The sequence below is a fragment of the Monodon monoceros genome, unplaced genomic scaffold, assembly GCF_005190385.1.
Source record: "Monodon monoceros isolate NGI ecotype Baffin Bay Population unplaced genomic scaffold, NGI_Narwhal_1 Super_Scaffold_18, whole genome shotgun sequence".
NCBI lineage: Eukaryota > Metazoa > Chordata > Mammalia > Artiodactyla > Monodontidae > Monodon > Monodon monoceros.
Window position 1 is genome coordinate 65,658,008 of NW_021703774.1, and position 71,849 is coordinate 65,729,856.

Genomic DNA, 71,849 nt, shown 5'->3' on the forward strand with positions numbered 1-71,849 from the left:
GTCCTGTTTCCTGTATTAGTCTTGGAAGTAGACTGTAAGCCATTTGAAGTCAGGGATTGCGGTTTATATTTATTTGTATTCCCCCACAGTACCCAATAGGTGCTTGATAAACATTGCTTTAAGTTGGGTGAAACCAGAAGTAGACTTTTGGCCCAAAGGAATGAGAACAAAGGTGAAAGAAGCAAAAGGTCAAAGAATACCACTGTTTTGGATACAAGTGTGGACCTCTTACTTGCAGTGAGATAAGGCTCAGGAAGTTTTCCCACAGGCAACGTGGATATACTAAGATTACAAAATAAAATCATTATAACATAGAAACTAGAAATAGTAAAGGTGTTGAGCACAAGTTTCAATTAAAAATGATGTAACAGTATAAATATTAACAGAAAGCTTGAGTATCAACATAGCCTATAGAAAGAGGGTTTAGTCAGCACCCAACTGTTAGTGAGAAGATAAGTAATTCTGAAATGCAGAGCTCTGCTGACTGATTAAACAAATGTAAAGGACATATCCACAGTCACTCAGTGATGTTTATAGAGCGTATGTAGGTCAGTTTGTATTATCTGGGTTTGTTTGGTAATGTGATTCTGCTTTTCCCACTATTGAATTGAGCGCTCCTTTTCCCTTTTCTCCTCTCAGCGCAGCCTTGAATGCTGCGAATGGAGTGGACAGAGGAAACACAGTTTGGGGGGGGTAGTGTCAACATATCATTCCCCACTTGTCTCCTGGTCTTCTCCCCCAACCCTTGCATATTAATACATGTGGTTTTCACTTGCCAAAGGACGGGACCAAGGTTTCTGCAGCACCCAGCAATTTACATTCGAACAAACAAACAAAAGAACTCAGGCCTGTCTCTCTCGAGTCCCACAGTACGACTACCTTCCCTACCACCTCCTTTAAGGTATTCCTCTAATCTTCCAGCTCCAACTCAAAACCTAGCCAGTCAGAAAGTCCCTACTTCAGGAACGCCGCCCAATCACAGTGTCCTCACCTGCAGAAGGTGAGGTCTGGGTCTCCTTACGCGACAGTCTCCTGGCCCAATCAGAGGCGGCTTGGTCTTGGAAAGGCGCCAGTCAGCCCTAGAGGGGAGTAGTGGGCGGAGTTGCACCTGGCGACGGTGAATCACTCAGTGGAGCGGCGGCTTCTTCCACCAATCGGAATGTGCAGAGGCGGGGCGTCGACCAATCGGGCGTGAAGGGAAGGGCTCGGCTGGGTTCAACCTGGCGGCTGGAGTTTAGTCCCCGCGCTCCGGTTGGGCGAAGCTGTGTCTGTTCCCGGGCTCCGGCGACTACTGTCGTATCGGGATCTTGATCATGTTGGGGACAAAGGCGAAAGTCGGGAGGAAACAGTTGCTTCTCTTCACATCGATGATCCTGTGTAAGTTCCTGGAGCTTTTGGAGGAATCTGTGGGTCTGGTCAGAGGTTGGAGGGAGACGCTCCCCACACCTCTTGTCCGCGGGAGGGGAGGGGTTCAGAAACCAGTCCGCCTCACCCTCCTAGTCCTCTTTCCGCCCCTGGCTCGTCCCTCTTCTTTCCCGTCCCCCTTACCCTGGTGAGTGGCTGGCTCCCCTCCCCCACACTGGTGAATAATGACCCCTCCTCTTACATCCCCCGGGAGGGAGCTGCCTTTCCGCACGTTCACCAGAAATAACGGGGAGAGGTTGGTTCCCCTTTCCTTCATCCTCACTTACTGGTGAGGGCCGGTGGGCGCGAGGGCCCTGCCCAGCCGGGATTACACACCTGGGAAGGGGGCCATCCTGCCCCTCCAACACGCATCCAACATCCGAGAACAACCCGAGAGAAGTCGGAAGCCTCTCGTACCCTGACTCCCTTGGCCCCTGGATGCTCTGCTACTTAAGGGTCCTCAGAGAAAATCTAATGGAGGTGGGGTGGGGCGGAAGTTTCTTTCCCTGGCTGTTGCTGAAGGGTTTCTTTAGCTTTCCCCGGATTTTTGGGTTGCCATTGTTGCTCTGGGAAAAGTGTCTAGGTGCAAAATCTGGAAAAAAAAAAACAAAGAGGAAATAAAATTGAAACCTAAAATTTCTCAGAACACAGCATTCAAAGTTCCTTTCTAGAATAACTACTTCCAGAGTCCTTAATAAATGTTGTTGACTGAGTGACTATTCGCAGGGGGAGGTCCTGGCTTTTGGTTGGCTGGTTCCTTCTCAGAGCCAGAACTCTGCCCTCCCCCCTGGCCTTGTTTGAGAGTTTTTGTTTCCTTTGTAAACTCCCTTTCCTGTGGAACAATGAGACTCACTTGTTGGTGCAGGCCTCCGTCTATAGATATGCTTGTGCCCGGCCGAGTGTGTGGTTTGTGCCTTAGTCTACCTGTGTCAGCACCTGCACACTTGTCTGTCTGATTCTTGAGTGTCTGTGTGTGTGCTTCTGTGGATAGTTGTGTCAGTAGGGGATCTGTAAGGTTCTCCATTTCCCCCTCAACATCCATGTTTTAGGAAATAAAAGAAATGAACAATTATGATCAGTATTAGCAGTTATAAGGTAATTCACTTTGCTTAGTTTGAAGGGTGTCTTAAGGCAGATGAATTGACTACTCCTTTGTCCCTTATCACAAAAACATTAACATTTGGGGTGGACGGGACCAGTGACAAGTCGAATCCTCTCCCTATTGTACAGATAAGGAAACAGGTACAAAGAGGGGAAATGACTTTTCCAGATTGACAAAAGGACCTGGGACTGGAACCAAAGTCTCCTGACTGACTTCTCCTTTTCCCACTCCTGGCTCCAGCATCTCAGGCACCCTGTGGCACGGGAACCAGGATATCAAAACATCAGTTTGGGATACTGCTCCAGAGTCCACTATCTTACCTACCTTTTTCAATTTTTCTTTCCCACTAGATTCTTTCTTTTCTCACTTCTCCCTTTCATTCTATTTCTCCATTTCCCCCTTTTCTTCAGTTTCCATTCTTTTCCTCCCCTTCTTCCCCATTTACTTCTGTCTGTATCTTAGAACTGCTAGTGACACCCATGGTCATTTTTTGGTTCTGTGTGGTAGTCAGTACTAAACACTTTGCCAACACTTGTGCTGTACCAGTACTCCCCACCCCCAACCTAGAAGTTTCTGAGTCAGTAACTATTTGTGACAGTATTTGTCAGGCTTATAAGCTTCCTAGAGCTGCATCCTTCTCCCCTTTCCTTTTTCTTTTCTCTCCCCCTCATTTTCTATAATAATCACATACTGACACTGAAAGAGTTGTGATATCACCCTTCTGAGCTTGGGAGTGTCCTCTAGTCTGTTCAGGGAATCAAGAAACAGTGGTTTAGAGGGAGCTTGAGATGATGTTGTATTAGCTTGATAGGACAGTGGATCCTAGAAAGTAACATGTCCAGGAGATGGAGGAACTGACCTTGTCACATGTAAATAGGGCTAGACCTGGGGGGAGCAATTTGGTTAGTACAATGAGGATGGAGATAGCAGCCAGGCCATCCCACCTGGGTTCTGGCTTGGCTTTCTGCCTTATTTGTGATCTTAGGCTAGTAACTCAGTCTTTTCATCTGTAAAACGGGAGTAATAATACTTGTCCTAATCTTGTCCTGAGGATCAACTGGGATAATAGCTACATTACATATACATGAAATGATTATTATCGGGCAGCTTTAATCCCCTTTGGATTTTGTGGGGATGAAAGGATGCTGCCTATAGTAGAGCAGGTCAAAGGAAGCAGGGAGAGACCCTGCTAGATTCCAAAAGGCGAGAGTGAAAAAGTAGGGGCTTTCTTGGGTGTCTAGTCTGTCCTCTGCCCTTGGGATACTGGAAGCATACATAGGATTCCTGCATGTTCTCCCTCCTCCCTCCAGGGCTGCTCCTCATGTGGGCTCTGCCATCTGGGAGGAAGAAGAAAGGATCAAGCAAAGGTCCAACCCCAGCCTGGGGAACCTAGTGGAGAGGAAGGCCTGAGCCTACTGAGACAGGGCTGGAGACTAAACGCTGGGAGAACTGGGCCTGGGAAAAGTAAAACTGGTGACAGAGAGTACTAGTCTCCCTCCCCGTAGAGAGCCTGTGCTTAGAAAAGTTTCCAGCTATCTCCCAGGCAGGAAGAGGCATTTCTGCTTAGCAGGGTGGTGTGTGCATAGGATGACTTTTTGGTGTAACTGCAGAGGAGAAAGAGGAAACCTAGGTTGGAATCCTGGTGTTTGCACACACACACCTCTTACTTCATGTAGTGTCCCCACTGAAACATTCCAGGAGGGAGGAACTGCTGCCCTGTGTCTGGGTCAGTCTGTGAGTCCCGGTGTTTCTTTTGTATTGATGTTTCTGCCTTTCTAGTTTTGCTGTTCAGGGTTAGATTTACCTCAAACTGTAGATTGGTGAGTCACTCCTCCTTTCCCCTCTCTCTACTGGGGGGTTGAAATTACTCCCAGGAAAGAATCGTTCCCTCGAAACCAGAACCTAGAAACTAGTGACACAGCAAGTTGGAACTAGGAAGTGAGTGGTAGTGGAATTCCAGTGTCTTAGTCTTTCCCTCCTGGCTCCAGAACACTTTTCACTCTGTGATATTTCTCTTCAGTTTCTTTGTGATCTGGGCTTGCCTGGAGTCTCCAACCCAGTTTTGGCTTAGGGTGGAGCTGCTGTAATTAAAAAAACAAAGTTTATTTATTTATTTATTTTTGCGGTATGCGGGCCTCTCACTGTCGTGGCCTCTCCCGTTGCGGAGCACAGGCTCAGCGGCCATGGCTCACGGGCCTAGCCGCTCCGCGGCATGTGGGATTCCCGGACCGGGGCACGAACCCGTGTCCCCTGCATCGGCAGGCGGACTCGCAACCACTGCGCCACCAGGGAAGCCCCAAAGTTTATTTATTTAGAAGAGGTTAATACATTAGTGTGGTACGAGAATCAAAATGATATAAAAGAGTGGGGTTATCACTCCCACCCTGTTCCTGTTCACTCCATATCTCCCCTAGTTTCCTATACATCTTTCCATTGTTTTGTTATACAAATATCAGTATATATAAATATATATTTCTTTCTTTTCCTTTTTCTTACACAAAAAGAGGCACACTATATTCATTGTATTCCATCCTGTATCTTGTTTATTTCATTTAATATACCCTGGAGATCTTTTCATATTGGTGGTGTGGCCTTGGCCATTAGAATATTCCACCCCTCCCCCGCCCTCCTCCCCAAGTCCTCTGGGTCAAGGGGCATCTGTTCTGCCGACTCAGAAGTGGCTGACACTCCTGATCAAAGACAGATTTAAAAGCTATATACATTTTATGTGAGAGATTAGGAAATGATGGGGCTTGTTTTTCACATCTGTTAGCATTGAGGAAAGACCCTGGGGAATCTCTAAACTCAGACCTGCTTCCTCTAGAGGTTCAGGGAAGATCTGGATGCCACTTGTCAAACGTAATTGTGGAAGAGGTTTCAGTGTTGTCAGGGGGTTGTGAGATGTAATGTGAGTGGATACATACTGGAGTTTTCCAGGCATTGAAAACTCAGAGTTCATCTGCCTGGGACTCCCTGATAAGCAGAGTTTCTGTCTAAAGTCTGCGTGGTGTCATTTGTTTTACAATGTGTAGGACAGGAGGAAGCAGCTGGTTGGCAGGAAGTTTGATGCCAGGCCCCCTGGAGTGAGCCCTGGGCAGGCAGGCAGAGCCTTCCCTTGTAATGGGGAGATGGGTGGGGGAGGAGAGCTGAGCAGGTAGAACTGGAAATTCTGCTGAGAGAGGGCAGGAGGGAGCAATGGCGTGAAAGCTCTCCTGTCCTACACTGCCATCACCACTTTCCACCATCCTCAGAGGGCCTTGCCAGTTGAACGACGTTACTGAAAGTACAGCCAAGCCTGGCTGTTTAGACTTAGCCCAGCCTGTTTTTGGGCTCACAGAGCCTTCCTCTTGCCCACGCATTCCTTATCTGTCCCACCCCAAACCCCAGGAGTGACTTCAGTCTCTACAGGGTGAGCGGTGGGAAGGAAAGTGCAAACTGGGGGTGGTAGCCCTGGGTCCGGGTTCTAATTGTATTGCAATGTCAAATTCATTTGTTATTCCAATAAACATTGGTGTTTACTATGTTATGAGCACTGTGCTAGAGATTAGGGATAAAAAATGAATAACATCTGCTATCAAGAAGCTCTGAGGGGAGTCAGGTATTGTAACAATTAGCCCACGTTAGGTAAACTGTGAACACACTGTAGCTGGGGGCTTTCTAAGGCTTTGGCTCATCTTCCCTGTTCCGAGGCTCTAGCTCCCTTACAGTGGGAGTGTCCTATGAGGCTCATCTGCGTAGAGGGGAAATTTGGATGAATTCTTAGAGAAAACCAGAGACTGGCTTGGCTGGCTGGCTGGCTACCCTCCTTTTCCTTCCTTTGTTTGTTTGTTTTTAAATGGATCAAAACAAACTCATTGCACGAAAACAACTTAAGGAAAATTCTAATAATTAACAGGACGCCTAGAGAAAACAAAGATTTCTTAGTAAAGCAGCAGAAGAAGTAGCTTTTCTGTTGTGGGTTTGACCTGCATGTACAAGGGAGGGTTGCTGGTGGGTTCTGTCAGATGTCTGGATGCCTCCACCCTCTGTGACCACCTTCTCATCACAGCATTGCTTCAAAGCAGCAAAACACAGTGCTAGAACGGGGGAGGATACAAACATAATTTGGTTTCTCTGTTCTCAAGGAACTACAGACATATATTGACTAAGTAGAATACAGAGCACCGTGCGTCAGGGGCTGTCATCGAAGCACGAAATGTTTGGGGAGCATAGAAGGAAAGAGTTACTTTTTAAAATGATAAATTTTTTATTAAGAAATAATAGATGTTCAATGTGGAATAATGGGAAAACAGGGATATAGAGAAAGTAAAATCACATGTCATCCTATTATCTAGAGATAAACACTGATTGCTGGTTTTATTCTAGTCTTTCCACTATGAATATATGTGTGGTAGAGATGACCTGTGCAAAATATATCAGAAAAAATAAAATGGCCGTTTGGTGTCACTGACTTTTCCTTAAGTCTTGGCTCTGTGGGCAGAAATTGATTAGGGTCACACCAGCTCAACAGAAATCCATAGACACCAATGTTTAAACCAAACTGTGTACTAATGCTACTTTGAGCTGTGGCCAGTTTGTCAGATTATGTAGGAATTACAGTGGGAAAAAACAAAACTGTGTTATAGATCCCTTCTCATTTAGATTATTAGTTAATGACTGAATACTAGTTTTAAATGAGGTAGGTGACTACGTTCTATGACAGAGAGGATAGGAACATCTATGTGCCCTGGTATGGTGGTAGCATGTCCTGACTGTATTTTTTTTTTTTTTTTTTTTAAGCAAAGTACACTTTAAACAAAATCCCTTCTATAGTATTCTACTGTATGGCTATCCTGTAATTAACTGTTCACCTTTTGTTGAGCGTTTAGGGTTTTTTTTTCTTTGCTGTACGAAATACATTAAATTGTCCTTGAACATACATCTTTAAGCTTACCTTTAATTATTTTATTTTCTTAGGCTATATTCCTAGAAGTTGGAGAGAGATTAATTTTGATTGGGGGAAGGCATGATGCATCAAGGAACACTGGAACAGGGTCTTGAAGTATGAATGGTGTTTCCTTGCTGCTCTGCTGAAGACGCTGTGTAGTGCAGTAGTTTTGGAGACTCAGAGTTAGGCAGACTTGGGTTAAGATTCCCACCTTGTTGTTTGCAGCTGTGTGATTTGGGGCAACTGTGCTAAGCCTCAATGTTCTCATCTATAAAATGGAATGATAACAATAGTACTTGTCTTCCCAGGGTTTTTGTTTTTTTCTTTTTTTTCCCTCCTCACAGGGTTTTTAAAGAGACAATGCATGTACTCTAATTTCTTCCTGCCCTTTTTCTCTCCTTGGAATTTATCAGACCCACATACAGAATCTTGATAGTGTAATAGTCTATATCTTACTCATCTGTTACTTCATTTCACCTTTAAAGTCTTATTTAATCACTCTGTGCTTCCTGGTGTGTCAGTATTGGGGTATTTCCTGTTATTCTTTATCATCCTTCCTTTCTTTTTGCCTTTGTTTTTGCCTCTCCTTTCTTGCTTTGTTTTATTTTTCTTTGCTTCTTGTGATCTTTATTTTTTTCCCCTTTTTATTCCCCTTCCCACTCTTTTTTCTTTAAATTAAAACACTTAATACATACTTGTTTATTACACAAATGTAGAACATAGAAGAGAAAAGCTGCCTCTATTCTCATCTCTCAGATAATCTGCACTGTCAAGTGTTTGGAGTCTATTCTTAGAGATTCCTTTATGTGTATATTCGGGTTATTTTTATTATTTGTAAAACTAGGGTCATGTTCTACATATTGTTTTTACATTTTGGACATATTTCTATGCCTGAACAAATTGATTTACCTTGACCTTTGCGATGGCAATATGGTTATTTTTATTTGTTTTTGTTTTACATAGTTGTGTAATGTATCATACCATGGAGCCAGATTACCTGGGTTAGAATCCTAGCTCTGCCTCCTACTAGCTTTGTGAACTTGAGCAAATTACTTCAGTTCTGTGCCCCGATTAACTCACATGTAAGATGGGAGCAATAATAATATTTATTTCATAGCATTATTACAAGGATTAAATGAATTAAACCTATAAAGGCTCAGAAGAGTATCTGGTACATAGTATTCAAGAAATGTTAGTTGATGGGGCTTCCCTGGTGGCGCAGTGGTTGTGAGTCCTCCTGCCGATGCAGGGGACATGGGTTCGCGGGAGGATCCCACATGCCGCCGAGCGGCTGGGCCCGTGAGCCATGGCCGCTGAGCCTGCGCGTCCGGAGCCTGTGGTCCGCAACGGGAGAGGCCACAACAGTGAGAGGCCTGCGTACCGCAAAAAAAAAAAAAAAGAAAAAAAAAAAAGAAATATTAGCTGCTATTTTATTCATGCTATTATTTTATTCATTTGGTCATGCTCAGTAACATGTGTCTAGAATTTGGATATAATTAATTAAAAGTATAGGACAAACCTTGCAGAAGTCTTCAAGAATTCTGTTGATTTTTTAAAAATTATTTTATTGAGGTATATTTTGCATACAACATTATTTTAGTTTCAGGTGTACAACATAATAATATAATAGTTATTGAAGAATGATCACCACAGTAAATGTACATCTATCACCATACATGATTACAGAATTTTTTTCCTTGTGATGAGAACTTTTAAGGTCTACTCTCTTAGCAACTTTTAAATATGCAATACAGTATTATTCACTATACTCACCATGCTGCCCATTACATCTCCATGACTTATCTATTTTTTTTGTTTTTTTTTTTTTTGTTTTTTTTTTTGAGGTACGCGGGCCTCTCACTGCTGTGGCCTCTCCCGTTGCAGAGCACAGGCTCAGCGGCCATGGCTCACAGGCCCAGCCGCTCCGCGGCATGTGGTAACTTCCCGGACCGGGGCACGAACCCGTGTCCCCTGCATCGGCAGGCAGACTCTCAACCACTGCGCCACCAGGGAAGCCCGGGAAGCCCCGACTTATCTATTTTATAACTGGAAGTTAGTACCTTTTGATCGTCTTCACCCATTTTGCCTCCCAACCCCCCATTCCTCACCTCTGGCAATCACCCAATCTGTTTTCTGTATCTGTAAGCTTGGGGTTTTTTTGTTTGTTTGTTTTTGATCCCACATATAAGTGAGATCCTGTGGTATTGGACTTCCTCTGTTTGACTTAATTCACTTAGCATAATGCCCTTAAGGTCCATCCCTGTTGTCACAAATGGCAAGATTTCATTCTTCTTTATGGCTGAATGATATTCCATCGTATATGTGTGTGTGTATATATATATATATATATATACACACACACACCACATCTTTATCCATTCATCCATTGATGGACACTCAAGATATTTCCCTATTTTGGCTGTTGTAAGTAATACTGCAGTGAACAGGGGGCTGCATATAGCATTTTGAGTTAGTGTTTTCATTTTCTTTGGATAAATACTACCCATAAGTGGAATTGCTGGATCATATGATAGTTCTATATTTAACTTTGTAAGGACCCTCCATACTGTTTTCTACAGTGATTGTATCCATTTACATTCCCACCAACATGAGCTTTGCATGAGGGTTCCCTTTTCTCCACATCCTCACCAACGATTATTATTTCTTGTCTTTCTTTTTTTATTTTTTGGCCGTGCTGTACATCATGGGATCTTAGTTCTCTGACCAGGGATCGAAGCCGTGCCCCCTGCGGTGGAAGCACGGAGCTCTAACCACTGGACCACCAGGGAATTCCCTATTTCTTGTCTTTTTGATAATAGCCATTCTAACAGGTGTGAGGTGATATCTCATTGTGGTTTTGATTTGCATTTCCCTGATAATTAATGATGTTGAGCATCTTTTCATGTACCTATTGGCCATCTGTATGTCTTCTTTGGGAAAATGTCTATGCAGATCCTCTGACAATTTTTAAAACAGATTGTTTAGGTTTTTTTGCTATTGAATTGTATGAGTTCTTTACACATTTTGGATATTAAACCTTTGTCAGATAAGTGAGTTGCAAATATTTTCTCCTATTCTCTAGGTTACCTTTTCATTTTGCTGGTGATTTCCTTTGCTGTGCAGAATATTGATTCTTTCACTGTGCATACTTGAGTCAAGGTTGTAGTGGCTGGAGATTCAACCAGAATGTCCACAGCTGATGCCCAATTTAAACCTTTGTGTTGGTCTGCTTGGGATGCCATGACAAAATACCAAAGACTGGGTGGCTTGAACAACACTAATTTATTTTCTCACAGTTCTGGAGCCCAGAAGTCCAAGATCATGGTGCTGGAGGGATGGTTTCCTCTGAAGCCTCTCCTTGGCTTACAATGGCAGCCCTCTTGCTGCCTCTTCACATGGTCATCCCCTCTATGCATGAGCACCCTTGGTGTCTCTTTGTAGAAGGACACCAATCAGATTGGATTAGGACATGTCCTAAGGTCCTCACTGTAACTTAATTACATCATTAAAGGGCTTGTCTCCAAATGCAGTCACTTTCAGAAGTACTGGGGGTTAGGGCTTTCATATATGAATTTTGAGGGAATACAATTCAATCTGTAAAAACCATGAACCATTTTGAAGATGCTGCAGAAAGAGCAGTGATCTAGCCAGGTGTCTCCTTGGGTTGCTCTTGTGATCATAAAAGAAATGGGGGTGTTGTAAATGGATTCACATCTTTTCCCCATTTCCCCCCTCCGCCCATTTTAGACCTTGCATTAGAAGGTCTAAAATGTGTGCAGACCTTGCATTGGCTCTGCACACTTCTACTGGTTGTGAGAAACCAGCGTCTACTGTTGTGCATGCAGACACCTACAGACACACTGCAGCCCAGGTGCAGAAATGAGGCCCTTTTGCAAAATGGCAGGTGGAAAGCACTCATGTGCAGAGAACTTTAATTCTGTTTCATAACTATGAAGCAAATTAAAAACACTTAATTCTTAAATTGTGAAGCTAAATTAAAAAAAAGATTAATAGAACGCTCTTTGTTTTTCTTCTGAGAACTAAACATTTTTTTTAAAAAAAAACACACTGTTGCTAGTAATAAAATTTTTTAAAGATTGGGTTTGAATCAAGTCTGTTTTTTCTTCTTCTTTTTAAAAATATTTATTTATTTTGGTTGTGCCGAGTCTTAGTTGTGACATGCGGACTTCTTGCTTGTGGCCTGCAGACTTCTTAGTTGCAGCATGCAGACTCTCAGCTGATGCATGCATGCGAGATCTAGTTCCCCGACCAGGGATCGAACCCAGGCCCCCTGCACTGGGAGCGTGGAATCTTACCCACTGGACCACCAGGGAAGTCCCAAGTTTATTTTTTCTTTATTTGGGTGTAGCGCATCTGCCAATTTGAAAAATGGGCTTATCTTTGTAGATAAACCTTAACAAGTAGATGTTACAATGAATGGTCTGCTCTGACCTAATTTGTTAAGGCTCTATGTTGTTCAATGTCAGTTTGTACCAGGCATTATGCTAAGTGCTGAGAACTCAGAATGAGAGATTGACACATTATCCCTGCTCCTTTGGTAGTTTACTGCCTGATAAGGGAGAGATATAGGCGCATAGATGATGTCATTATAATGTGGGAAGTGCTTTGACAGTGTTTTGCATGGGGTAGTGGAAGCCTAGGAAAGAGACCTTAACTTGTCTGTGGTGAGGATTGGGGGTGGGGTAAGTCATTTCCCGCAAAGTAATGTGTTTGAATACCTGCTGACCAGGTGGAGAAAGAGGGGACAGGGTGTTCCGTATAACAGGAATAGCATAAGCAAAGGCAGAGGCTGTGAAACTGCACGTCTTTGCTGGGAATTGTAAGTAGTTTTGTATTGCTGGAGGGTAAATTGCAAGAATAGGGAGTGTGGTGAAGATGATAAACTTATCACCAGGTCGGTTGGTGCTAGAACTCTTGCCTGGCTGAAGAATTTGGATTTTATCTCACAGGTAATGTGCAATCATTGGAAGCTTGAAGCAAGTGTTAGATTTGCACTTTTTAGAAGGCTGTATAGTGTAGCCCAGTCTCTGGAATTGGACTGCCTTGATTTGAAGCTGTACCACCACTTAACTGCTCTGGGCCTCAGTTTCCCCATGTAGAAAACAGAGGTGATAATAACAGTATCACCCACCTCCTAAGGTTGTTGTAGGAATTAAATCCATGAGATGTGCTTATAGCAGTGCCTGGCATATAATATAGTAAGTGCTCAATAAATGTCAACTCTTTCTCTAGCAGTGAGGTGGAGGAGGGATGTGAGTGGGTCAAAATTAAACAAGGCAGAGAAACCTATTGAGAGACCAAATGCAATTCTTCAGATGGCGGTGGTACTAAAAAGTGGCAGTGGGTCTGTGGAGAGGAGGGGCCAAATTTGAGGGAGATTTGGGAGATGACATTGTAATGCTTGGCGTTGGACTAGAGTGAAGGAAAGATGGTGATGGCTTAAAAGGTTCTAGAGTGAGTGACCAAGTAAATGGTGATACCACCAACCTGGAGAGAGGAGGGGAAGCGAGAGGTAGTGGGAAATGATGAGCAGTGTGAGATTGCAGGAGGGGGTGTGTGAAGTCCAAGTAGAACCGTCAGGAGGCACAGCCATAGGAGTCTGCAGCTCAGGCAAGAGGTAGTATCTGGAGCTGGCCATACACTGGTGTAGAGGAATGTTGTGTATTTGAGATTTCCTAGAGAGAATATGGAGAGGAGAAAGGGCACGGCATGCAATGCTGGGGATTACTAATATTAAGGGATGGACAGAGGAAGCAAAGTTCAAGAAGGCGAATAAGATAACCCTGAGGTGGGGGGAGGACCAGAAGGGCTGAACGCAGAAACCAAGGGGGTGGAGTGGCTTGAGGAGGCAAGTGGTTAGTAGGGTCAAACATCTCACAAAGGCCACAGGAGGTAACTGAAAAAGCAAATACTGGATATCTTTAATTATAAGACTACTTTAATGTTTTGGAAATTGGGATGTGACTTACAGCCCATGTACATATTTAATATGATGTTCCCCCAAGAAGCTATTATTAAATTGATGTTATATCTTATAGTCAGGGTATCTTAGAATTGAGGAATACGATTGGTGACCTTAGTAAAATCCATTTTAATTTCAAAGTGAGAGCCAAAGACATATTGCAGTAGGTTGAGCAGTGAATGTGTATGTTGGGCTGGAAACAGTGTGTGTAGACTACTTCTTTAAGAAGTTTAGAGAGAAAGGGAGGAAAGGATTGTCACTAGAGAAGGGTGTAAGATTGAGTGAAGGTTTTCTGTACATGAAAGGGCCAAAAAGTCTATTTTTGTTTTGTCTTTGTGTACAGTCTTTATTTGTTGAAATACCATTAGATTTTTCCTCAGGACAAGAGCAAAGATCATCCCCTGCAGAAACTTTGGAACTAGGTACAGAACTTTACAGAACAGAGGACAACACTTTAGCTGAAGCCTGCCTGCTGATCAGAGAAGGGTGTTCTGAGTGAACTCAGCAAAGAAAAGGAAATCAAGCAGGGAAAGAAAGGTGCCCATCTGAATCAAACTTCAGCTGCCATCAGGGCAAGTCTTGTGATGGTCACAGATTGGAGGCTCTGTTTATGGAAGGTTCGAGTACAGCACAGGGGTTCCATGTATCTTTACGGCTACAACCCAGGCTGAGGTGCCATTCAGTCAATGTCACTCAAATTCCTGGCCAGCCAAACTCCGGCAGCAAAGAGTCCCAAATTAAGGATCAAGTTCCTCTGGAAGAGGCTTCCCTGGTGGCACAGTGGTTAAGAATCCGCCTGCCAATGCATGGGACACAGGTTCAAACCCTGGTCCGGGAAGATCCCACCTGCTGTGGAGCAACTAAGCCCATGCGCCACAGCTACTGAGCCTGTGCTCTAGAGCCCATGAGCCACAACTACTGAGCCCACGTGCCACAACTACTGAAGCCTGTGCACCTACAGCCTGTGCTCCACAACAAGAGAAGCCACCGCAGTAAGAAACCAGCACTCACCACAACTAGAGAAAGCCCATGTGCAGCAGCGAAAACCCAACACAGCCAAAAATAAAATAAATATATTAATTAAAAAAAAAAAAAGAAAAAGTTCCTCCAGAAGTCAATTCTATCGGTGGCAAAGCGGTAGACTCCCCGAAGCCAGTCTCCCACGTTGTCTGGAATTTCAGGAGCTTCATTTGCCGAGCCCATAGTGGTCATGCCAGCCCCACTGGAAGCGATAGCAGCACCTTCGCGCTCCACAAGGCCTCTCACCACGCACCTTCCAAAAAATCTATTGATGCCTTTGACTTTGTAGTTTTTCTTGTTGTGAATGTGGAGTAAATTAAACATCACAATGGAAAAGGTGAAATTTCCTTCTGTTTTGGTTTACCATGTTAACTAGTAGGACATTTGTATGTACAGTATGCCAAGTATAGGTCCAAGGTTAAGTGCAAAAGGGAGGTTGTGATGAGGTAAGGGAACATATAAAATAGATGAGGAGAATGGATGGGGAAATTGTGGGTGTTGTGAGAGAAAACCCTCAGCTCTGCTGCTCTATACATGATGGTTCTAGAAAAGAGTTAGTCTTTTTTTTATATATATAAATTATTTATTTATGTATTTTGGCTGCATTGGGTCTTCGTTGCTGCACTTGGGCTTTCTTTAGTTGTGGCGAGAGGGGTCTACTGTTCCTTGCGGTGCACAGGTGGCTTCTCTTGTTGCAGAGCACGGGCTGTAGAGTGCAGGCTCAGTAGTTGTGGCGCATGGGCTTAGTTTCTCTGCGGCATGTGGGATCTTCCCAGCCCAGAGCTCGAACCCATGTCCTCTGCATTGGCAGGTGGATTCTTTTTTTTTTTTTTTTTTTTTTTTGCGGTACGCGGGCCTCTCACTGTTGTGGCCTCTCCCGTTGCGGAGAACAGGCTCCGGACGCGCAGGCCCAGCGGCCATGGCTCACGGGCCCAGCCGCTCTGCGGCACGTGGGATCCTCCCGGACCAGGGCACGAACCCGCGTCCCCTGCATCAGCAGGCGGACTCTTCTTAACCACTGCACCACCAGGGAAGCTCTAGAAAAGAGTCAGTCTTTCCAAGGCAATTACAGTGATAGAGGAGAGATGGTTTAGTGGGCTGGAATGTAAGCATTTTTCCGGCAGTATTTATATATATTTATATGTCTTACTGAAGAAAACTTTGAAGTCAGACAAAGAAGTATGTACAGAAGGACCTATGGGCAGATGATGGTAATAATAAGACATAATACTTATTTGGTGCTTCCTGTTGGTCAGACACTCTTGGAAGCACTTTATTTGTATTAGCTTGTTTAACTCTCAACAGCAGCCCTTTGACATAGAAACTCTTATTATCCCCATTTTACAAGTGGGCAAACTGAGGTTCAAAGTGACTAAGTGGCTTGCCTGGGTCACACAGATTATAAGTAACAGAGCTGGGATTTGAATACAGCAGTCTGGATCCAGAGGCTTGTTCAGGAACAAGAAGGGGAACGTGGATCAGGATGTCTGAGGTGTCCTGGGGTCACTAGGAAGGAAGGACATGGTGGGGAGGCTGCACTTGACTCATGGTGTGAGACGCAGTCACAGGAGAGTTTTGAGTATTTCAGTCAGGCCACAGGCAGACATCGACAGTCCTGCATCAGAGGAAGGTGGGAAGGCCCTGAGGTGAAGGGCCCTGTATTTTAAGCAAGAGGAGAGAAGCCTGGACTAGGTAATAGCAGTCAGAATTAATGAGAAGGGGAAGATGCCAGTTGCCCAATATGTTTGCGTATATATGTGGTGATGTCATTCCTGCACATGTTTTAGATCTGATAATCTGAGAGGACTCAAAAAAGAACTTCAGGGCTTCCGTGGTGGCGCAGTGGTTGACAGTCTGCCTGCCAATGCAGGGGACACGGGTTCGAGCCCTGGTCTGGGAGGATCCCACATGCCGCGGAGCAACTAGGCCCGTGAGCCACAACTACTGAGGCTGCGCGTCTGGAGCCTGTGCTCCACAACAAGAGAGCCCGCGATAGTGAGAGGCCTGTGCACCGCGATGAAGAGTGGCCCCCGCTTGACACAACCAGAGAAAACCCTCGCACAGAAATGAAGACCCAACACAGCAAAAATAAATAAATTAATTAATAAACTCCTACCCCCGACATCTTCTTTAAAAAAAAAAAAAGAACTTCAGCTGAAGTTAGAAGTGAGGCAGAAACAATCATCAAATTCATAGGCTGTGATTTATTTATTTATTTTCTTTTGGACGGCCCTTTATTTCAAAGGCTAGTTTTTAGTTTAATTACAAGCTGTTCTTCGTTTGGGTGGTGTCATAGGTTGGGTTCTTGGGAAACTGACTCTGAGATGTCAATTATTGTACCAAGACATTTATTAGGGAGTGTTCTTGGGATCCACACCTATGGAAGCAGGACTGGGCAGAGGGAAAAGTTGAGTTGCACTGTAGTCCCAACAAGGCCTCAGCTTACTGCACAGGGACCTTTGAAGCAGAAATAGCCCTTCAGTGTTGTCCCAAGGTGGGGAGTTGGGGAGATAGAGATGGAACTTTTTTTTTTTTTTTTTGAGATGGGACTTTATATGTGTCCTCCCTCCCTTTTTTTTTGTCCCACGTGGCACATTGGTTCTTAATTCCCCAACCAGGGATTGAACCGAGCCCCCAGCAGTAGAAGCACGCATGGAGTCTTAACCACCGAACCACCAGGGAAGTTTCCAAAAGTCAGTTCTTGCTGGTTCCTTTTTTTTTCTTTGGCCGCGGAACTTGCTCGATCTCAGTTCCCTGGCCAGGTATTGAACCTTGGCCATGGCAATGAAAGCCCAGAATCCTAACCACTAGGTCACCAGGGAACTACCCCCGTCTCATTGATCAGGCATTGGATGCCGGTGCCCTGACCCTGTTGCTGCCTGGTAGGAGGCATGGCCCTGGAAGAGGCAGTGTTCTGGGTATCCTCAGAGAGGGCTGATGGCTGCGGGTCTCCTTCCGGCAGCAGTCCCAGCAGCTGAGACAAAAAGTCCTTCATTCCTGAAGAGAGATCTGGTTTGCACATCTCGGTGTACATCACAGGTAGCAAATTGTAAAATTCGAGAATCTTAAAAAAAACAAAGTTCCCATCATCAAAGCAGAGAAAGTTGACTTGGGCAACAAATCAAAGCATTTAATTGTCAGTGTTCTTGATGAGAGCTAGAGACTTGCATGTCCTCAGTTTTCAATTTAGTAAAGACTATTTGGGTTAATTTCTGTATCTGTTATTACATCTGATTATAGATTTGACTTTGAAATATAATGCCAAATATACAGATACAAAGTAATATGATTAGAAATAATTTCTAGGTAAAATGGACCTGACTTTTAAAAGAATCATATTTTAGTACATAGTTTGCCTCCATTACACTAGGGGCTTTTCTGAAAAGCAGCATGGTGTATAAAAGTATGGTATAATAAGGGAAAAAAAGAGGTATAGGAGAGACCTGTATGCTAATCTCAGCTCTGCCATTTCCTAGCTATGAAAACTTGGATCAGCCACTTAATCTTTTATTTTATTTATTTATTTATTTATTTATTTATTTATGTAAGTAGGTATGTATGTATGTATGGCTGTGTTGGGTCTTCACTGCTGCCTGCGGGCTTTTCTCTAATTGCGGCGATCTGGGGCTGGTCTTTGTTGCGGTGCGGGGGCTTCTCTTCTTGCGGAGCACAGGCTGTAGGCGCGCGGGCTTCAGTAGTTGTGGCACGCAGGCTCAGTAGTTGTGGCTCGTGGGCTTAGTTGCTGCACGGCATGTGGGATCTTCCCACGCCAGGGCTCGAACCCGTGTCCCCTGCATTGGCAAGTGGATTCTTAACCACTGCGCCACCAGGGAAGCCCCCCACTTAATCTTTCAGGTTTAAAAAAAAAAAGAAAGAAAGAAAGAAAAGAAAGAAACAAGAAAAAGAAAATGAACCTAAAGGATTTCAGAGAACATCTAGTTCAAACCCATCATGTTTCAGACAAGAAAAGGGAGGTTCAGGGTCAAGAGACCATATTCAGTTACTTGGGTAATTTAATAATGAAAAAGTATACTTGCATTTATCTAAAGAAGACAGGACTTTGACTTAAAGCTATAAATAAAGCATCGTTCATGAGTTTGAGCTTTGAAAACATGAATGAGAGTAATTGTGTACGTGCAGGTTGGTAACTATATCACACCATCCTAGAATCCTCTGGCACTGGTGCTTATTTTGGGATGTGTGGGCCCCTCCTGTGAGCCCTGCTACCTCTCTCCCACCATGTTATCTAATTAGCCTTGCCTCTCCTCACCTCCTCTCTCCACCTCCACCACACACCACATTTTCCTTCTCTTCTCCATTGGGCAGAAGGAGATTCTAATGAGATGATCTGAGCCCACTTCTGGTCCAGAACCCGCTATGTGATCTTAGGCACATTTCTTTACTTTAGTTCCTCATGTAACACTGGGATGATAATATTTGTCCTGCTGATCTGTCATGCTTGTTTCAAGGATCAAATGATATAATTGTATGTGAAAACACTTTAAAAAGCACAAAAGACCCTACAAATGTATTATTATTATTATCCTATTATTGCTCCTCCCTTTCTTCCCTCCCTTGCCTCCAGCTTTGCTGGCTTCCTGCCAGGATTGTCTGACAAGTGACTGCAATTATTTGCTGAGAAGCTTTCTCTGAACCATGAAATGTCATTTAGAAAGCTGCTCTTGGACTAGGAGGAATCTGATTAGATTATTGGGAGTCACAGAGGGAAATTTTTTTTTTTTTTTTTTTTGCAGTACACGGGCCTCTCACTGTTGTGGCCTTTCCCGTTGTGGAGCACAGGCTCCGGACGCGCGGGCTCAGCGGCCATGGCTCACGGGCCCAGCCGCTCCGCGGCATGTGGGATCTTCCCGGACCAGGGCACGAATCCGCGTCCCCTGCATCGGCAGGCGGACTCTCGCCCACTGCGCCACCAGGGAAGCCCAGGGAAAAATTTTTTTAAATAAAGAAATTGCATTAGAAGGAAATCTTTTATTTCCATTGATTAAAACAAGTATTAGCCTGCAGTTGTAGCAAAAAGCATTTTTAAAAGATATTTAGAATATTGGTGAGAAAGTGTGAGATCCGAGAGGCACGTGAATCTCTTGAATCCCTTGACCTTGGAATCTCAGCATGGAGAGTCCCAGCCCTAGATGCCCATCAGCTGGGACTGCTCTTCCCTCTCCACAGCATTCCTCTGTCCACTCCTGATGGACCCACCTCTCTTCTTCTTCTCAGGCTCACTGGCATTGGGCAGGGGTGCAGTGCAAACTTCTGAACCAGTAGTCCAAGTTGCTGAGAATAAACGTGAGTTGGGAGGGGCTGTGGAGGGTGGCGGGAGTTGGAGGGAAGGGAGGTAAGCAGGTGCAGACCCCTGGGGAACATCCAGCCCAGACTGGTTTGGGGCCATTTCCCCAGCTTCTCCATTTACTGCTGTTTCTTCCTCCCACTCACTTTGATCCTGTCTGCAGCTGCCAAGTTGTCCTGCTCCTACTCCGGCTTCTCCTCTCCCCGCGTGGAGTGGAAGTTTGCCCATGGCGACATTACCAGCCTCGTTTGCTATAACAACAAGATCACAGGTGAGTCGCTCCACCTCCTTGCTGGCTGCCTAGGTTGCAGGGGGCACACCCTGGGGCTGAAGTCCCCAGGGCCTTCCCGTCGCCTTTCCTGGGGGAAGAAGAGAGCCCCCTGTGCCTTGGGTGCCACCGTCACCAGCTTCTCTTAGCTTTCCAGCTCACTCTGCCCCTGCTTTCTCTGTCCTGGTAGCTTCCTATGAGGACCGAGTTACTTTTTCGGACAGTGGCATCACCTTCCATTCTGTGACCCGGAAAGACACGGGGATGTACACTTGTATGGTCTCTGATGAAGGCGGCAACACCTATGGGGAAGTCACTGTCCAGCTCATTGTGCTTGGTAAGTGCCACAGGTCTTCTGTGTGGGCTTGCAATCAATTGCTTCCCTAAACCCTTAGCAGGCTCTGCTAAGCTTTGGAGCTCGCTGATGGTGAAAATGCTCATGGCGGTGGGGCTGGGGAGGGGGGTGTTCAGAGTCCTGGTGCTGTCAGAGAAGAACGAGCCCCTGGTTAGGGGGAAACTAAGGGCATAGTAAGGAAGGAAGGCTAGAGCTGATGGATGGGAGTGTCATGCTACTTGGCCTTCAGGCAGCCCTCCTGCTCTTGTAACAAGTACCTTCTCTCCCTCCCCAGTGCCTCCATCCAAGCCTACAATCACTGTTCCCGCCTCTGCTGCCATCGGGACCCGAGCGGTGCTGACCTGCTCAGAGACAGACGGTTCCCCACCTTCTGAATACTTTTGGTTCAAGGATGGGGTACTGATGCCTACGGAACCCAAGAACAACCGTGCTTTCAGCAACTCTTCCTATAGCCTGAACCATAAGACAGGGGAGCTGGTACGGACGGGGTCAGGGTAAAAGATGTGTATGAGGGGGTCGCAGGGTTATAGAACCCCCGAAAGTGGGGAAGAAGGGCAAGCAACAGGGTAACCTTGGCATTAGGATCAGGAGACATAAAAGACAGGTACTTGGCTTCTTCAAGCAGGAAGCCAATTCGTCTTCTGCCCTCCAGATCTTTGACCCCGTGTCGGCCTCTGATGCTGGAGATTACACTTGTGAGGCGCAGAATGGGTATGGGTCACCCATGAAGTCAGACACTGTGCACATGGATGCTGGTGAGTGAGGGTGTGGCTGGGGCTTGAGCTCAGACCCCAGGGTGGGGTTTGGGGTCTGCTTTCCATCCTGGCTTTGGCAATGTTGGCAATACCATGAACGAGCTTTCAGGTGCCTGACCTCTCATTTGTGTCCCATAGTGGAGCTGAATGTAGGGGGCATCGTGGCAGCTGTCCTTGTAACACTCATTCTCCTTGGAGTCTTGATTTTTGGCATCTGGTTCGCCTATAACCGAGGCTACTTTGACAGTAAGTATTTGACCTCAAAGGCTCTCCTTTGTATCATCCCCATTTCAGGGCCTGGTTCTTGGGTGCCACCTGAGTACTGACCTGATACTGAGCCCCGTGTGTGTTGGGGTTACCTCCCAGGGAGCACCGGTCACCTGTATCTCAGGGCCACAGGCTAGGTCCCCCATCTTCCTGCACCATGCTGTCTTCTACCCTGCTGACACTCATGGTCCCATTTCTTGTCTTTCAGGAGCAAAGAAAGGGTGAGTGAGCTGCTGTCCTAGAGCTCTCTAAGGTTGAGTACATGGATGTATATGGTTTGAAGCTGAGATGTTCCCCGGGGGAAGGGGTTGGAGGGGAAGGCAACTAGCCTGGTAGGGAAAAAACATCTGGATTTCTAGCCCTGTCCACTATGGTCCTGTGCTTGTCCTTTCTCCCTGCACCCAAACCTCCCTACCGAGAACTCTGTGCTTGCGTTAAGTTCTCAGTCCTGGCCTCTAAAGTTAACAAGCAGAGGTTAAGGAGAGGGACTAGGGGACTGAGTGTCTCCATCTTCTGACTTGTCCGTAGGACCTCGAATAAGAAGGTGATTTACAGCCAGCCCACTGCTCGAAGAGATGTGAGTATGCCTGCCCTGGGACGGGGAGGTCCTCCTGGCTGGAGTGAGGGGTTTCCAGACTGTGTTTATATGTATTCAGGGGATTATCAGCTAAAGAAGACTGTAGAGAGTTGACTCGAATGTTTTATTTCTCCAGGGGGAATTCAGACAGACCTCATCATTCTTGGTGTGACCCTGGTCCAGCTCATCTCCCGTCCTCTGTGCTTGCCTTACTCAGGTGCTACCAGACTCTGGCCCCTGATGTCTGTAGTTTCACGGGATGCCTTATTTGTCTTCTAGCCCCCACAGGGGCCCTCACTTTTATCTTAGGATGTGTTTTTTAAATAATGTCTGCCATGTGCATCTTCTACCTTCCTGCCTCCCTTCCTTTCCCACCACTGCTGAGTGGCCTGGGACTTGTTTAACGCTCTTTTCCCCCATCCCCCATCCCTACGAGGGATCAGACAGAAGTCCTGACTGATGCCTGCTGAGTTCCCTTCCAAGTAGACTGCGAGGGTGGTGGGGCACTCACTGCCTCCTGCTTGCAGCGGTCCTCACATAGGGAGGGATCTGGAGCTTGGTTCCTTGGTGCTTTCTTGCCATACTGAGGACTGGTACCAGCTGTTCTAGAGTGGGGACTGGAGACTGGAGCAGCTGAAATGGTTGTTTGGTGACGACGTCAAGTCTCTTCTGCCTCTGCAGCCCACTTTCTTCTGTCTTCCCGCCGGAAGTGCCATGGGATCCTCCTGCACCGTCCTCTTTCTGAACACAAGCAGACTGACAGCAACTATGTCTGTAGAGAAAACAAGAGCTTTGGTTGTGGAGATCATAGTAAGCTTTCAGGGCACACGGAGCAGAAGAGTTTTTAAACCATTGATCTACAGAAAAGAAAGCTGGAGCTGGTAGCTCAAGCCATCACCCTTCCCTTGGCTGGAACAACTGGACCCACACTTTTAATATGTGTCTGCAGGGTTGTGGGAATTTGTGTAGTAGTCAGCTCTGCTGAGCACGTGTGTGTGTGTGTGTGTGTGTGTGTGTGGTATCAATTCTATACTGAAATTGAGTGTGTGTTGGAGGGCTTCTTAGCTCTTTGGTGAGATTGTACTGTGGGAATGGGAGAAATGAAATACCTAGGCTCCTTCTTAGTACAAACAAGAAAATCCCCAAAGCCCTGCTTCCTAGCAACCTGGGCTGGTCCCTAGCTCACTGTCCTACCCCTTCCTGGTTCCTGTCTTCAAGGCAGACGTTGGACCCTCATTTCCAGAGTCCTCTTGTGGCAGGAGAAGGGCACCCCGGGTGAAGTGATGGTGTACTCTGGGTTCTGCTTGGTCTGATCCACCCAGTGAGAGGAGAAATGCCCACCCTGCCACCTCTGTCAGCCAGATGCACTAATATACTTCCCTGAGGCTACAGGAAAAGCAGCTCCAGAGCCTGAGGCAGGATTTCTCAAATCATTTTCAGAATCACTTCTTTAGTAGTAGTTTAAAGTAGTCCTACTTCTCTATTTAGGGGGTAGGTGTAAGGAGAGCAGGAGTGAGCAGGGTAGTCCTGCCCACCATCTTGACCCTTCTTTGCCCTTAAATCTGTTTCTCCCTCTACCCCAGCAGCCCCAGTCTATTTATTAACTAGCAAGAGGGCAGATAAGGGGTCTCCTAGGATTGATTTTGCTAATTTCTGTGGAGGATACTGAACACCACTTTGCCACTTTCTGTTCCCTCATCTGACAATCCATCACAGAACTGAGTTTTCTTTTCATCAAGGATCCAGAAGGAAAAACAAAAACCAAATCGTATCGTCACGCACCAATAAAAAATAAGCTTTCCAGATGGAAATAGAATCTAATTAGGCAATAAAAGTAGAGATTGTGAAACGGTTCAGTAAGAATGAGGTTTTTGAAGTATGTTTCAGTTTTGTATCATTGCTGGGGGACAGGGTGGGAGGGATGTGGAGAAAAGGCCACAGGGAAGCAGAGGTGAATCATTGTGCCTGCAAGCCTGAAGCAAATGGCTCTTCACTCCCTAGGTCACGACTTGTGAGGAGTATAAGTCAGTTATTTACCAGCCTTGGACTTTACCGCTCCAGCTTACAACAGTCCCTTGAGTTGGAAAACACCTCGTCTGCTTTCATTTTAGAATGTTACAACTAATTTTTGTAATAAATGTTTATTTTTCACATTGAGTTTGTTTAAGTCCTGAAGTTTTAGCTTAAAAGAATTGGGACCCCCAAAGTGACTTGAACATTCAAAAATCTTACCTGTAGTCTTTTTTTTTTTCCTGTAGTCTTTTTAAGAAAGAGATTAGGGATATCCTTCTAAATAGTCTGGTAGTTAGATTTCAGTTTAACTTATCATTGGCCTGTACTTGAATGGGAATGCTTCAAATGGACATTTCCTACATTAAAAGGAGACTTAGGGGTTGAGGAACAGGGTAATCCATAGAGATTAGTGTTTTAGACATGAACCCACCCTGATTAGGGATAAAATGATTGGACATTAAGGATGTATTTGTTGTCCCTGTCTCAACAGGATCTGCAGATCAAGGCCAGGGGAGGGGAAAGTGGGAAGTGAGGTTGGTCCATTTCTGAATGACAGGACAGTATGTTCTATGGCGGGATGGGGACAGCTTAGTAAAGGAGATAAATGAAGAAAAAGGACAACTTGCACTTTAAGAAAAAAAAAGTGTCGAATTCTGTAGCTCTTCCAATTTATTATCCCTTCTTTGGTACTAGCTGTAAAAATCTAATACGAAATGGAACCTTTTTTGACGGAAGTAATTTTTTTCTTTTCCTTTTGGCTGCACTGCTCAGCTTGTGGGATCTTAGTTTCCCAACCAGAGATCGAACCCTGCCTGGGCCCATGGCAGTGAAAACCCCGAGTCCTAACTACTGGACCACCAGGGAATTGCCCAGTAACTTGTTGAATAATTACTATCATCCACTAACTTCCTTACTGGGTATTACTACTATCCCCATTTCACAGATGGGGAAAAGAGGCACAGAAATGCTCAGGAACCTGCCCATGTTCACTGTTCACACAACCAGTACTAGGCAAGTAGTAGATCTGGGATTCAAGACAGCTGGGGAGAGACTGGATAGCATATGTCCTGCTCACAGTGACCCTGCCGGAGGAGGAGCTGGAGATAGAAGTTAACTTTCCCTGTAGAGGTAGGTATGTGGGAATTAGGAGAGAGGACATTGAAAGTAGTGTTGTCCACCTGGGGTTTTCTCTGAACTGTGACTACCCCAACAGTATCTACAGGACAGTGAGACAAGCAATTATGAAGCTCTTGGTAAAATGGAGGGCCTATGAGCGCCACCTTCTGGAATGAAGGATAACATCGCTGCATTTTTGCCAGTGACCTAAATGAAAAACAAGGCATGCATATCATATTTGTGGATGGCAAGGAGATAGAACAACAACTTCATCAGCTTGCAAAATGAGAAGTCAAAAAGATCTCAGTAGGCAGGAATGATAAACTCCATTTAAGAAGGTGAAGTTCAGTGGTAATAAGTGTTAAGATTCTGCCTTTGGGCTCCCACAACCAATTCTTCATGTATAAATTTGGAAGGATGTAGAATGTCTAGAACCAGAGGGATACTCTTTGCTGATGGCACTAAACCCCTGTATCAAGTTCTATTTTAGATGTCAAACTTTAAGATGATTATAGACAAACTAGAATATGTTCATAGAAAGTGATCTGGGTGGTGAAGGGACTTAAAACTAGAAGCCATCTAGAAGCTTAATAAAAGAAACAATGTCAAGCCCGGAGAATCAAAGACTCAGACAAGACAAAATTAGATATTTGAAGATTACTGGGTGGATGGTCCCAAGGCAGAAAATTAGAACCAATGGATGATGTCTAAGAAGAATGGTTAGAATTCATAATGTGCCCTTCAGAGCTTCAAGGAGGAGGTGCTGTATGGAAGAAAGAATAGTAGTTTTGGAGTCAGGCAGACCTTGTTTGATTCCACCTTCTGCGATGTTGGCAAATTTTTCTCTCTGGGTCTCAGTTTTGTCATCTAAAAAATTGGTGATAATACCCACCCTATGAAATTTTTAGAATTAAATGAGACAAGATCTGTAAAGCACTTTACAGTACCTCACATTATAAAAGCTGTCCATAATTGCTTCCAAACTGGATATTCTAGGCCAGGAGTTGACAAACTTTCAATAAATGGCTAGATAATTTTTTTTTTTTGACTTACAAAGGTGTTTTTTTTTGGCTGCCTTGGGTCTTCGTGGCTGCACGTGGGCTTTCTCTAGTTGTGGCGAGCGGGGGCTACTCTTCATTGCGGTGTGTGGGCTTCTCATTGCAGTGCCTTCTTGTTGCGGAGCATGGGCTCTAGGCACGCGGGCTTCAGGAGTTGTGGTGCACAGGCTCAGTAGTTGTGGCTTGAGGGTTCTAGAGCACAGGCTCAGTAGTTGTGGCACACGGGCTTTGTTGCTCCATGGCATTTGGGATCTTCCCGGACCAGGGCTTGAACCCGTGTCCCCTGCATTGGCAGGCAGAGTCTTAACCACAGCACCACCAGGGAAGTCCCCTACTAAGGTGTTTTTATTTTTTATTTATTTTTTAAAAGGTTTTTAAAAAAAATTATGTGTAACATAGACAAAGTATTTGTCAATAAATTTCTAAGGAATTTCACATGGTCTGATTCTTTCCACTGCCAATCACCTTAGTTCCTTCAAACTCATAATCTTCACGATAAAATAGCCCTTTCAAAAAGAAGTTGTCATGTGAGTCAGCCCACAGTTCTTTTTGTTAGGCTTCTTTGATCTCCCGTGGAATATGGACACACTTCAAAATTCCCGACCTGTAATCTTTGGGATCCAATTTCCTCAAGCGATTTACTTTAGGACCATGTTTAGAGTCAGGAGATGGATCTGCCTGGTTCTGAATTTGACATCCTCTAGAAATGTATTAGGTTCAAATCATATTCACTCCTAAGCCATCACACCCTAGAATAGTACAGACCGTTGGGATATGCCAATACCTAAGATTAAAAACGTTTGTTAGGTTTTTCATAGTTTACTTGGCAGCTCTGTCTTGTAGTTCTTTCCCACAGATCTAACAGGTAGTTCTATGAGTAAAGGAAACCACACCATTACTCTATGAGGCGTTTCCAATGGTGTAGGTTTACAGAAAAAGCCCCGTCAGGATAGACCTCAACACAAAGGTGTTTTTAAAAAGAAAGTTTGATAAGAAAATATACACAACCCGATTTTTATATCAGGAAAACAGTTGCTCTGGATGGGGGATGTGTAGAAGCAATTGATTCCTCTGGTGAACACAGCCTTTGGTTATAAACGCTGGAAGTCTTCTAACATGATGATACTATTCGTATTACCACCATTCTGGTATTTTTCTGTTGCCCGCTAGTTACCATCTCCACACATTCATCTACCACAGGGCTCATAAAGGGATCAGATCTCCACAGTATTCCTCGGATATGTCTGCCACAGTTTAATTTCAATGACAACTTCTTTTCTATAAATTTTTTTCTTTTTTTTTTGGCCGTGCAGTGCGGCTTGCAGGATCTTAGTTCTACCAGGGATCGAACCCCTGCCCCCTACAGCGGAAGCACAGAGCCCTAACCACTGGACCACCAGGGAATTCCCCATAAATTTTTTTTCAAATAGGGAGGGTGAGCTTGGCTCATGGTATCTGCCCAGCGGCTCAAAATTGCCTCTACAGGATAACTTTTTAGGTTTTGTGAGCCACACAGTCTCTACACAACTTTGCAGTTGTAGCAAGGAAGCATCCATAGACAATGAATGAGTGTGGCTGTGTTCAACTAAAACTTCATTCGTCGACACTGAAATGTGAATTTCACATGTTGTGACATGAGTAACAGATCTTTTTTCAATTGTTTAAACATGTAAAAGCCATTCTTAGGTCCCCGGCTGCACAAAAACAGGCGATGGGCTGGCAATTGGGGTGTGTGTGTGTGTATATATGTTTATATATAAGAATATTTTAATTCGTGTCCTTAGAAACTGTAAAGACTATACACCATTTGGAAATGAGTCTGTACCAAACAATGGCCAGAGAAGAATCATCCACTCTATGCCTTCTCTTTTGTCTGGTTACTCAGAAATATGTTATCAGTTATAACTGTTGTTGCTTGTCACCTCACATTATTTTTATCCATGTATTCACCATAGCCTACTTTCCCTTCCACATAAATTCGAGACCACTTTTTCACATAGTGATAGGGCCGTTGGTATTTTATTCATAGTTGAAGTTAAAAGAAAGCAACTAACCCCCTTTAAAAAAATATTTATTTATTTATGGCCGTGTTGGGTCTTCGTTGCTGTGCGGGCTTTGGCTAGTTGCAGCGAGCTGGGGCTACTCTTTGTCGCAGTGTGCGGGCTTCTCACTGTGGTGGCTTCTCTTGTTGCACAGCATGGGCTCTAGGTGCGCGGGCTCCAGTAGTTGTGGCACACGGGTTTAGTTGCTCCGCGGCATGTGGGATCTTCCCGGATTAGGGTTCGAACCCGTGTCCCCTGCATTGGCAGGCGGATTCTTAACCACTGCGCCACAAGGGAAGTACCCTCTCACTTAGTTTTGAATGCAGACTTTAAGATTTCTTTGGCCCGGGTCTGTAACGTCCCTGGGGAGAAAGAAACTCAGACAACAGAGTGAGTGGGAGCAGCTGGACAAGAATAAGAGTTAAATCATTGGAGCATGCAGGAGAGAAAGGAGTGAATGGAAAACCAATATGCCAATGAGAAGTGATGTGGGAGGAGGGTGTTTTGACTAGCAGGGAGACTCATCCCCACTATTTTAGAACAACACTTAAATCCAGTTTCTGTTTCTAGTTGGTTCTTAAACTATGTGGAAATAATAATACAGTCGTTTTCAGTAATAAATTATTATTAATAGCTCCTTGTTTGATGTCACCAACTTCCTTGAGTGCAGGGAGCTTGTCATGGTACGTGCCCAGTGTCTGGCACATCATGCCAATCGATAAATGGTGAATGAATGAGTATCGTGGCCCCAGATCTAAATAAGTCAAGATAACTGAGGAGCTGCTATGTTGGCTGTCACCAGCATTATTATTATTATTATTTTTTTTTGCGATACGCGGGCCTCTCACCGCCGTGGCTTCTCCCGTTGCGGAGCACAGGCTCCGGACGCGCAGGCTCAGCGGCCATGGCTCACGGGCTTAGACGCTCCGCGGCACGTGGGATCTTCCTGGACCGGGGCACGAACCCGTGTCCCCTGCATCGGCAGGTGGACTCTCAACCACTGCGCCACCAGGGAAGCCCTGTCACCAGCATTATTACCTCTTGTTTTTTGTGTGGAATCCAAATGAAAGTAAGCTGAATGGAGCTGGGGGACCGAGGACCCTGGGCCCTGAATTTTTAAACATGCATTTTGTTCTTCGTGTATAGGCAGTGGAGACAGTGGAACAGGGTACAGGGCCGAGAAGAGAATGAAGTGGCCTCATTCCCTCCCTCTGATGTGCTGAGTCCTTCCAGGTGGGCTGGGCTCCTGGATTTTCAGAGCTGCTCTTCCTACCCCTGAGACCAGCTCATGGTTTAAGGTGTTGAGGTGGCCAATAAGGAACACATTGAAACCTTCCTCAGGGAGACATCAACCCATATAGGAAAGGCTGAGTGCTGAGAATGAGGTCCCTTTATCCTGCTGTGGAAGGAGCCTGGCAAGAGGAGTGTGGCCAGAGGGATAAAGGAGGAGCAAGGACAACTAAAGCCTCAGCCCCCTCTCTCTCACCCTTTTCCACCAATGTTTTGGCAACATTCCTAAAAGGCTTGTGACTTCCAATTCTCTTTGCACTCAGAACACCTGAAGTCTATGCTTGCAGGGGAAGAAAAACATATCTTTTTCCCACTACCCTCCTAGGTTCTCCAGTTGGGGCCCCGTCATTAGACTGGCAAGACAGATTAACAAGAGACAAAGAAACAGACTTTATTAACGTGTGTCATGCATACACAGGGAGAACTCAGATGAGTGACTCAAAGGAGTGGTTAGAACTTGGGCATATACAGCATCATAACAAAAGAATAATACATTTTTAAAGAAGTGACGAGACAAAAGGAAAAGGACTTTCTAGGCTGGCAAATTGTAGGAAAGTAAGTATATGGGAAAAACTAATGCGAGATAAGTGTTAGGTTTGTTATGTGGATTTCTTCTGGTGCCATCTCTGGGCTAAAGGCCTAGAGTTGTCTCTGGTGATTAACTTCTGTCCTTCCTGGTAGAGAAGGTAGGTGGGCACCTTTACATATTTCTGTTCTGCTTTTAGGCAACTAGGGGAAGGGCAGAGGGCTTTTCTTGTATCCACTTCTCATTCCCTTCAGCTCGAAATGATCAATATACCAAAGTGGCATATTTTAGGGCAGCATTTTCTGCTACCCTTCAATGTCTATATTTGGAGAGGAGTACTCCACAAAACACAGGTCGAAATCCTTAAAGATGTCCAGGCTGAAAAGAGATGTCATTGTTGGGTAAAACCATCACAGATTAAAAAAGATGTGAGAAACATGAGCATTCTTCAGAGCTCTGGATAAGCAGATTTAGGTGAAAAACAGGCTTATATTTTCCCTCATGGGGCTACACATTTAGGAACCACAGAAGAGGTGAATTAGTTGAAGCTGTTCCCTAGGACGCAGCAATCTGGTTGGAGGGCAGGAGCTGAAGCTGTATTTGTGTAGTGCTTTACATAATAATGGTTGGCCTGGAATTCTCATTAGTGCCAGGCATTGTTCTATTCCTTTCAATGTACTAACTCATTTAATCCTCACACCTAAAAGAAAGGTACTGTTATCATCCCCATTTTCAGATGAGGAATTGAGGCAGGAAGAAGTTAGTGCCTTGCCCAAGGTCATATAGGGGTAAGCAGTAGAGCCAGAATGCCAACCCAGACAGACAGGCTCCAAAAGCCCAAATTCTAAAGACTCACTGTTCTGCCTCTACCAAGGTTACAGAAACATAATTATCTATATGGAAAAGAGCTATTGGAAAGCTTCCCTAAACCACCCCAGCACTGTCACTCAGTACACAACTCCAGAGGCTTTTTGGAAAATTCACGGGTAAGAGATGTCATGTTAGGAGGCATTGCAGGCCAGAGGTGCCACACTCATAGAATTCAATGTGAGTGATACCAGGAGGACACAACTTGGGGTTCTTGCCTGTGGCTCCCTGTGGTGCCTGCAGAATCCAGGGCTGGATCTGAAGTCTGTTTCAAGAAAGCATTTTTTACAGATGCAGGTCAAATTTCCTATTCACTGAAAACTTGTTTAGTCCTGAGGTAGGGCCTTATAGTGTCACCTTTAGGCCTTAGGCATGTAGAAGAGAGAAGGAAAAAAAGAAAAGAAGAAATAAAAGGAAAATAGGTTGGGGGGAAAGAAGCTGGCTAGTGGGGGAAGCAGGTGCTGACAATCTCTAGTCTCCAACGTTAGAAAAGAGCCTAAGTTCCAGGTGGTCTAAAGTTGCCCTCCACTATGGTCTGAAGGTTTGTGCTCCACCCAAATTCATATGCTGAAAGCCAAACCCCCAAAGGTGATGGTATTAGGAGGTGGGGCCTTTAGCAGATGCATAAGTCATGAGGGTGGAGCCTTCAAGAATGGGATTCGTGCTCTTATAAAACAGGCTCCACAGCGCTCCCTGGCCCCTTCCACCATGCAGGATACAAGGAGAAGTCCGCAATGAGGAAGAGAGTCCTCGTTCAACCACACTGGCACCCTGATCTTGTAACAGGCAAGAGCAAAATCTGACTCCATGTTGGATATGTTTCTTTGACTTTAACCTTTGCTTTTCGTTGCTTTTGTTATTATAATCATACATAATGGCCTGCCTCAGGGAACCCTGCCTACCTGTGAATGGCTGCAGAAAAGAAGAAACTAACACATCCCCTCCCATATGCTGGCCAAGCCAGGCAAAACTAATGGCCTTTTTACTTTACTTCCTCACCTCCTCTCCCTCTCTGCACTATAAAAGAAACTGACATTCAGACCCAGATAAGATGGTTCTCTGGGGACACTAGTCTGCCATCTTCTCAGTCTGTGGCTTTCCTAATAAAGTCACTATTCCTTGCCTCAACACCTCGTCTCCTGATTTATTGGTCTGTCGTGAGGTGAGCAGAGTGAGCTTGGACTCAGTGACAATCTCAGACTTCCAGCTTTTAGAACTATGAGGAATAAATTACTGTTGTTCATAAGCTACCCAGTCTATGATATTTTGTTATAGCAGCCTAAATGGACCAAGGCACCCTCTAATATTTTAAAGAGTCTAATGGACAAAAGGACTAAACTACAAGTGTACTTGTGAAATGAGGTTGGTAAGAGGGTGAAGCCCAATGTCTGGCATGACAAAGGCCAATCCCTTACCTTTCCCCTGTCTGGAACTTGGTGATAAAGGTACTACTCTCTCTCTTAAATTGAAAGCTGACTCTCCCAAAATACCACAAAATAATCTGTTGGTAAGGCAAAACCGAGTTTCTTGCTTATTGGAGTAACAGAGAGAACGCCATTGATAAAGTCTTAGTAGAGTCTCAGAATGGGGGTGCAAAGGCAGGGTATTGATGGGAATTCTGGAGTCTGGTTTACAGGGGGTATTTCACTGTGGGGGGAGGCAGGGGTTGCTGAATTGAGATTAGGCATACTCTGTGGCAAAATAATTTGGGATTGGTGGGAAATATTTGCTAGGGAAGGGTTTCCTAGCTACTCTTGTTTGATGAGTCATTTTACGCTAAGGACACTTTGTCGGGATGTCTAGTTCCTGGGCAAGAGTTTCCTGGGTTAGTAAGGTCTTGTTAATGCAGACCTTCACATAGTGAAGTCAGGTTAATGTAAACAGCAAACTGTGTGGGTGAGAATTATTTTAGTGGTCATTTAACTCACGAAATTTGGCATATGGCACATGCTGTAGCCGATAGGAAAGGGGTTAGAATACAAGTTTTTTTCATTAGGGAAGAAGGGGCAGGAGATTTAAGAGGTAAGCAAATGTGCAAAGGCACAAATATCCCTGAAGTAAAGGTACAGTACTTTTCCTGCAACTAGATATGTAACCACCAGGTGGAGCTAGACCCTTATGGCAAGGCTATTCTTCCAAACGTGATGCTATGTTACAAGCATGATTTCCTGGACATAGAGTTAAGTATGAGGAATTAAAAACAGTTAAGTTGGGCTTCCCTGGTGGCGCAGTGGTTGAGAGTCCGCTTGCGGGTGCAGGGGACGTGGGTTCGTGCCTCGGTCCGCGAAGGTCACACATGCCACGTCGTGCGGCTAGGCCCATGAGCCATGGCCGCTGACCCTGCGCGTCCGGATCCTGTGCTTCGCAACGGGAGAGGCCACAGCAGTGAGCTAGGCCCGCGTACCACAAAAAAAAAAAAAAAAAAAAAGAATGAAATAGAAAGTTAACTTCACTTATCAGATTGGCAAAATTTATTATTATTTTATTTATTTATTTATTATTGGCTGCGTTGGGTCTTCGTTGCGGTGCGTGGGCTTCTCACTGTGGTGGCTTCTCTTGTTGTGGAGCACGGGCTCTAGGTGCACGGGCTTGAGTAATTGTGGCACGCTGGCTTTAAAGTGCAGTCTCAGTAGTTGTGGCGCACAGGCTTAGCTGCTCTGCACCATGTGGGATCTTGCCGGGCTAGGCCTTGAACTGGTGTCCCGTGCACTGGCAGGCGGATTTTTAACCACTGCGTCAGCAGGGAAGCCCCGGAAAAATTTAAAAAGCTTGGGGGAGGAAAGAATACTTTACCTCTACCCTTCCAAGTTCTTGGTTGAGGAACCCCCCTCCCTCCAACATTAAAAAGATTAACAGGAGAAAAAACAGAAGTTTAATAACATATATACCTCCAGTACACATGGGGGAGTTCCAGGAAAACTCACCAAAATGGCTGAAGCTCTCACCTTAAATACTATCTCTAGCTAAAGATACAAAATGTTGGGGGTGTTGGGGACGCAGAGCTAGTTATGGGAGGTTTTCAGGCAAAACACAGTAAAAAGAGTAAGGTTTGTTATGCAGATTTAAGTCTGTGCTATCTCCATTGATAAGAGGTTTCTAGAGACTTGGTCATGCTCCTCTTCCTGGTACAGAAAGGGAGACACTCTTACAGATGGAGATTTCCCTTCAACATGCAAATTTCTCTTACAAGGGGTAACTTCTACTTGGTTTTCAGAGTTTTCCTGTGTCTGCTGTTTTTAAAAAGTAAGCAACTCAAGATAATCCTTATGTCAATGTAGGGGAGCAGAATTTGCCGCTTTAAAATATGTCTCATTGGCATATTTATTGTTTGGAGCTGGTTATTTTCTGAGGAACAGCAGACATGGGAAGGGCTCTGAAAACCAAGTAGGAGTTGCCCTTTTGTAAGAAACATTTACATTTGTGAGGGAAATCTCCATTTGTAAGGGTGTATCTTCTCTGTACTTGGAACAGGAAGAGGATCAAATCTCTGGAAACTCTTAGCAATGCAGAAGGCAATGACTTAAATCTGCATCACAATCACCCTTGTTTACTGTGCTGTTCCCGGTAGCTTCCCATAACCGACAGCCCCCCGTCCTAAACGTTCTCTTTTGACTTTAGCTGAGGATGGTATTTAAGGTGAGGGCTTTGGCCATTTTGGTGAGTTACTCAGTTTTCCTGTGTCTCTGCCCTGTATACATGTTATTAATTAAATTTGTTTGATTTGCTCCTGTTAATCTGTCTCATGTCAATTTATTTCTTAGACCAGCCAGAAAAACCTAGTTGGGCAGAGGAAAATTTCTTCCTCCTCAATACCAAAAAGGCATATTTTGGGGTGGCATTTTCTTCTCCCCTTCACTTGATAATACACTTGATCATCAAGGCTGTGGGGGAAACAGACACTCGTATGTTGTTGGTGTGAATACAAAAGGGAGGCGGGACTTCCCTTGTGGTCCAGTGGTTAAGAATCCACCTTCCAATGCAGGGGACACAGTTTGATCCCTAATCGGGGAACTAAGATCCCACATGCCTCAGGGCACCCACGCACTGCAACTACTGAGCTGACGCGCCAAATAAATAAATAAATATTTAAAAACACACAGATACACACACACACACACACAAACCAAAAAGTAGGGCAATTTGTCAATATTGTAACAAAAGTACATATACATTTAAAATTTGACCCGGCCATCATGTTACCAAACCAAACTCAGGTCCACTCACCTGCCATGCAGCAAAGCCAATCTACTGATGTCAGGTTGTGGTGGAGCAAAGTACAGCATTTATTGCAGGGCACCAAGCAAGGAGAATGGGCAGCCTGTGGTCAAAAGACCCGAACTCCCGATGTCTTTCAGGAAAGGGTTTTTAAAGGCAACGTTTGGGGTGAGGATTGCAGCTCATGGAATTTCTTCTGACTGGTTGGTGGTGAGGTAACAGGGTGATGTTTCAGGAATCTTTTTTTTTTTTCCCACTCTATGTGGCTTGCAGGATCCTAGTTCCCTGACCAGGGAATCGAACCTGTGTCCCCTGCTGTGGAAGCGCAGAGTCCTAACTCCTGGCCTGCCAGGGAATTCCTGATGTTTCAGGAATCTTAATCACCAACCTTCTGGTTCCAACCAGTCTGGGGTCTATGTGCTTGTAGTCAGCATGTAGTCACCATCCTATACCTGGGGGCGGGGGGGGGGGGTCCTAGTTTCTGCAGAACAACTCAAAGATATGCATCAGATTGTTATCTACTCCCTTGAGGAGGAAATAGAACACTGTTCTGTGGCTGAAATATTGTTAAGCAATCATTACTTTTCTTGCTTGACTGCTTTTCCTTTTTTCTGCATCCCCTCACTTCCCTAATAAGTAACTGTTTGAGTCTGCTCTTTGGAACTCAGAGAAAGCCTGAGGGACTAAATCCTTTTTCTGCAAACAAGAAACAGGGGACAAGGAGGACTTTTTGTACCTGGGAATTCCCTGCAGGGTCCTGCTCATTTTTCAATCTCCTCCTTTTCTTTGATACTTCTCAATCCTGAGGGGAACAGGGGTGGGACAAGAAAGTGAATAAAGTTTTGGATTGAGAGGTTAATCATAAACTGAGCAGGAGAATTCAGTTTTAGGGGAATTCGGTTTCAATCCCATTCAAATTCAATCTAGGAATTTACCCTGAAGATATACCTCTAACAGTATGAAAATAAATGTAGGGACTTCCTGGGTGGCGCAGTGGTTAAGAATCCGCCTGCCAATGCAGGGGACACGGGTTCGAGCCCTGGTCCGGGAAGATCCCACATGCTTTGGAGCAACTAAGCCCGTGCACTACCACTACTGAGCCTGTGCTCTAGAGCCCGTGAACCACAACTACTGAAGCCCGCACGCCTAAAGCCCGTGCTCCGCAACAAGAGAAGCCAGTGCAATGAGAAACCCAAGCACCGCAATGAAGAGTAGCCCCCGCTCACTGTAAATAGAGGAAGCTCGTGCAGCAACAAAGACCCAACACAGGCAAAAATAAATAAATGAATTAAATTAAAACAAAAAACCAAGAGCATTTGTGGAATAGAGATTTATATAGTAGTCAGGAAGGGCCTTCTGGAATAAATCAACTAAGTTAGAAATAAGCTGGGCAATTAAACTTTGGTGTAGTCTTCAATCATTTGTGTTTTCATTTTTTTTTTTTTTTTTGCGGTACGCGGGCCTCTCACTGTTGTGGCCTCTCCCGTTGCGGAGCACAGCCTCCAGACGCGCAGGCTCAGCGGCCATGGCTCACCGGCCCAGCCGCTCCGCGGCACGTGGGATCTTCCTGAACCGGGGCACGAACCTGTGTCGCCTGCATCGGCAGGCGGACTCTCAACCACTGCACCACCAGGGAAGCCCTTAGATAATTTTTGTTAAGAGTTCTGAGGTATATCAATTACCTTGATTTTTTTTTTTAATTACCTTGATTTTTAAAAACAGCTTTATTGGAATAGAATTCACATACCATACAATTCGCCCACTTAAGGTGTACAGTTGAATGGTTTTCAGTATATTCACAGAGTGTGTAACCATCAGCACAGTCAAGTTTAGAACGTTTTCATCACCCCCAAAGAAACCCCATACCCATTGCAACCACACCCCATTTCCCCTAACCCTGTTGGCCCTAGATAACCACTAATTTACTTTCTCTCTCTATTGATTTGCTATTCTGAATATTTCATATAAGTGGTTCATCCATTTTGCAGCACGTATCAATACTTAACTCCTTTTTATGACCAAAAAATATTCTATTTTATGGATTTGCCATATTTTATTTATCCACTTATCAGTTGATGGACTTTTGGGTTATTTCTCTGGATTTTGTATGTTGACTGAGCAATGGACATTGTCAGCCAGGTCACTTGTGGGGCTGCATTCAGCTGGGAACTTGGCAGGGGCTCCTTGGCTCTCCTCCATGCCTCTCTCTCCAAGTTGTGTCTCACCCTCCATGACCCCTGTTTCTCCAACAGGATAGCTTGGACTTCCTTATCCATGGAGGCTGAGTTCCAAGAGAGCAAAAACAGAAGGTGCCACTTCTTAAGGGCTAGGCTACACCTACATGATTTCTGCTATATTCTATTGGTCAAGGGGGTGACATTGTCAGAATTGGAGGAGGGGAAATAGGCTGCACCTCTGATGGGAGGAGGGATATCCCCATGTAATCAATGGGGAAGGAATGTGGGTGACATCTTTGGATTCTGTCTACCACACCCACATTTACCAGTGTTTTTAAAATTAGGTGGGGCCATTTGACTAGTTGTGGACAATGGGCTGTCAGCAAAGGTGACACATTTCATCTCCAGGCTAAAGCAAAGAAAAGCCTGCAAGTTGCTCCAGATGTATCATCGGTTCTGCAACCAAGAAGCCCTCATGTTGAAATTACTGTGAGCTGCTCCATGGATGACAAATATTTTGCAGTCACCTGGACCTGCAGGTGATTGCATTAGCAAGCAATATGCCTCTGTTGTGCTAAGCCACTGAGTTTGGAAGCTGTTTGTTAGGGAAATATAACGGAGCCCATCCTGATTAAAACATATGGCTTATGTCCTTACCTCACCCCTAAACCCAATGCTGCTGCAGCTCTGACTTCCGGCTGCCTGCCTCATCTACTGAACCTGCTTTTGTGCTGTTGCTTCTGATTTCTCTGGGTAAACTTGCCTAATATAGCTTGACTCTGGGACCTCCACCCTTAGTGGCTGGTGTACCTGGATTGACCTTGGATGCTCCCTGGGACCTGTTGTAGGGTCATGGAGAAAAGAGGGAATTTCAGCAAGGTAATTGAAGGTCCTCGTGGCTTCAGTTTAGACTTAACTTCAAAAACCAAAAAACTATAGGCAAAGGGAGGCTGTCAAGAAGTTTTTAATCTGAAGAGTGAGTTGGGGAAAAAAAAGATTTGAAGAATAATTCGCTGACGAGAGCAGCGTATATGTCTGTGATATTGTGACTTATAATAAAAAAAAATATATATATATTTGGTCTTCATCTCCATTTCTGGCACAGAGTTCTAAAACCCTTGGAATTTCCTGAATGATGAGGACAATAAAGATGTCTTTTGTTATGTGAATGAGGTGAAATTTGGACCCCACCTAGGGATAGGGGCTGGTTGGCTGGAGAACCAACTCTGTGATTAGAGGTTTGGAACTTTCAGTCCCACCTCCCTTTACCCTGAGGGAGGGGAGAGGAGTTGGAGGGTGAATCAACCAATGGCCAACGATTTAGTCAATCAAGGCTACGTGATGAAGCCTCCATAAAAACCCGATAGGAGAGGGTTCAGAGATTCTGGGTTGGTGAACAAGTGGAGATTCCAGGAGAGTGGCGTGCTCAGAGAAGGCATAGAAACTCCGTGCCCTTTCCCCGTACTTACCCTATATATTTCTTCTCTCTGGCTGTTCCTGAGTTATATCCTTTCATAATAAACAGGTAATCTAGTAAGTAGAATGTTTCTCTGAGTTCTGTGAGCTGCTTTAGCAAATTAATTGACTCCAAGGAGTGGGTCATTGGAACCTCTCATCTATAGCCAGTAGGTCAGAAGTACAGGTGACAATCTGGACTTGCAACTGGTGTCTGAAGGCGGGCGGAGGGGGCAGTCTGGTGAGACTGAGTCATTAACCTCCTGGTAGATAGCATCAGAATTGTGTTGAATTGTAGGACACCAGCTAGTGTTGAAGAATTGCTCGGCAGTGTGGGCAAAAACCCGCCTCCCCCACTAGAATTGGGTCAGAACTATTTTTTAAAAAAATATTTTTCTATTTATTTACTTATTTTTGGTTGCGTTGGGTCTTCATTGCTGTGCACAGGCTTTCTCTAGTTGTGGAGAGGAGGGCTAGTCTTCGTTGAGGTGCGTGGGCTTCTCATTGCGGTGGCTTCCCTTGTTGCGGAGCACGGGCTCTAGCTACGCGGGCTTCAGTAGTTGTGGCATGTGGGCCCTAGAGCGCAGGCTCAGTAGTTGTGGCGCACGGGCTTAGTTGCTTTGCGGCATGTGGGATGTTCCCAGACCAGGGGTCGAACCCGTGTCCCCTGCATTGGCAGGCGGATTCTTAACCACTGCGCCACCAGTGAAGCCCCTGTGTTGTCATATTATTCATGTTCCCCACAGTGGGGGTCCTGGTGCTTAGTCAGAGCCCAGGCAGCAAGGATGGTGGAGCATTTTAAGGAGCTAGATTTAAAATGGCGGCAGAAGAGCCCATTCCTTTAATTTTCAGCTACTTTGACTTCTTGGGGCCTTAATTGCCCTGGAGAGACTACCCCTTTTAGGGTTAGCTAATTCCTAGGGGTAGCAAACAACTTGTTTGTAAGCATTCCTGCCTTGTGCAAACGAACCAATCCAGAGCCCATACCCTCAGCCACCTGTCTATTATGCTCTTTCACTCTGGGCCACTATCCACCTGCCCTAATCACCCAGGGTCAAGTACCAGACAACTAGGGACAGCCCCTGTGCCCCAGAGCCCGCTGAACTTATTCAAACTAGCCAATCCTAAACCTGCTTATGCTGCCTTGCCTCTTCCTTCTTGTGGAAACCACAATAAAGGCTCTTGTGTAAGTTTTCCCCTCACTCCCTCTGCCTCCTGACTGACCCTGGTTCTTCCCTGTGTGGGCCCCCCACCCCTGTGGTATGGCATTCCCCCCCCCTTGGGAACTGTGAGTATAACTATCTCTTTTTTTCTTCCAGTGTTTTTGAGATATAGTTGACATACAGCTCTGTATAAGTTTAAGGTGTACAGCACAATGATTTGATTCACATACATCCTGAAATGATTATCACAATGATTCTAGTGAGCATCTGTCATCTGATATAGGTACAAAATTAAATAGAAAAAAAGAATAAAAATATTTTTTTCTTGTACTGAGAACTCTTAGGATTTACCCTCTTAACTTTCATAACATACAGCAGTGTTAATTATATTTATCATGTTGTGCATTACATCCCTAGTACTTCTTATTTTCTTTTAATTTAGGAAATTATTTTATAAGTTCTTTTGACTCAAAATCTGAAAGATATATTTTTTTAATTGATAAGTATGATGATATAAAAAGAACTTTCCATGAAACCTTTAGGCAATGGAATCACCACCTCAAGCAAAGCCAAAGCCAGATATCCAACAGGAGAAAATGTTCACCGCTTCCATTCCAAAGGGCCAGTCCCCTGAATGTGTAAATTGCAGATCCAGGCCCTTAGGATAAAGCCCAACTGAGAACCCAGGAAGAAAAGGGCCGAAGACCCCCAACAAGGAGTTAGTTCACAGAGAGAAAATAAAGGCAACTCTGAAACAGGAGAGGACACTCAACCTTATTTACCCAAGATTAGAAAACTGCAAATCCAAACTACGCTGAGGTACCATTTTCACCTATGAGATCGACCCCTCCCCCTTTCCCCACCCCGCACCAAAAAAGTATTCCCAAATTTGATGCCACGTGGGGTTGTTGGCAAGGCTGGGGAAAGAGGCGCTGCCAGAGAACGCCTGCCCTGCTCTTCCGGTTACCGTCCCTGATCTCCCGAGCTTCAAGGATCCGTTGCAGTGAGGGTGGCTGGCACCGCGACGGCCCTGCACCACCGTGAGGGCACAAGGGCACCCGACCGGCCTCCGCAGAGCGCCGTGCACGGGAGCCAGGCACCATTCGCAGGCCCTTCAGTCCGTACACGTCGATTTGAGCAAATTCCGCGGGAGTGAATCACGCTGAGTAAACGGAGATGCTAAAGTATTGATTTGCGACGGGCAGTGTTGCGTTCCAACGACTGTCACCCAGGACATCCGTTCTCAGGACGACCCCACACCCCCACCCCAGGGGAGCCGAACTGTTGGGCAGAAGACGGGCGGGCGAACACCGATGCGAGCAGAGCGGCCCCGAGCAAGGAGGGGCGAGGGGGTGTGGTGGTGGCTGAAGAGCCGCCGTAATCATGGCTTGTGCCGGGCACTGGCTAAGCGTGTAGGAGGCACTCCTACTCATTGAACGGTCGTTGAATGTGCAGTGCGTGCGGGGGGAAGAGTGGTGGACAAAAACAAGTTCTTGATTTCTGGGACTCGAACCGTGAGAGCTGCTACTGTATCACCGCTCCCTTCGCATTCTCCGGCTGCCGCCCCTGTCCCCGGTCTGCGGCACGAAGTGCACCGGCCAAGAGGCCAGGAGGCTGGCTCCCGGTCGGGCCTGGGCTCCGGGCGCGAGGAGGCGGTCCGGAGGGTGGAGTCCGCTCGCGGTAGCCGCGCCTCCTCGGGGGACAGAAGGCGGAGCATGCAGATTGGAAATGGCTGTTCGGCGCGGGAATGACGGAACAATCAAGTGCACAGAATTTCTCCTCACAAAGGTAGAGAACAGAAAGTCTGCACAGGAGTCCATGGTAGCACTGTTGACGACGCAAAGGGAATCAGACAAGGAGTGAGGATTAGGGTGCTCACCGTACCTGTGTAGGGATGAAGGAAGGACCGCAACTGCCAGAGGCGACAAGTTGGTGTCGCCTCTCAGTATTTCCGTTAAAATCAAATGTAGTAGTTGTTCGTATTAATTTAGCCTGTGGTAAGTTTTGTGTCGGAAAATAACACCTTAAATGAGTTTTTAAAACCGAGAGTCAGAACGGAGAGCCGTTTTCGTTTGTTCTGCGCACCGGGTTTTTCTTGCACTGTTGTTGCAGACAGTGCGTTTCCATATGGGGGGTGATTCAATTGTATGAAGATTAACACTTGTGGTGTTGTCTACTAATCGCCTTTTTTCCCACGGGGCTCTTGCCAATGGTTTGTCTTGTTTTTCTGTAAACAGTGGAGTGAAGAGAAAGGCTGGTAGGAGTAGTTGCCTTAAAACTACTTGTTCATTGAGTAGAAGCGCTGCTGCTGTCGACATACCGTAAGGCGGGAATGATTTTGTCTTTTTCTAGGTATGTGTTCAGTGACTCTCATTCTGCAGAACTTAAGTTCCTTTGCCCGCTTCTCGTTTTGTGAGTTTCACAGCAGGAAAACTCTTCTATCTTTTTTTCCTGAAGGAGGGACTTCTGATGGAGTCGTATGAAAATGATACAGCATTCTGCCATGGGGGAGAGCTGAAATCGGCACGCAGCTTTACTGGTTACTCACAGTCTGAACGAGAAAGACGTGGTTGCCGAACAAGGAACTCCGGACACGGAACTCGGGAGACGGAGAAGCTTTTCCACCAACAAGGCGCTGCAGGGTCCTGCTCCATTTTACAGTTGTGAACTTTCACGTTAGCATTCTGTACATCTGTGAAACACTAGTTGCGAAGTTTTTTTTTTTTTTTTTGCAGAAAACTGTAAGATTCTTACATATAGTTTTACTTTCTCCGTGAAAGAAAGACTGTGTTCAGTAATTTATATTTTTAGTATCCTTATTTTGGAAAGATCCAGTTAGTTAATGTATCTCCATCAAAACTCTTTTTTTTTCTTGAATTTTACTTTATTTTTTCATACAGCAAGTTCTTATTAGTTATCTACTTTATACATAGTAGCGTAAATATGTCAATCCCAATCTCCCAATTCATACCACCATTAAGTTATACTTAACCTAGAGTATAACTATCACTTCAATGACAGTTGTCTCCTCATGTATTGGCCTTGCCATACCTAAGTAGTAATAAAACATATATTTTAAAACAGGGGCTGGTGTTTCATGTTGGCTTCTATGGTTGTAGACACTGAAAGGGAGATTGAAGTACAAGACGGTCTTTGGAATCTATACCTGTAAAGGAAAAAAAGGGCGGTGATAGCAAGGAATGGAGACAGGCAAGGTTTAAGACTTTTAAAAAAAATTTATTTCTTTGTTTGGCTGCGTCGGCTCTTAGTTGCAGCGCGTGGGATCTATCTTTAGTTGCAACATATCTTAGTTGCGGCATGTGGGACCTAGTTCCCTGACCAGGGATCGAACCTGGGCGCCCTGCACTGGGAGTGTGGAGTCTTAGCCACTGGACCACCAGGGAAGTCCCAGTTTGACTTTTAAGTGACATTTAAAAGGCAGAATCAGCAGGATTTGAACCAAGTCTTCCAACTCAGCTTGAATGGATGGTTAGTACTGTTCTTAGTCCCAGACAAGTGATCTCCTGCTCAGGATGCTTTAGAAGGCACCACGCTAGTCTCCGTGGCAGTGCCCATCTGCACAGGGTGAGGAGTCCACAGATCCATTTTCCCTACCAAAGGAGACAGCCTGTCTGCAGAAGTAAAGAAAGAGTAAAAGAAGCAAAAAGAAGATGAAGAGAGTAGCTGAGGACCTCACCTGAGCCTGTACTTACCCCATCATGCCCCTGACTCCACCTCTGGATCTCCTGGTCACACAGCTGATAAATTCTACTTTATTTGCTTATGGTGGTTTTTGAGGTAGATTTATATCACTTGGAATTGAAAGATTTCTGACTGCTATTAACAGCACAATATGTTGAAGCAGGGGATGGAAATGTACTTCATTTTAATGTAGGCAGACAGCTGGATCATGGCAACTAAATGTTGAGATTAAGAACAGACAACCGATCTTCTTTTTTTTTTTTTTTTTATTCCATACGCGGGCCTCTCACTGTTGTGGCCTGTCCCGTTGTGGAGCACAGCCTCCGGACGCGCAGGCTCTGTGGCCATGGCTCACGGGCCCAGCCGCTTTGCGGCATGTGGGATCTTCCCGGACCGGGGCACGAACCCGTGTCCCCTGCATCGGCAGGCGGACTCTCAACCACTACGCCACCAGGGAAGCCCAACTGAGCTTCTTTAACATAGAAACCATATATATATATATTTTTGGCTGAGCCACACGGCTTGTGGGATCTTAGTTCCCCAACCAGGGATTGAATCTGGGCCCTCGGCAGTGAAAGTGCAGCATCCTAACCACTGGACCGCCAGGGAATTCCCTAGAAACCATATTTTTTTCATCTTTATATCCTGGCATCTATTAGGACACCTAGGTCATAGAAGATAGTATATGCTCTTATACAGAGCACGGCCTAGGAGGAGAGATGCAAACTCTTGGGTTAGGAAAAACATCTGAATAGGCAAGTTTTGCTGTGAAAACCTAGCCTAGAGAGGAGATGATGCAACAAAGAAGAGTTAGGCTTCCCCGTACAAGACAACATTGGGAAGCTGGCAGTTGGTTGATGTGGGAGGCTAGGGAGAGGCTGTTATAGGTCTGGGAGCCAGAGGCGGGGTCTCTCTTCTGAGGGGGAAATTCAGCCAGTAGGAAGTTCCTTGTTGCAGGGATGCAGAGAAACATGAGAGCAGAGATGCCTAATTCCCATTTTTATTTATTTTTTGGGCTATGAGGTAATTCCTCTGTTATCCAAAACCTTCTTCGGTAGCAATCTACACAACTGTCTTGGATTGGTGATGTTTTGCAGATGAAAGAGGGGGCTCCATACTTGGTCCTACATACAGAGGAGAGAAGAAAACAGCGTGGGAGGAAAGATGTGAGAGAATTCAGCTAGAAAAGGAAGTCAAAGCCAGAGGTGACCATGAGGAGCCCCTGGGAATCCCCTGAAATCTCAGAGAGGGTACTGGGTTTTTCACAGTATGTAAGGCAGGAAATTGAGCCAATGGATTTTTTTTTTTTTTTTTCCAGTTGTAGACGAAAGAGTGTCCAATGATGGTTGGAAGACTTGGACTTGGGGACATCCTGACTGGAATGTCTTACACATTCATTTGGCTTACACATTCATTTATTTTTTATTTAAAAATTTTTTTTTAATTTTTTAATTTTATTTTTTTCTACAGCAGGTTTTTATTAGTCATCAATTTTATACACATCAGTGTATACATGTCAATCCCAATCTCCCAATTCATCACACCCCCACCGCCACCCCCCACGGCTTTCGCCCCTTGGTGTCCATGTGTTTGTTCTCTACATCTGTGTCTCTATTTCTGTCCTGCAAACCGGTTCATCTGTACCATTTTTCTAGGTTCCATATATATGCATTAATATACGATATTTGTTTTTCTCTTTCTGACTTACTTCACTCTGTATGACAGTCTCTAGATCCATCCACATCTCAACAAATGACCCAATTTCGTTCCTTTTTATGGCTGAGTAATATTCCATTGTATATATGTACCACATCTTCTGTATCCATTCATCTGTTGATGGGCATTTAGGTTGCTTCCATGACCTGGCTATTGTAAATAGTGCTGCAATGAACATAGGGGTGCATGTGTCTTTTTTTTTGCGGTACACGGGCCTCTCACTGTTGTGGCCTCTCCCGTTGTGGAGCACAGGCTCTGGACACGCAGACTCAGTGGCCATGGCTCACAGGCCTAGCTGCTCCATGGCATGTGGGATCTTCCCTGACTGGGGCACGAACCCGTGTCCCCTGCATCGGCAGGTGGACTCTCAACCACTGTGCCACCAGGGAAGCCTGCATGTGTCTTTTTGAATTATGGTTTTCTCTGGGTATATGCCCAGTAGTAGGATTGCTGAATCATATGGTAATTCTATTTTTAGTTTTTTAAGGAACCTCCATACTGTTCTCCATAGTGGCTATATCAATTTACATTCCCACCAACATTGCAAGAGGGTTCCCTTTTCTCCGCACCCTCTCCAGCATTTGTTGTTTGTAGATTTTCTGATGATGCCCATTCTAACCGGTGTGAGGTGATACCTCATTGTAGTTTTGATTTGCATTTCTCAAATAATTAGTGATGTGGAGAAGCTTTTCATGTGCTTCTTGTCCATCTGTATGTCTTCTTTGGAGAAATGTCTATTTAGGTCTTCTGCCCATTTTTGGATTGGGTTGTTTGTTTCTTTAATATTGAGCTGCATGAGCTGTTTATATATTTTGGAGATTAATCCTTTCTCTGTTGATTCATTTGCAAATATTTTCTCCCATTATGAGTGTTGTCTTTTCCTCTTGTTTATGGTTTCCTTTGCTGTGCAAAAGCTTTGAAGTTTCATTAGGTCCTATTTGTTTATTTTTGTTTTTATTTCCATTACTCTAGGAGGTGGATCAAAAAAGATCTTGCTGTGATTTATGTCAAAGAGTGTTCTTCCTATGTTTTCCTCAAAGAGTTTTATAGTGTCCGGTCTTACATTTGGGTCTCTAATCTATTTTGAGTTTATTTTTGTGTATGGTGTTAGGGAGTGTTCTAATTTCATTCTTTTACATGTAGCTGTCCAGTTTTCTCAGCACCACTTATTGAAGAGACTGTCTTTTCTCCATTGTATATCCTTGCCTCCTTTGTCATAGATTAGTTGACCATAGGTGCATGGGTTTATCTCTGAGCTTTCTATCTTGTTCCATTGATTTATGTTTCTGTTTTTGTGCAAGTACCATATTGTCTTGTTTACTGTAGCTTTGTAGTATAGTCTGAAGTCAGGGAATCTGATTACTCCAGCTCTGTTTTTTCCCCTCAAGACTGGTTTGGCTCTTCGGCGTCTTTTGTGTCTCCATACAAATTTTAAGATTTTTTGTTTTAGTTCCGTAGAAACTGCCATTGGTAATTTGATAGGGATTGCATTGAATCTGTAGATTGCTTTGGATAGTATAGTCAATTTCACAATATTGATTCTTCCAATCCAAGAACATGGTAAATCTCTCCATCTGTTGGTATCATCTTTAGTTTTTTTCATCAATGTCTTATAGTTTTCTGCTTACAGGTCTTTTTTCTCCTTAGGTAGGTTTATTCCTACGTAATTTATTCTTTTTGTTGCATTGGTAAATGGGAGTGTTTCCTTAATTTCTCTTTTAGAGTTTTCATCATTAGTGTATAGGAATGCAAGAGATTTCTGTGCATTAATTTTGTATCCTGCAACCTTACCAAATTCATTGATTAGCTCTTGTAGTTTTCTGGTAGTATCTTTAGGATTCTCTATGTATAGTATCATGTCATCTGCAAACAGTGACAATTTTACCTCTTCTTTTCCAATTTGTATTCCTTTTAGTTCTTTTTCTTCTCTGATTGCCGTGGCTAGGACTTCCAAAACTATGTTGAATAATAGTGGTGAGAGTGGACATCCTTGTCTTGTTCCTGATCTTAGAGGAAATGCTTTCAGTTTTTCAACATTGAGAATGATGTTTGCTGTGGGTTTGTCATATATGGCCTTTATTTTGTTGAGGTAGGTTCCCTCTATGCCCACTTTCTGGAGAGTTTTTATCATAAATGGTTGTTGAATTTTGTTAAAAGCTTTTTCTATATCTATTGAGATGATCATATGGTTTTTATTCTTCAATTTGTTAATATGGTGTATCACATTGATTGATTTGCGTATATTGAAGAATCCTTGCATCCCTGGGATAAATCCCACTTGATCATGGTGTATGATCCTTTTAATGCGTTGTTGGATTCTGCTTGCTAGTATTTTGTTGAGGATTTTTGCATCTATATTCATCAGTGATATTGGTCTGTAATTTTCTTCTTTTGTAGTATCTTTGTCTGGTTTTGGTATCAGGGTGACGGTGGCCTCATAGAATGAGTTTGGGAGTGTTCCTTCCTCTGCAGTTCTTTGGAAGAGTTTGGGAAGGATGGGTGTTAGTTCTTCTCTAAATGTTTGATAGAATTCACCTGTGAAGCCATCTAGTCCTGGACTTTTGTTTGCTGGAAGATTTTAAAATTTATTTATTTATTTTTGGCTGTGTTGGGTCTTCGTTTCAGTGCGAGGGCTTTCTCCAGTTGCAGTGAGCGGGGGCCAGTCTTCATCGCGGTGCACGGGACTTTCACTATCGCGGCCTCTCGTTGCAGAGCACAGGCTCCAGACGCGCAGGCTCAGTGGTTGTGGCTCACGGGCCCAGTTGCTCCACGGCATGTGGGATCCTCCCAGAGCAGGGCTCGAAACCGTCTGTGTCCCCTGCATTTGCAGGTAGACTCTCAACCACTGTGCCACCAGGGAAGCCCCTGTTGGAAGATTTTTAATCACAGTTTCAATTTCATTACTTGTGATTGGTCTGTTCATATTTTGTGTTTCTTACTGGTCAGTCTTGGAAGGTTATACCCTTTCTAAGAATTTGTCCATTTCTTCCAGGTTGTCCATTTTATTGGCATAGTGTTGCTTGTAGAAGTCTCTTAGGATGCCTTGTATTTCTGCGGTGCCTGTTGTAACTTCTCCTTTTTCATTTCTAATTTTATTAATTTGAGTCCTCTCCCTCTTTTTCTTGATGAGTCTGGCTAATGGTTTATCAATTTTGTTTACCTTCTCAAAGAACCATCTTTTAGTTTTATTGATCTTTGCTATTATTTTCTTTGTTTCTATTTCATGTATTTGTGTTCTGATCTTTATGATTTCTTTTCTTCTGCTAACTTTGGGTTTTGTTTGTTCTTCTTTCTCTAGTTCCTTTAGGTGTAAGGTTAGATTGTTTATTTGAGATGTTTCTTTTTTCTTGAGGTAGGCTTGTATAGCTAGAAACTTCCTTCTTAGAACTGCTTTTGCTGCATCCCATAGGTTTTGGATCATCGTGTTTTCATTGTCATTTGTCTCTAGGTATTTTTTGATTTCCTCTTTGATTTCTTCAGTGATCTCTTGGTTATTTAGTAATGTATCGTTTAGTCTCCATGTGTTTTGTTTTTCACATTTCTTTCCCTGTAATTCATTTCTAATCTCATAGCGTTGTGGTCAGAAAAGATGCTTGATATGATTTCAGTTTTCTTAAACTTACTGAGGTTTGATTTGTGACCCAAGATGTGATCTATCCTGGAGAATGTTCTGTGTGCACTTGAGAAAAAATTGTAATCTGCTCTTTTTGTATGGAATGTCCTATAAATATCAATTAAATCTATATGGTCTATTGTGTCATTTAAAGCTTCTGTTTCCTTATTTATTTTCATTTTGGATGATCTATCCATTGGTGTAAGTGAGGTGTTAAAGTCCTCCACTATTGTTGTGTTACTGTCGATTTCCTCTTTTATAGCTGTTAGTAATTGCCTTGTGTATTGAGGTGCTCCTATGTTGGGTGTATATATATTTATAATTATTACATCTTCTTCTTGTATTGATCCCTTGATCATTATGTAGTGTCCTTCCTTGTCTCTTGTAACATTCTTTATTTTAAAGCCTATTTTATCTGCTATGAGTATTGAAACTCCAGCTTTCTTTTGATTTCCATTTGCATGGAATATCTTTTTCCATCCCCTCACTATCAGTCTGAATGTGTCCCTAGTTCTGAAGTGGGTCTCTTGTAGACAGCATAAATATGGGTCTTGCTTTTGTGTCCATTCAGCAAGCCTTTGTCTTTTGGTTGGAGTCTTTAATCCATTCATATTTAAGGTAATTATCATTATGTATGTTCCTATGACCATTTTCTTAATTGTTTTGGGCTTGTTTTTGTAGGTCCTTTTCTTCTCTTGTGTTTCCCACTTAGAGAAGTTCTGTTAGCATTTGTTGTAGAGCTGGTTGGGTGGTGCTGAATTCTCTTAGCTTTTGCTTGTCTGTAAAGCTTTTGATTTCTTCATCGAATCTGCTATTGATTCCTTCTAGTGTAGTTTTCATTTCAGTTATTGTATTGTTCGTCTCTGTTTGTTTGTTCTTTAATTCTTCTAGGTCTTTGTTAAACATTTCTTGCATCTTCTCGATCTTTGCCTCCATTCTTTTTCCGAGGTCCTGGATCATCTTCACTATCAGTATTCTGAATTCTTTTTCTGGAAGGTTGCCTACCTCCACTTCATTTAGTTGTTTTTCTGGGGTTTTATCTTTTTCCTTCAGCTGGTACATAATCCTCTGCCTTTTCATCTTGTCTCTCTTTCTGTGAATGTGGTTTTTGTTCCACAGGCTGCAGGATTGTAGTTCTTCTTGCTTCTGCTGTCTGCCCTCTCACACATTCATTTATTAAAGCATGGATTTAATAAATTTTTGAACATCTACTACCTGGCAGGCACTGAGGATAGAATAGTGAGTAAAAACAGATGTGGTCTCAGCTACCTGAGAGAGTTCTCTTCTTGACTATATAGAGGTGTCAAAGGGATCTCTCCAATGACACTGCCTGAAATATCATCCTTGAGAGATAACAATGGTTTGAGAATCAGATTGATAGACAATGAGCCATTTAAGAAAAGGGGTTGTAAATAAAATAAATGGAGAGACAAAGTTTCATGATAGAATAAGCATTTAAAAATGACCATTGTTTCTAAATTATTTTCTAGGTTTAGTACAACTAAGATCAGAATTCCAAAAAGTTACCATTGTTCAACTTCATTAATAATCAAAGAAATGTAGATGAGAAGTTTGCTTTTAAAAAAAATCAAAAATTGATAAAAACATGATAAATCATAGCTTCTAATGGTGGACTCAGCTCATGACTCCAATCCCATTTTTTCCCCTTGTTTTTTTAATGTCAGTAGCAAAATATTCAAATTCTCAGCCTCCTTACTATCTAAAAATTGCCATTTAACAAATGCTAGTGAACAGAAGTCTAATTGCTCTTTGTGCATTATTTTTTCTTCTTTCTCCCTGGAATACAGATATGATGATTGGAGAGACAGTAACCATCCTGTGTTCATGAGGCTGAAAAAAAAATATATACAAAGGATGGTGAAGCAGGAACATCAAAGAAGTCAAGTACCCTCTTGAGACCATTGTGTCTCACATCAGTCCTCCATTGCCTACCCCTGGAAATTTTGTTTTGTGATAAATAACCCCCTGAACTATTTAAGCTGCTATAAGTTTTTCTATTATTTGTAGCCAAATATAATCCTTGACTAGGGGTTCAAGAAATGGACTCTTTTAGGACAGATTAGTGGTTGCCAGAGCGGAGGGGGCTTGGGGGAGCAAAGTAGGTGAAGAAGATTAATTACAAATTTCCAGTTATAAAAAAAGAAAGGGCTTCCCTGGTGGCGCAGTGGTTGAGAGTCCGCCTGCTGATGCAGGGGACATGGGTTTGTGCCCCGGTCCGGGAAGATCCCACGTGCTGCGGAGCGGCTGGGCCCGTGAGCCATGACCACTGAGCCTGCGCGTCTGGAACCTGTGTTCCGCAACGGGAGAGGCCACAACATTGAGAGGCCCGTGCACCGCAAAAAAAAAAAAAAAAAAAAAAAAGCAAGGCATGGGGTTGTAATGTATCGCATGGGTTATATAGTCAATAATATTGTATTAACTTTGTAAGGTAACAGATGGTAATTAGACTTATTGTGGTGACCATTTTGCAATGTACATAAATGCTGAATCAATATGTTGTACCCCTAACAGTAATATAATATTGTATGTCAATTACACCTCAATAAAAGAAAAAGAAAGAAATGGACCCTTTAAATCTCTACTGGTAGAAATAAAAATTGACACAAAGTTATCAGACAGACAATATAGATAACTTCAAAAATGTTTATAGATGTCTTTAGTCTAAATCTTGGCTCCCTAAATTCACCTGGTCCTTGGAAAGTTATCCATATATCTGAGTCTCAGTTTTTTAACTGAATACAGATCATACAGATAATAATAAAATACAGATAATAATGGTAAAGTCCTCACATATTGTTTTTTAAAAATTAAATGGAATAACATTACACCCCTTATAAGAGTGCCCAGCTTATGCTAACTGCTTGATACATACTAGCTATTATTATATTTTATTCTTGAGAGTTTTGAAAAGTCTACTTCAATTTCACTCACTCATTAAAAAGACATGTTTGGGCCTTTCTGCTGCTGAAGAATCATTGTGCCATGCATTGTGGCAAACTCTGAAACAGATGTAAAGAAAACAAAGACATGTTCATTGAGTTGTAGAGTGCAGTGGGAAAGAGGGCAAAGTCAGGGGAATGGCAGGGAGAGACATCCATGTAAGCAAATAATTCAAACACTATGAGTAAACTTTTTTTTAACATAATTTAAGAGACTAATGCATTAAAAACATTATTAGTTTATGTTTTTGGACACACAATGTTAGATGTAATTTTGTGACAACAACTGAGGGGTGGAGAGCTATACAGGAACAGAGTTTTTATATGATATTGAAGTTAAGCTGGTATAAATTCAAATATGATGTTATAACTTCAATATGTTACATGTAACCTCCATGTTAAGCACAAATAAAATAGCCATAGGATATACACAAAAGGAAATGAGAAAAGAATTTGAATGTTTCACTACAAAAAAATTTACAAACTAAACTCAAAAGAAGACAGTAGGGCTTCCCTGGTGGGGCACTGGTTGAGAATCTGCCTGCCAATGCAGGGGACACGGGTTCGAGGCCTGGTCCAGGAAGATCTCACATGCCTCAGAGCAACTAAGCCTGTGCGCCACAACTACTGAGGCTGCGCTCTAGAGTCTGCAAGACACAACTGCTGAGCCCACGTGCCTAGAGCCCGTGCTCCACGAGAGAGGCCACGGCAATGAGAAGCCCGCGCACTGCAGTGAGGAGTGGCCCCCGCTCGCCGCAACTAGGGAGAGTCCCTGTGCAGCAGCAAAGACCCAACGCAACCAAAAATAAAAATAAATAAAAAATTAAAAAAAAAATAAAGAAGACAGTAATGCAGAAGAAGAGAAATGAAAATCTATAAGGCATATAGAAAACAAAGCAAAATGACAGAAGTAAGTCCCTCCTTATCAGTAATTACTTGAAATGTAAATGGATTAAATTCTCCAATTAAAAGATAGAGCTTGGCAGAATGGATTAAAAAATCATGATCCAAGTTTATACTGTCTCCAGGAAACTCACTTTAGATCTGAAGATGCAAATGTGTTGAAAGTAAATAAAAGTGAAAGGAGGGAAAAAGATATTCCATGCAAATATTAACAAAAAGAGGGCAGGGTCGGTACACTAATCTCAGACAAAATAGACTTTAAATTTTAAAAAGTTGCAAGAGACAAAGGATGTTATATATTAATAAAGTTTCAACACAGCAAGAAGACATAGCAATTATAAACATTTATGCAACTAATAATAGACCATTAAAATATATAAAGCAAAGATGGACATGATTGAAAGGAGAGATAGTTCTACAATAGGCTTGCAGCCCCAAAGGGAAAGGGGTGGGAGGCTTAATCATTAGACCAGAACAGCCCCTGAGTTCTCCTTCCAAGGGCTGGAGGAACTTTTCCTTACTGTCTCTCTCCCTTGATGAGCTTCTTGGAATGAGGACTTCCCTGCTAAGTTGGGATCCTGTGCTTGTTTTGTAAACTCCCTGGGGATTGCTGTTGAGTCCTTTAGGAGGAAAGCCCAGTGATGCCACTGCCCACATATTTTGCTCAGTGGAGACAAGGACTTCGGTTTTCTCAGGGCCAGCCTAGGCTCAGCACAGAATCATAGACTTAGAGTTTATCATGAAGTTCATTTACTTCCATGGGAAACAATATAAAGTTACAAAATTTAAAAAATTGCCAATTGAAGATTAAGGAGCAAAAATAGAACATCTGTTATCAGTATTAAGTTGATAATTGCATGTGGTTATATATGAGGATATCGCTATTAGGCAAATACACACTTATCTAAGGGAAAGGGTCTTCATGTATGTAACTTACCTCAACTTGTTCAGAAAAAAGTGTGTTTGTGAATGTATAAAGAGAGAGGGCATACATGATAAAGCAAATGGGGTAAAATACTAACAATAGGTGAATCTAGGTAAAAGCTATATATGAGTTTTTGTGTTATTTTTATTTTTGCAATGTTCTGTAAATTTTCAATTATTTCTAACCAAAAAGTAAATAAAAGATGACATGACAGTGTGAAACATGTCACAATCTGGGTTGGGACAAAGTCCAGTAGTAGGACAGGGGAAAAATCCATCAGCTTTGCCTGTGGGTGGGTGTGTCAGGGAAGGCTTCACAGAGAAGTTTCAGGAGAGACTTGAAGGATGCCGTCTTAACAGAGATGTGTGAGGCACTGGAGCATCTGACTGAGGTGGGAGCAGGACAGGTGGGAGGGAAGAACTCTAAGGTCCCATCCATCCTGAAAGTCTGTTACAGAATGTAACACTATATGTGCTCTGACCCAGCAGGGTTCCCCCTCCTCAGACAGTGAGTGTCACCAGTGTGACCAAGGGCACTGCTCCCTGCCCCTCCAGCCAATCACACGTTCCTTCTCAGTGCCAGGGTTCAAGGCCCGGGGACCTTCAAGGGAAGGACTCCCGAGGGAGGGACCTGCAGCCTGAAGTGAGCAGGGCTCGGCAGGGCCCTCGTGGTTTGCTCTCCCTATAAAGGCTCAGCACTTCACCCACCTCAGGACTCTCTGCAGAGGCAGTAGCTCTGAGTCTCCACTTGGCTGGGAACTCTCAGCTCCTGGCATCTGTGAGGAAGGAAGGAGGGAGCTCTCCGTGCTGTGAGGAAGGTTTTTCTGAGTCTGAGACAAGATCCGAGTGTGTGGGGAGCCATGATGTCAGCTCAGGTCTGGTCTTGGTCTCAGAGATGGGAAGTTTCAGAGAAAGGAGCCCATGGCCCCTTAAGGATTTGTAGCATTGGATAGAGGTGGGGGCTATTCCAGGAGGTTCCAGAATGCTCATAAGCCCATCACTTTCCATTTGAGGTTTCCTTACTCAGAAAGTTCAAAGAGTAAGGATGGAAGGAAAAGATGGACAAGCCAATGACCTTGTGCCTCTCCTTTCCCCTTAGGGGCCAGGGGCCAGATTCTGCCTCCTGCTGTTCCTCTCTTTGGCCAGCAGAGGGCCGAGCGCAGGTCAGTCACTCAGGAGCCGCAGTTTCTTCCGCACACCTGAGGTGTGCAGTGGAGCAGAAGGAGTAGAGCTGGGCTGGATGCTGAGGTCCTGGGCCAGAGGGGAGTTATGAAGATGCAGAGAAGTCACGCTTTGCAGCCGACTTGAGATGTGGCCTGGATGCTGACTGCTGGCCTCTCTGGGGTCTGGTCTGAAGCTAAGGCATGTCTTGGGGCCGCACTCTGTGCCTCTATGTGGCTTAGGAGGCTCAGGGAGCCGTGATAAAGACTGTGCTCCCTTCTAGCTACTCCTACTGCTATGGCCTTGGCCCGGGGATTCCCAGAGGGAGCTGGGTGGTCAGAGCTGTGTCCAGGGAATATCCTTCTTTAGTCCCCATCCTCACAATTCCATCCTCACAGTAGGTGTAATGATAGTTTTCACTTTTAATTAATTGAGCAGAAGAATGCAAGTGTTAAGCCTGTACTAGATTGTGGGTCAGCTAGTCATAGCAGAGAGGATCCTGACCTCTGGGGCCTCATAGCGCAGTGCTGAACTGGTGAAGTGGGCAGGGGCTGGGATCTGATGGCTAGGAAGGCTGCTGTCAGCTGTACCAGACTATTAATGAGAATTATCTTCACATCCTCTAGCAGCGACCCATTCTCCTGAGACATTTTGGGAGAGCAAAACCTGTGCTCCTTTCCTGTCTTTCCTGCCTAGAAGCATCAAGGAAATCAAAGAAAGTTGTGGTGAAGCAAGTGGTGAGTTATAAACCAACCCAGCATCCTCTCATCTGAGGCACTTTTAAGCTAAATGGACCCCAGTCATGGACAGCAAGAGGAGTGTGCCCATCACTCCTGTCTGCTCTGACTCCAGCTACAGCCAAGGAGATTTCCAGTGAGAATTTTGAGGCTTTTCGGTCCCACCCAGGCACAGCAGACATGATCTTCTGAACACAGAGAGAATGCAGTGTTCCTGGTGACTCTTAGGGTGGCGGCCAGAGCAGTGATGAGTCTAAGATTTTCCCCTTCTTGTAAGCTGAAGAGTTAGCCTGCCACAGTTTCATAGATGCTGGCAGAAAATATGAAACTCCTGACAGTGAGACAAAGAAATGTATTATTCACATTCATAGCAGTAGCCAGAGTACCAGCATTTTCTTGTGCTGGTTCCCTGAGTCCCATCGCCACAGGGCGACGTGAAGAGGGCCAGGAAACATTTGCAGATTTAGTCTGTTTGCCAAGCAGCTCATAAATTGGGCTCGTCAAGCAACTACAAACCTTTTCAGAGAGTATAGTTTATTCTCTTTGGGGCTGAGTATGAGGAGGAACTCTGCGCTTAGAGAATCTGAATCTTATATAAAGGGCTGAGACCATGCCTGCCCTTTACTCTTAGTTCCAGAGGCTACATCCTGATGTAGACTTGAGATGTGGTTGGGTGCTGATTTCTGGCCTCTCCAGGCCAAAAGGAAGCACAATCCATTGAGAGTTAATATCTCTGTCTTCTAAGGATGTTAGTGCTACAAAGTCTTTGAATATGTAGCATGGAACAAAGGCTGTCAGTGTCCCTGTTCATAGAGGACCCATAGAGAATTTCTCGCCACTTTGCAAGTTGTTCTCACCTGTGAACATTAGCCTAGTTTTTACTATTTTAAGAGCCATACAGCGTATTGGTTAAGAAGCCTGGGTTTATATCCTATAAATTGGAGAGGATAGTAATTTTAACTTCATAGTGTTCTAATGATTAAATGACACAAAACCATGTCAAGTTCCTAGAAAAGAGTTTGGCACATTGTACGTGTTCAACAAATGCTAACAATTGTTAATTGTTGTTATTTACACTTTCCCCAAGAGTGCAGGGAAGGATTGATGACTGGGCTTTGGAAGCAGACACTCACGCTGACCAACTGGTGAGTAGTAAGATGCAGTTTTCTCAGCATCACCAAAGTCATAGACCAGAGGAATAGCTGGGCCATTGTCAGTCTGACAGCTCCCTGATCCGTACTTCACTGGGTATTTCTGCAGGGACCCAAGATACAGGTCGTGTGAGGACAGTAGAGAAGCTGCCACATTGGGAATTTGGGGATTTAGAGCCTTCAGGTGTCAATATGCAGAAATCAGTCTAAATAATAGTGACTCCTTCCCACTCCCCCCACCCCATAGCTAGGTTCCTAACTAGCTTCAAGCCCCTTGTCCTTCTCCCTCTCTACCCCCTCTCTCCTCCTCCAGAGGCCTCACCCTGTGCTCAGCACATGAGTTCACCTGACCCACAGGTGGAAGAAACAGCCAAGCACAAGCACCTGCTAGTGGCACGGAACCCAGAGAAGACTTGCTCTTCACCCCAGACACTTGGCTCTCTGTTCACCAAAAGAAGTGTGAACAGCCTGCAGCCCCATACACCTGGTAGAGTCCAAACAGATTGTGTCCCAGATTCGGGAAGAAGCTAGTGTTGGTGCGGTACCTCAGCAGGGAGCTGTTCCTCCAGTGCTGCAGGGGGCGCTTTTTGGGCACATGCCACATGCCCAGGTCCTGGGCCTGGATGTCATAGTAACCAGGGCTCTGCAGAGCAACACACACACTGATCCTGAACAGCCCAGGAGGTCCCACTAACCAAAGACCCACGCATGCAGTTCTCAGTTGAGCTGAGAGCTCTGGGCTCCAGGGGGGCAGGTGGCAGCAACGCTCAGACACCTGCCATCGCCAGCAGACGATAAGGCCCCACCTCCCAAAAAGACCCGGTAGGAGAAAGTCATGATTCAAGACATGGACTTTTTTCCTTCTTCTTCTCCAGCCCTACCTCCTCATCCCCATCTCCCACCCTCCCTTCCACACGCTCTGCTCCAGCCACACTCAGCTCTCCACCCTTTCCCAGCTGGGTGGTCAGTGCCACCAACCTTGTATCACTGGCGGACGCCTCTACAGACCCAAACGTGCTGGCCCAGGTGCCGTCCTCCTCTGGGCAGTCTGCCGTGCGGCCCTGCTGACTCGACCAGCGATCACCTACCGTGCATTTCCCAGGAATGTGGTTCTCGTGCACACTGGCCACTAGGGTCCAGCCGCCATCCCCAGAGGTCATGTCACAGAAGGTCTGGTAGATGACGCCATTCTCAGTGTAGAGGAAATACAGGCCATCTGCGGACAGAACCAGCCTAGAGAGCCCGTGTCTGTGAGTACAGGGTGCATTTCAGGCTCCAAAACCAGAAACACCCTGGGAAGTCAGAAATGTATCCTAGAGGCTCCCGCACATATCCATTTGTTGGTGTAGGGAATCCCTGTGCTGGTGAAAGGGAAGCTGTTTCCAGTTCTTCCTTTGAATACTTGACCCTTTTCTGCCTCTTCTTTTCCAGGGGAATTTGTTGCAGGATTTGTCCAGTTCAGGGTGTTTAATAATGAGAGAGCAGCCCAACGCCCTGTGTGCTGGGATGAGAGTCACTGGCTGCAACACTGAGCACGTGAGTTTATTTATTTATTTATTGGCTGCGTTAGGTCTTCGTTGCTGCAGGCAGGGGCTTTCTCTAGTTGCGGCGAGCAGGGGCTACTCTTTGTGGCGGTGTGTGGGCTTCTCATTGCGGTGGCGTCTCTTTGTTTTGGAGCACAGGCTCTAGGTGTGCGGGCTTCAGTAGTTGTGGCACATGGGCTCAGCAGCTGTGGCTCGCGGGCTCTAGAGTGCACGCTCAGTAGTTGTGGCGCACGGGCTTAGTTGCTTCGCGGCATGTGGGATCTTCCCGGGCCAGGGCTCAAACCCGTGTCCCCTGCATTGGCAGGCGGATTCTTAACCACTGCGCCACCAGGGAAGTCCCAAGCATGTGATTTTTGAGACTATATACGGCCTGGTGTGTTTGTGTGTGTGTGTGCACACCCACCCTATGGAGTATGTTGATGTGTTTCTCCATGGCTTGCATTTTTACTTTTTTGCTGGTATTTTGTGGACATAATTTTTAAATTGTTACTATTATTTTTTAATTGAGATGTAATCGACATATAGCATTATATAAGTTTCAGGTGTATAACATAATGATTCTATATTTTTATATATTGTGAAATGATCACCATAATAAGTCTCGTCAGCACCCACCACCACACATAGTTACAAATTCTTTTTTCTTGTGATGAGAATTTTTTTTTTTTTTTTTTTTTTTTACGGTACGCGGGTCGCTCACTGTGTGGTCTCTCCCGTTGCGGAGCACAGGCTCCGGACGTGCAGGCTCAGCGGCCATGGTTCACGGGCCCAGCCGCTCCGCGGCATGTGGGATCCTCCCGGACCGGGGCACGAACCCGTGTCCCCTGCATCGGCAGGCGGACTCTCAAGCACTGCGTCACCAGGGAAGCCCGATGAGAACTTTTAATATCTACTCTCTTAGTAACTTTTCAATGTACAATACAGTATTGTTAACTATAGTCACCAGTCTGTACTTTATATCCACAGGACTAATTTTATAACTGAAAGTTTGTACCTTTTGACCACTGGACATAATTTCCTGTATTGAAGTGCAATTTATCCATATCCTCATGTATGATTAGTACTTTTATGTGTGTTTAAAAAGTATTTCCAGGGCTTCCCTGGTGGCGCAGTGGTTGAGAATCCGCCCGATGATGCAGGGGACACGGGTTCGTGCCCCGATCCGGGAAGATCCCACATGCCGCGGAGCAGCTGGGCCCGTGTGCCATGGCCGCTGAGCCTGTGTGTCCGGAGCCTGTGCTCCGCAACGGGAGAGGCCACAATAGTGAGAGGCCCGCGTACTGCAAAAAAAAAAAAGGATGGGCATAGGACTTGAGTAGACATTTTTCTAAAGAAGATATAGAACCAGCCAACAAGCACATGAAAAGATGTCCCACACCACTAATCACTAGGGAAATGCTAATCAAAACTATGAGATACCACTTTACACCCTTAGGATGGCCTTTATAAAAAAAATAATAAACAGAAAATATCAAGTGAGGAAGACCCAGGAATTTGCATTTCTATCAAGCTCCTAGGTGATTCTGATGCTGCTGGTCTGGGAATGACACTTTGAGAACCACTGTCCTAGAATTTCTTCTCCCTAGTTAGGGTCCTATGTCAGATTGTTAGAGCTGCTGTAGCAAAACATCATAAACTGGGTGCCTTAAACAACAGATATTTATTGTTTCATAGTTCCGGAGGCTGAAAGTCTGAGATCAAGGTGTCAGAAGGGCTGGTTCCTCCTGAAGGCTGTGAGGGAGAATCTGTCCCATGCCTCTCCCCTAGCTTTCGGTTGTTTGCCGCCAATCTTTGACGTTCCTTGACTTGTAGATGCATCACCAGAATTCTGCCTTCAACTGCACGTGATGTGTCTGTCTCTGTGTCCAAATTTTCCTTTTTCATAAGGACACCAGTCATCTTGGATTAGGGCTTACCCTAATGACATATCTTAATGTGATTTTCTCCAAAGACCCTATTTCAAATTAAGGTCCTATGCTGAGGTACTGGGGATTGGTACATCAACATCTTTTGGGGGGACACAATTCAACCCATAACAGGTCCCTTATATATTTTGGTCTCCATAAGGCTGAACAATTCACTCAGCAGCACATTAAGCCTTATCATAGGCAATTCTGTCCTTTCCCTTCCTGCAATCCTGTCCTGGCCTCAGCTGCTTTTTTTTTTTTTTTTTTTAAACATCTTTATTGGGGTATAATTGCTTTACAATGGTGTGTTAGTTTCTGCTTTATAACAAAGTGAATCAGTTATACATCTACATATGTTCCCATATGTCTTCCCTCTTGCGTCTCCCTCCCTCCCACTCTCCCTATCCCACCCCTCCAGGCTGTCACAAAGCACCGAGCTAATATCCCTGTGCCTTGCGGCTGCTTCCCCCTAGCTATCTACCTTACTACGTTTGTTAGTGTGTATATGTCCATGACTCTCTCTCGCCCTGTCAAAGCTCACCCCTCCCCCTCCCCATATCCTCAAGTCCGTTCTCCAGTAGGTCTGCGTCTTTATCAGCTGCTTTTTAATTGTAGGATGCCTCTGTCTTCCTTTATATGTTAGGCTTGCAACAGAGTTGGGCTTCTGGTTCCACTCTCTTGGCATTTTAGGGGAGGAATACTCCCTTCTTTGTACATTATTTCTGCTCCTTTAGCACTAAGAACAAACCACAACCCATCACAGTGGGACCATGAGACAAAACTGCATGTACAGAAACCAATAACTCACCCCTTTATTTAAATAACAAGTTAGAAGACATAATGGAAGAAAAGATCCCATTTATCAATACAATAACAATAAAAAATTTGGGGATAAATTTAACTAGTAATGTGTGAGATCTAGATGATGAAACTATAAACACCAAGATATTTTGAGGAGGAAAATGGCTCAGTCCTGGAATAAGTAGGGTGAAGGTGCCAACAAAGCATACTGACAGATGTTACACGGAGCCAACCTGTCATGATCTCCACAGTTAAAATAGCCAAGTCTTCTGAAACTGTTTCCTTTGATAACCCACTCAAGTGCATATAACAATGATAATGCCATGTGGGATTTTTAGGAATTCTTTATATGCTCTAGATAAAGCCTTTTATTAATTATGTGTGTTACAAATTCTTTTCCCATTCTGTGCCTTGCCTTTTCACTTTATGGGTTTTTGATAAACAGAGGTTCTTAATTGTAATGAATTGCAATTTACTGTTCCTGTTCCTTTTGTGTCTTATTTAGTAAATTTTTCCTTACTCCCAGGTCATGAAGATACTTGTGGGGTATATTCACAGGTATCTTTACCTGTGTAATATTCTAAAAGCACTGTTGTTTTATGTTTCACATAAAAATCTACAGCTGAGCTGTAATTGACTTTTTTCTTTATTGAGAGGTAGGAGTTGCTTAATTTCCTTTTCCATTTTGATTTCAAATTGTCCCAGCACCCCTGTGATTGATTTACTGTTATTTTCCCCACTTCTTTGCACTTTCCCGATGGGTGGTTTGGTGCCCACTTGCTTTCTCCACTTATTTTCTCTCCACATCTTCATGTTGTTAGAGTGTCCTATCCATGGAAATCCAGGCTGGAAGTAAGGGAATTTCACAAAACTGGGTTCTCCTTTGGGCTGGCAGGAAGACCAATTAAAATGGGTAAGAAAAAGAGACTCCAGCAAAGGCCCAGAAATCATCTCCCCAGTTTTGGAGTCTGCAGTGTGCTGAAGGTTCTCTGAAGCTCAGAGACATCCACTCTGATGCAGGGTAGACCCTGCTGCCAAGAACATCTTAGCACAGCTCTGTTACCTCCACTCCATTGAACCACTAACTTGAAGGAATTATTGCTCCTAAGAAAGTAACTCATGGATACTGACCCCTCTCCTGGCAATGAAGAAAATAACAGAAAAGAGATTCTGGTCATTGCCATTGAAAAAATATAACCAAGGTGCAGAAAGTGTCCTAGTGATCACTTTTATTTCCCTTTCTCTTTTCTAGGCATGAAACCCCAAAGGGAAAGGGATGGGAGACTTAATGATCAACCAAGAACAGCCCATGAATTTTCCTTCCAAGGGGTGGAGGAGCGTTCTCTTACTCTCTCCCTTCTTCCGCCAGCTGCTTGGAATGCAGATTTTCCTGCTAAATTGGGATCCTGTGATTGTCTTGCAGACTCTCTGGGGATTGCTGCTGTGTCCTTTAGGTGGAAAACCCGTGTTGCTTCTGCCCACATACTTTGCCCAATGGAGACGAGGATTTTGGTTTTCTCAGGCTAAGCGGAGAATCACAGACTTAGAACTTGTCATAAAGTTCATTTACTTCAATGGGAAAAATATAATGTTACAAAATTTAAAAATTTGCTAATTAAAGATTAAAAAGCAAAAATTTAACATTATTATTATTTACTATAAATATATAATATTTTAAATATTTAGAGCACATATTTGTAGAGCACATTTTACTAAATATAAAAGTCAAAAACAGGGCTTCCCTGGTGGCGCAGTGGTTGAGAGTCTGCCTGCCGATGCAGGGGACACGGGTTCGTGCCCCGGTCCGGGAAGATCCCACATGCCGCGGAGTGGCTGGGCCCGTGAGCCATGGCCACCGAGCCTGCGCGTCCAGAGCCTGTGGTCTGCAACGGGAGAGGCCACAACAGTGAGAGGCCCGCGTACCGCAAAAACAAAAACAAAAGTCAAAAACATCAATAAAAAAGGAAAAATTTCAGGCTTTGACATTTCAGGAAGCTTTGAAGACAATAGTCTCCCAGATATTTAAAAACAAAACAAAACCAAACCTCAAGAGCAGCTTCTGTGAGAAAGATATAAAATAATCTTTGGTCCAGAAATGGGTGGACTTCAGCACTTTACTTGAAGGATTTACTTGGAGTCCTACATGCATCTCCAACAGAACCCACACTAAGCCTGCAAAGCTCTTGTTTCTAAGGAACAGTAAGTGAAGCAAATACAGTATGATTTCTATGACAATTCAGGCAGCGCATAAAAAAAACCAAACGTAATGTCCCTTCCTGCAAGATATCAAGGTCTCCGCTTCATCTCAAACAGCTGATGCCAGGGGCAGAATCTGGTTTACCTTGATGCAAGAGGCCACTGATACAAGACAAAGTGTGTTTTCTAAATGACTGCACAGTAAGAAAAAAAAAAATCCAGGATTTTCAAGGTGGGGAAAAGTTATAAGAGACTCCCTCCACATTGACTAAATATCTGAGGTAAGAGCAATCAGAACTAATCGCTATCCCTTCTCCCAATGTCAGGGAGCTGTAGAAAAGGCCGCTTTGCTGCTCAACAGAGAAGGAAAGAGAAAAAAAAAAAAAAATATATATGAGAAGATTAGTCTCAACATAGATTTACACCCCATTCGTTGGATCAAAACAAATTATAAAACCATCATACTTATTTCCACAATATGCTCAAAAGTATGTACAGGCAACCAGAAACTACAAGTCTACATAGAAAGTTTGAAGAAAAATAAATGAATTGCTAGAAAAGTAAGATATAGTTTTTAAAATTCAATTAACATCTATTATTAATATAATTTTACATGAAAGATATTTTAATAACAACAAAATAGAAAGGACATAATCACAGAGTAAATATAGTTCTTTACCTTGAATACATCTAATTGCATGGAAAATCCACATTTTTGTTCTTATATTTTTTATGATGTATGCCAACCCCTGGAAACTGTCATGACCTGCCACAATCTTTAGAGGGCAATTTGTGAATCTCTGATTTAGTAAAAACTCCTCGCATGATCAAAACTTTTGACATCATTCATACCCCAGATCAATGAGTTCTCTGAGAAAATATATTTACCTCCCTTTCTCAGTGACAGAATCAACCACTTCTTCCTATGTATTTTCATAATTCTGAGGCAAGCTTTTATTATGCAACTGATAACATTGCATTCAAATATTTATTTGCCTCTCTTAGCAATTATTAAGAGAGATGGTGATTTCCCATGTTTGCTAAGCTAATATTTTCTATTTTGAGAACATCAAGGAAATGAATTACTCAAAGGGTTCGGATGAATTAAAGCAAGAAATGAGTTCTCAGATGTCTAGCGTTACAAAGTTTTAAAAAAACAACAAAAAAAATTTGCAGGAATAGACTATAACCAGGCCTAAAACCGGTGTCTGCCACCAGGATGTTGTGACTACAAAACAAGCTTTCAGTACTCCTGTACACTGTGATATCCTGTAAGATTGAAATGTTAGTGTACTTACTGGGGTAAAACCAGGATGGGTTTTTAAGCAAGGAATGGATATGGTGACATTTTTTAAGAGGAATGTAGTTTTATTCAATTTGAAATTTTAATGCAAAGTGTTCCTCAAGATATATATTAAGATACAATTCAGATTTCATATTTTTGAAAAACACTAAAATATTTTATTATACCCCAAATACTGGGATTTTGGAACTTAAGAGCTCTGTATTTCAGAATGTCAGCATATGCCAAACCTGTACTGCAATCACAAACTCCCCACCAGGCCCAGGTTTTCAGGCTGCTTGAGGTCTTACCCAGCAGTTACACACTTTTCTGGTAGAGGTCACTGAATACACATTTGTCCTCATATTCTCAATAGTCCTTTGTTAGAAACAGTATTCAGCAGAGAATAAACCCATATGTTGATGATCAAAGAATGAACATCTGGAAGATTACTAAATCCAAATGTAATTAAAAATGTATTGTTTTACTCCCCTAAATTTTACTAAGCAAATTTTAGAAGTTTTATATATCATGTAGAAACAATATTACTCAGCTCCCTCAGCTGCTAGGTTGGGTCTGTGTCACTAGTTACTATATTGCACATGAGATACCACATAGCAAATACATGCTCTTGACTGAGGTGGATGGAGACAAAGATTTTGGGAGTGGTATTTTTGTGTGTGTGTGTGTATATATATATATATATATATATATATATATATATATATATAGTGCCTGCATATGTGTCTGTGTGTCTGTGTGTGTCCTGATTGAAGATGATTTATCAAGGAAATTTTTCCATACTGTTTGCCTGTTGAAGACCCAGAATCAGTTATTCCTTTTGCCCCTGCTTGCAAAACAGACCACCTTTTCTCCCTGAGGTCCTGTCCTTTGTAATATAGAACCAAGGCAGCTGACATGCAGTGCTCACATTGTTTCCCAGAGGTCTTCCCTTAAAGCTCCAGTGCAGTAGGTACATCACATACCTCCTGAGATACCACAGGCAACACATGCAACATTTTTCCTACAACAGAACACAGAACTCCATCCTTTAACCTCCAAGATTAGTTTCTTCATCAGCTATAAGCATGCCACCAAGCCAGGGCTACATATTTGAGTTATTTCCTGAGGCTGGGAAAAGGGCAATGTTGACTTGTGCCCTGCCTGGTAAAGGCTTCAGCCTGAAAATAACCTTTTCTGCTTACATTCCTTGGCTAGAACAAGTCCCATGGCCCTTTTTAACTTCAGAGATAAGAGGTGCAGTCTTCCATGTGGCTCTAAAAAGAAGTGAATTGAATCAGAGTGAACAACACTAATGATTACCTGAAAGTTTTCCTGATGAAGTGACATTAGTGATCATTTCCTTATGGCTGTAAGAAACAGCAGAGATGCATGTGAGACAGGTCGGTCCTCTTTCTGTAACTCCTTCCCTCTCTCTCCTTCCTTTCCTCCACCCCTCCCTTCCCCTTTCCTTTTTTTTCATAATGACTTAGACACTTATAAACCACTACCCAACCCCAAAACTGGAATGTTATTAATAACCTATACCTACCCATGTGCTCCTCTACATTGCCATTGTCTGAATTTGTGTTTATCATTCTGTTGTGTAGACTTACTTGGGCCAAGATTGTGGCCTGAGCTCTACTTCCTCTCATAGGCACAACAAAATTAAAACAGAGTAACTATTGATGGGAAAGATTGGAATCTAACAGAAAAGATCTTCTACAACTAAAGATATAGAGAAGGAATCTCAAGGAGTTAGGTAGGAGGGGTGGAGTCTTGATATATCAAGATCCATACCCTTGGGTGGATGACCCATAAATGGGAACATAATTACAATTGCAGAAGCTCTTCCTGAGGAGTGAGTGCTCTGAGCCCCACATCAGGCTCTCCAGACTGGGGGCCCTGCACTGGGACAATGAGCTCCCAGAACGTTTGACTTTGAAGGTCGGCAGGGCTTACTTTTGGGAGAGCCAGAGGGCTGTGGGAAACAGAGACTCCACTCTTAAAGGGGGCACACAAGATCTCACACACTCCAGGACCCAGGGCAGAAACAGTAATCTGAAAGGAGCTTATAACTCATAGCCACCTGCCTATCTTGGGAAGCCTCATGGAGAGGTAGGAGGTAACTAGAGCTCACCCTGGTGACATAGACATTGGTAGCAGCCATTTTTGGGAACTTGTCCTACTACCTGGGCACTCGTGCTGGCAAGCACCATTTTGTAATCCTCTGTCTAGCTTATTAGCACTGGAACCTGCCCCACCCACCAATACTGTGATGCCTCAGGCCACGCAACTAATTGGTGGGGACACAGTCTCACCCACCAGTAGGCAGGCTGCCTTAAGACTCCCTGAACTGACACCTTCCTTATGACATGGCCTGTCCACCAGAGGGTCCAGGACCCTGCCCCCCACACCAGGGCATAGGCAGTAACCCTAGGACCCCCAGAGCCCTGCAGCCAGAAATTCCAGGATCTGGCTCTGCCTGCCAGTGGGCTGGTAGGCCAAATGACCAGTAAGAGAGAAATACAGCCCCACTCATTAAAAAAAAAAAAAAAAGGAACAGCAAAAACATATGTTACAATGAAGGAGCAAGGTAAAAACCTACAAGACCAAATAAGTGAAGATGAAATAGGCAGCTTACCTGAAAAAGAATTCAGAGTAATGATAGTAAAGATGATCCAAAATCTCAGAAACAGAATGGAGAAAATACAAGAAACGTTTAACAAGGATCTAGAAGAACTAAAGAGCAAACAAACAGTGATGAACAACACAATAACTGAAATTAAAAATACTCTAGAAGGAATCAATAGCAGAATAACTGAGGCAGAAGAAAGGATAAGTGACCTGGAAGATAAAATGATGGAAATAACTGCCATGGAGCAGAATAAAGAAAAAAGAATGAAAGAATTGAGGACAGCCTCAGAGACCTCTGGGACAACATTAAATGCACCAACATTCATATTATAGGGGTCCAGGAGAAGAACAGAAAGAGAAAGGGTCTGAGAAAATATTGGAAGAGATTAGAGTTGAAAACTTCCCTAACATGGGAAAGGAAATAGTCAATCAAGTCCAGGAAACACAGAGAGTCCCATACAGTATAAACCCAAAGAGAAACACACCGAGGCACATATTAATCAAACTTTCAAATATTAAATACAAAGGAAAAAATATTAAAAGCAGCAAGGGAAAGCAACAAATAACATACAAGGGAATCCCCATAAGGTTAAGAACTGATCTTTCAGCAGAAACTCTGTGAGCCAGAAAGGAGGCATGGGACATATTTAAAGTGATGAAAGGAAAAAACCTACAACCAAGATTACTCTACCCAGAAAATATCTCATTCAAATTTGATGGAGAAGACAAAAGATTTACAGACAAGTGAAAGCTACGAGAATTCAGCACCAACAAACCACCTTTACAACAAATGCTGAAGGAACTTCCCTAAGTGGGGAACACAAGAGAAGAAAAAGACCCACAAAAACAAACCCAAATCAATTGAGAAAATGGTAATAGGAACATACATATCGATTATCACCTTGAATGTAAAATGATTAAATGCTCCAACCAAAAGACACAGACTGGCTGAATGGATACAAAAACAAGACTCTTATATATGCTGTCTACAAGAGACCCACTTCTGACTTAGGGACACATACAGACAGAAAGTGAGAGGATAGAAAAAGATATTCCATGCAAATGGAAATCACAAGAAAGTTGGAGCAGCAATACTCATATCAGATAAAATAGACTTTAAAATAAAGACTGTTACAAGAGATAAGGAAGGACACTACATAATGATCAAGAGATCAATCCAAGAAGAAAACATAACAATTATAAATATTTATGCACCCAACATAGGAGCACCTCAATACATAAGGCAAGTGCTAACAGCCATAAAAGGAGAAATCAACAGTAACACAATAATAGTGGGGGACTTTAACACCCCAATTACACCAATAGACAGATCATCCAGAGAGAAAATAAATAAGGAAACACAGGCTTTAAATGACACAATAGACCAGATAGACTTAATTGGTATTTTTAGGACATTCCACCCAAAAGCAGAAGAATACACTTTCTTCTCAAGTGCTCACAGAATGTTCTCCAGAATAGATCACATCTTAGGTCACAAATCAAGCCTTGGAAAATTTAAGAAAACTGAAATCATATCAAGCATCTTTTCTGACCAAAAAGATGAAATTAGAAACTAATTAGAGGAAAAAAACAGTAAAAAACACAAACATGGAGGCTAAACAGTGCACTGCTAAATGACTAAGAGATTACTGAAGAAATCAAAGAAGAAATAAAAAAATACCTAGAAACAAATGACAATGAAAACACGATGATCCAAAACCTAAGGGACACAGCAAAAGCAGTTCTAAGAGGGAAGTTCATAGCAATTCAAGCTCACCTCAAGAAACAAGAAAAATCTCCAAAAAACAATCTAACTTTACACCTGAAGCAACTAGAAAATGAAGAACAAAGAAAACCCAAAGTTAGTAGAAGGAAAGAAATCATAAAGATCAGAGCAGAGATAAATGAAATAGAAACAAAGAAAACAATAGCAAAGATAAATAAAACTAAAAGTTCGTTCTTTGAGAAGATAAACAAAATCAATAAACCTTTAGCCAGACTCATCAAGAAAAAAAGGGAGAGGACTAAACTCAATAAAATTAGAAATGAAAAAGGAGAGATTACAATTGACCCTGCAGAAATACAAAAGATCATAAGAGACTACTATAAGCAACTTTATGCCAATAAATTGGACAACCTGGAAGAAATGGACAAATTCTTGGAAAAGTACAACTTTCCAAGATTGAACCAGGAAGAATTAGAAAATATAAACAGACCAATCACAAGTAATGAAGTTGAAACTGTAATTAAAAACCTTCCAACAAACTAATGTCCAGTTGCAGATGGTTTCACAGGTGAATTCTATCAAACATTTAGAGAAGAGTTAACACCTATCCTTCTCAAACTCTTCCAAAGAACTGTGGAGGGAGGAACACTCCCAAACTCATTCTACGAGGCTACCATCACCCTGATAGCAAAACCAGACAAAGCTATCACAGAAAAATAAAATTATAGACCAATATCCCTGATGGACATGGACGCAAAAATCCTCAACAAAATACTAACAAACAGAATCCAACAACGCATTAAAAGGATCATATGCTATGATCAAGTGGGATTTATCCCAGGGATGCAAGGATTTTTCAGTATATGCAAATCAATCAATGTGATACACCATATTAACAAATTGAAGAATAAAAACCCTATGAGCATCTCAATAGATACAGAAAAAGCTTTGGACAAAATTCAACAACCATTTATGATAAAAACTCTCCAGAAAGTGGGCATAGAGGGAACCGACCTCAACATAATAACAGCCATATATGACAAACCCACAGCAAACATCATTCTCAATGTTGAAAAACTGAAAGCATTTCCTCTAAGATCACAACAAGACAAGGATGTCCACTCTCATCATTATTATTCAACATAGTATTGGAAGTCCTAGCCACAGCAATCAGAGAATAAAAAGAAAAAAAGGAATACAAATTGGAAAAGAAGAAGTAAAACTGTCACCGTTTGCCCATGACATAATACTATACATAGAAAATCCTAAAGATGCTAGGATTCTAGAAACAAATGAAACCAGAAAACTACTAGAACTAGTCAATGAATTTGGTAAGGTTGCAGGACACAAAATTAAGGCACAGAAATCTCTTGCATTCCTGTACACTAACAACGAAAGATCAGAAAGAGAAATTAAGGAAACAATCCCATTTGCCATTCTCAACTAAAGGAATAAAATATCTAGGAATAGGGCTTCCCTGGTGGCGCAGTGGTTGAGAGTCCGCCTGCCAATGCACGGGACATGGGATCGTGCCCCGGTCCGGGAAGATCTCACATGCCGTGTAGCGGCTGGACCCGTGAGCCATGGTCGCTGAGCCTGCGCGTCCGGAGACTGTGCTCCGCAACGGGAGAGGCCACAACAGTGAGAGGCCCGAGTACCGCAAAAAAAACAAAACAAACAAAAAAATATCTAGGAATAAACCTACCTAAGGAGGCAAAAGCCCTGTACTCAGAAAACTATAAAACACTGATGAAGGAAATCAAAGATAACATAAACAGAGGGAGATATATACCATGCTCCTGGATTGGAAGAATCAATATTGTGAAAATGACTATACTACCCAAAGCAATCTACAGATTCAATTCACTCCGTATCAAATTACCAATGGCATTTTTCACAGAACTAGAACAAGAAATTTTACAATTTGTATGGAAACACAAAAGACTCCGAATAGCCAAAGCAATCTTAAGAAAGAAAAATGGAGTTAGAGGAATAAGGCTCCCTGACTTCAGACTATACTACAAAGCTACAGTAATCAAGACAATATGGTACCAGCACAAAAACAGAAATATAGATCAATGGAACAGGATAGAAAGCCCAGAGATAAACCCATGCACTTATAGTCAACTGATCTATCACAAAAGAGGCAAGGATATACAATGGAGAAAAGACAGTCTCTTCAATAAGTGGTGCTGGGAAAACTGGACAGCTACATGTAAAAGAATGAAATTAGAACACTCCCTAACACCATACACAAAAATAAACTCAAAATGGATTAAAGACCTAAAGGTAAGAATGGACACTATAAAACTCTTAGAGGAAAACATAGGAAAAACACTCTATGACATAAATCACAGCAAGATCTTTTATTTATTTATTTATTTAATTTTTTGGCTGTGTTTGGTCTTCGTTTCTGTGCGAGGGCTTTCTCTAGCTGTGGCAAGCGGGGGCCACTCTTCTTCGTGGTGTGCGGGCCTCTCACTATCACGGCCTCTCCTGTTGCAGAGCACAGGCTCCAGATGCGTAGGCTCAGTAGTTGTGGCTCACGGGCCTAGTTACTCCGCGGCTTGAACCTGCGTCCCCTGCATTAGCAGGCAGATTCTCAACCACTGCGCCACCTGGAAAGCCCCCAGCAAGATCTTTTTTGACCCGCCTCCTAGAGTAATGGAAATAAACCCAAAAATAAACAAATGGGACCTAATGAAACTTAAAAGCTTTTGCACAGCAAAGAAAACCATAAACAAGATGAAAAGGCAACCCTCAGAATGGGAGAAAATATTTGCAAATGAAGCAACTGTCAAAGGATTCATCTCCAAAATATACAAGCAGCTCATGCAACTGAATAGCACACACACACACACACAAGAACCCAGCCCAATCCAAAAATGGGCAGAGGACCTAAATAGACATTTCTCCAAAGAAGACAAACAGATGACCAACAAATACATGAAAGGATCCTCAACGTCACTAATCATTAGAGAAATGCAAATCAAAACCACAATGA

At 43.6% G+C, this 71,849-nt stretch overlaps 1 protein-coding gene, 1 non-coding gene and 1 pseudogene across 2 annotated transcripts; 1 reads left to right on the forward strand and 2 right to left on the reverse strand.

Moving 5' to 3' along the window:
• The first annotated feature begins 1,184 nt into the window (after positions 1-1,184).
• F11R (F11 receptor) lies at positions 1,185-24,147 on the forward strand. Its single transcript, XM_029230359.1, has 10 exons — positions 1,185-1,377; positions 19,672-19,740; positions 19,905-20,012; positions 20,200-20,346; positions 20,639-20,841; positions 21,017-21,119; positions 21,258-21,365; positions 21,595-21,607; positions 21,915-21,963; positions 22,100-24,147. The coding sequence occupies exons 1-10, from the start codon at positions 1,314-1,316 to the stop codon at positions 22,133-22,135; spliced, it is 900 nt and encodes a 299-aa protein (XP_029086192.1). The 5' UTR covers positions 1,185-1,313; the 3' UTR covers positions 22,136-24,147.
• Positions 24,148-26,980: 2,833 nt separating this feature from the next.
• Positions 26,981-27,111, reverse strand: LOC114900154. The gene has a single exon (XR_003794771.1). It is a non-coding gene; the product is annotated as a small nucleolar RNA SNORA18 (small nucleolar RNA).
• Positions 27,112-27,241: 130 nt separating this feature from the next.
• Positions 27,242-30,403, reverse strand: LOC114897870 (annotated as a pseudogene).
• Positions 30,404-71,849: the final 41,446 nt, after the last annotated feature.

Excerpts from the sequence above, each read along its gene's own strand:
- F11R (XM_029230359.1), top strand. The coding sequence starts at position 1,314 with ATGTTGGGGACAAAGGCGAAAGTCGGGAGGAAACAGTTGCTTCTCTTC. Across the intron at positions 19,741-19,904 it reads CCAAGTTGCTGAGAATAAAC|CTGCCAAGTTGTCCTGCTCC; the intron begins GTGAGTTGGGAG and ends TCCTGTCTGCAG. Across the intron at positions 20,842-21,016 it reads ACCATAAGACAGGGGAGCTG|ATCTTTGACCCCGTGTCGGC; the intron begins GTACGGACGGGG and ends TCTGCCCTCCAG.